Source organism: Quercus suber, unplaced genomic scaffold, assembly GCF_002906115.3.
Source record: "Quercus suber isolate HL8 unplaced genomic scaffold, Cork oak 2.0 scaffold_6, whole genome shotgun sequence".
Taxonomy (NCBI): domain Eukaryota; kingdom Viridiplantae; phylum Streptophyta; class Magnoliopsida; order Fagales; family Fagaceae; genus Quercus; species Quercus suber.
In genome coordinates this window covers 334,060-406,148 of record NW_027069472.1, presented here as the reverse complement: position 1 = coordinate 406,148, position 72,089 = coordinate 334,060, and the positions used below count along the sequence as shown (strand labels likewise).

General features: G+C 34.0%; 4 protein-coding genes and 2 long non-coding RNA genes across 8 annotated transcripts; 3 read left to right on the top strand and 3 right to left on the bottom strand.

Annotated features, from left to right (window-relative positions):
• Positions 1 to 1,618: 1,618 nt before the first annotated feature.
• On the bottom strand, positions 1,619 to 2,056 carry LOC136067571 (basic endochitinase C-like). The gene has a single exon (XM_065773642.1). It carries the CDS (start codon positions 2,054 to 2,056, stop codon positions 1,619 to 1,621), a length of 438 nt encoding a protein of 145 aa, XP_065629714.1.
• An 11,127-nt stretch (positions 2,057 to 13,183) lies between these two features.
• Positions 13,184 to 14,296, top strand: LOC136067728 (uncharacterized). The gene is made up of 2 exons (XM_065773955.1): positions 13,184 to 13,716; positions 13,794 to 14,296. Exons 1-2 carry the CDS (start codon positions 13,588 to 13,590, stop codon positions 14,103 to 14,105), a joined length of 441 nt encoding a protein of 146 aa, XP_065630027.1. The 5' UTR covers positions 13,184 to 13,587; the 3' UTR covers positions 14,106 to 14,296.
• Positions 14,297 to 45,962: 31,666 nt separating this feature from the next.
• LOC112027165 (uncharacterized) lies at positions 45,963 to 48,807 on the top strand. 2 transcript variants are annotated; one of them, XR_010628776.1, is made up of 4 exons: positions 45,963 to 46,411; positions 46,497 to 47,362; positions 48,073 to 48,214; positions 48,304 to 48,807. It is a non-coding gene; the product is annotated as an uncharacterized LOC112027165 (long non-coding RNA). The 2 variants fall into 2 exon arrangements; XR_002884439.2 differs by lacking the exon at positions 45,963 to 46,411 and having other exon boundaries at positions 46,687 to 46,705; positions 47,259 to 47,362.
• A 9-nt stretch (positions 48,808 to 48,816) lies between these two features.
• LOC112032567 (uncharacterized) lies at positions 48,817 to 49,947 on the bottom strand. The gene is made up of 5 exons (XM_024065341.2): positions 49,543 to 49,947; positions 49,344 to 49,458; positions 49,180 to 49,261; positions 49,047 to 49,098; positions 48,817 to 48,879 (listed from the first exon to the last, which is right to left on the bottom strand). Exons 1-5 carry the CDS (start codon positions 49,945 to 49,947, stop codon positions 48,817 to 48,819), a joined length of 717 nt encoding a protein of 238 aa, XP_023921109.2.
• A 2,959-nt stretch (positions 49,948 to 52,906) lies between these two features.
• Positions 52,907 to 59,021, bottom strand: LOC112032565 (putative pentatricopeptide repeat-containing protein At3g25970). 2 transcript variants are annotated; one of them, XM_065772957.1, is made up of 4 exons: positions 55,983 to 59,021; positions 55,766 to 55,863; positions 54,194 to 54,292; positions 52,907 to 53,297 (listed from the first exon to the last, which is right to left on the bottom strand). In XM_065772957.1, exon 1 carries the CDS (start codon positions 58,910 to 58,912, stop codon positions 56,486 to 56,488), a length of 2,427 nt encoding a protein of 808 aa, XP_065629029.1. In that variant the 5' UTR covers positions 58,913 to 59,021; the 3' UTR covers positions 52,907 to 53,297; positions 54,194 to 54,292; positions 55,766 to 55,863; positions 55,983 to 56,485. The 2 variants fall into 2 exon arrangements, with proteins under 2 accessions (XP_065629029.1, XP_065629022.1); XM_065772950.1 differs by having other exon boundaries at positions 55,766 to 59,021.
• Positions 59,022 to 64,950: 5,929 nt separating this feature from the next.
• LOC136067309 (uncharacterized) lies at positions 64,951 to 69,205 on the top strand. Its single transcript, XR_010628769.1, has 3 exons — positions 64,951 to 66,346; positions 67,820 to 67,918; positions 68,815 to 69,205. It is a non-coding gene; the product is annotated as an uncharacterized LOC136067309 (long non-coding RNA).
• Positions 69,206 to 72,089: the final 2,884 nt, after the last annotated feature.

Here is a 72,089-nt window from a genome sequence, read left to right as displayed (position 1 = left end):
CGTGATGCTGTGGACCCAGATCTGAAAGAAGGCATGAGCACTGTTGTGGATCTGTGTTATGCACGTGAGAATCTTCTTTGCTTGCTAGAGATGTTTGTTTGATGCCAAGAACGAAATTTGGCTCTGATACCATGTTGAATATTAGCTCTGATACCATGTTAAATGGAGAATATTATCAAACGCAATGTGTTATACCATGTTGTGTATGTTAGAGTTGATGCGGAAGAGGAAGCATAGAATAGGAACATCAAGAACACGAGGGTTACGTGGTTCAGCCTTGACGGCCTACATCCACGGAGGAATCCCTTAAGGGCTACATCTTTATTGTATAGGAGTGTAGTACAATAACCTTGTTATAATGAACCCTAACATGAGTATATATAGGCGACTAAACCCTAGACTACTAGTACAAGTAGGACTGGGCTTGGGCCTATTACATTGGGCTAATATATGTCTAATATATATCTCTAACAGAGATAATGAATTGAGTGTTTGAAATTGAGGTTTCCATATTTGGTTTTGAGAATAGAGTGGTTGAAGAAGTGTTTGGGAGGTTTCTTAAATTTATGTAATTTTAAGATATAAAAGTATTTTATATTTATTTATTTCAAAATCATTTAATCAATTTAAAAATAAATTCTAATTTTAACAGTAAATATTATAATATGTTATAGTCTTATAGTGTTATACAATTTTTTTAATAAAATATGAATTAAAAAAATAAAGTTTCAAAGTATTCAACAATATTGTAGGCAAACATAAATGCTGTACAACAAAATAAATATTATATGTAAGTCTTAATATACATAAAAATTATTTAAAATGAAATTATAAAATATCTGCACATCGCATGGGATATCATTAAATTGGGAGTGATTTGGTCTAAAAATATTGTATCTGTATTTTAAGGGTGAAAAACTGCCCACTAGTAGAAATATATTAGAGTAATTTTTGAACTCAAAGTTTAAAATGTAAGTTCAAGTAAGATTGCTTCTTAAAGATCCGATTTCATATTGAGTTGTCACTTGGCAATTACACATGCATGACATGCAGTACTGTTTGTCCGTATTAAGTAGAGCATGCAAATTTTGAAGAGTTTGGCTAATATCATCCGTGGATAATTGAAGTATTTTGGATAGTTTAAAATAATCATAATTCAAAAGTGTTCAAAATTGTTTGAAAGGTGTTGCTGGAAAATAACCTTAATTTGATTAATTATTTGCTCATATCTTTTCAAGCATAACGATTTTTTGAGTGATACTTCGTTTCGCTTAGAAGTAGACATCTAGGGCAGCTATGCAGATTGGCAACCAATATGATTCAATCTCTTTTTAATTAAGAGAGCATCATACCCAATTGAGTTTGTGAGCATCTTACCCAAAGTAGCCAACAAAGCAATGAATAGTTTAGAATTTAGAAAGTAATATAAAATGGGACGTACAGTTTGGTAAAGCTAGCTACAATATTAATTACCAGTACTCAAATTTTATATAATTCTTCTTTATTTATTTTTAAGCTTAGAGATCTCTTATGGAACAACAAAATCACCAATTTATATGTTTATATTGTCTCCTTATTGTAGTTGGCTAAACATATTTTTGCCTTGGACCAAAGCTATTTACGCAAAAGGCTTTTGATTATAGCAATCTAAGTTGTTCCCATAGCTTACTCCCAATATGTCACAGTACCTCTTATAGAACCCAATCCTATCAGCCACCCTATTATCGGAGCCATGGCCACATTCAAGGCCACCATTGATAATGTTGGTGATTACACCATAGCCCGGAACTTGACCAGCTGATGTGTCGGCAGCAAAGGGTCTCCAATTTCCAATGATGACATCGTGGCTAGATGGCTTGTTTGCTTGAGGGGTCATCCAAAACCATATGGCTGTCTTGAACGATATGATGGGGTTTGTGGCTACAAGATCTGGATTGTTTATGAGATCAGCTCCAATGGCTTTACCAGCTTGCCCATAGTTGTAGTTGCTGATAAAAGTTGATGAACCATCAAAGTTACGGTCAACGTCTTTGATAGACAAAGTCACAAAAGTCATCTGACACAACATTTTTCACAACATTAACATGATTTGTTGTGATTAGATCATATCAATAACACTTAAGTCCATCACTTATATCACTTTATTTCTACCTCAAGGCGCACACATATGCTGGCTTGATTAAGGAGTTTGCATATGTAACTTTGGTCATGCGTTCCTAAAATCACCTAGAAGCCCTGGCTTTATAATGTTTTGGTTGATTTTTTGTATAATTAGTTTCCAGCTTTCAATAATATGCTGGTAACATGCTTATGGTATTTGAATTGTTTAGAAACATGGCTAGGATCGGTTGAATATTTCATAGAGACACGTTTAGGATTGGATAAGGATAATTATAGTATGAAGATGTTTGATTTCAATCCTTGTTTGATTTCAAGATGTTTTAGATTGCGAACGAATTAATTCAAAGAGACTATGACAGCTTTTTCTTTTTTATTCCCTATTTCTGGTTTGGCAATTATCGATCTCTTGTTCAAAAATGTCAAAGAAGCTCGACAAGGGTGGCTTTTTTATTTTTGAGAGAAGACAAGGGTGGCTTGAGTAAGTTCAAAGCCAAATACAAATGTTAGCTTACCAGTCTTACAAAGAATAGGAAAATCAAGGGTCGTTCGGTACACATGTTTAAGCACATGTTTTTAGTTTTTAAACAACATTACACGTATTTCTACACATTTTTTCACCCACACGTATTTCCAAAAAATATAAACATTATTAGAACAACATTACCAAATGGGCCAAATTGTCATCATCCTGAGCTGTGATCCATTAATGCCATTATATCTGCCGGTTGAATTGCTCTTTGGGTGCTATAGCAATAGGATTTGTGTCTGCATTTTAAAGTCTTCCTTCCTTATTCAATGAACCTCGTGGATGAGGGAATAGGGCATTTACCACCACCTTGTGAATGAATTGATTTACTAATGACTGGACATACAATTGCCTATGCAATAATAATCAAATATATACATATATATATTTAAAGCAAAGACCTCATGCAAGAGAGCATGAGTTTCTATCATGTGGCACACTCTAAAAAGAATTGAAATACTCTTAAACCATATAAGAGATAAGAACAACTTTAAAAATAGGGACTCTTTATTTATTTATTTTTGTTTAATATTTCAATACTACTTCTTGTTACATTTTATTCAATAATGTTTCAAAACTTTTCCTCTCTCTCACACAAAAAACTCTTTGCATTTCCATTCACCATTTTTACTTCTACTCATTTATATACACATGCCCACAACTCTCCATGTCATCTCATCTTAAATACACTCAAACCAAATACGATGTTATTTACCTTCAAGTCTTCAACCTTACAATGACACTTACATAACTCCAACATTGTTATACCATTTTATCCTAACCTGTATGAGTAGGCTATAAACAAGGAAAGGGGCTTGCTTTTTTTTATTCAGTGATAGTAGCTTGTGGTTTTGATGTTGAAGTTGGACGTTGTGGATTTTATGAAGGTTGTGATTTACTTTAAACCTTTGCGTGCTTGAGATTTTAGTTTGGGAATATCATAAATGTACTTTATTTTAGAACTAAAGAGAAAGAAAAAGAAACATTGCAATTGATTATTTATGAAATTAGCTTTTTTACTTAGAACTCATAATGTGTAGGTTTTTTTGTAGGTTTTTTACTGTTATTTTGTAAGATATGAGCCATAGTGATAAAATAAAAATCAGTGATGATTTCAAAGTGTTCTCCTTTTTTTTTTTTAAGGATTCAGAAGCCCAACTAAAAATAATTAAATTTTGATAAATGGATGTGCTTATAGCCGATTTCTCTTTGTTTAATCACGTTCTCTTTATGTTGATACTCATAATCACAAACGATTTCCTTAATTTCATTGAGATAATGAATTGAGTGTTTGAGATTGAGGTCTCCATATTTGGTTATGAGAATATTATGTTATGGGTTTATCTTGACTGCTATTCTAGTTTTAGGTTCTTTTACTATAGGAACTAGTTTAGGCTAGAATAGTTAGAATGTAGAATTTCTGCCTCAAGGCGCACACGTATGCCGGCTTGATTAAGGAGTTTGCATATGCAACTTTGGTCATGCGTTCCTAAAATCACCTAGAAGTCCTGGCTTTATAATGTTTTTGTTGATTTTTTGTTTAATTAGTTTCTAGCTTTCAATATATGCTAGTAACATGCTTATGGTATTTGAATTGTTTAGAAACATGGCTAGGATCGGTTGAATATTTCATAGAGACACGTTTAGGATTGGATAAGGATAATTATAGTATGAAGATGTTTGATTTCAATCCTTGTTTGATTTCAAGATGTTTTGGATTGCGAACGAATTAATTCAAAGAGAGTATGACAGCTTTTTCTTTCTTATTCCCCATTTTTGGTTTGGTAATTATCAATCTCTTGTTCAAAAATGTCAAAGAAGCTCGACAAGGGTGGCTTGTTTATTTTTGAGAGAAGATAAGGGTGGCTTGAGTAAGTTCAAAGCCAAATACAAATGTTGGCTTACCAGTCTTACCAAGAATAGGAAAATCAAGGGCCCGTTTGGTACACGTATTTAAACACATTGTTAGGTTCTAAAGATTTAAGATTTTATGTATTTAGAACTCTAATTTGTATTATTGGCAAACCATGATCAAAACAGGTTGTTTAGTCTTGTCTAGACTTGCTCAAAGTTGGGTCTTTCATGTAAAGTTGGAATCGAGAGGTTGAAGATGCATTTGTACATTTCGGCCTGGCTCGATCGATCAAAGGAAAGGCTCGATCGATCGAATCTCGGGCAGAATGCTTTTCTGCAGAATTTTCCAGCTCAGCCCTAACTCATTAAACGTTTTGGGTTTTCTGTTTTTACCCTAGGTATATAAAGAAAAACCCTAGCCACGTTTTTAGAGTTGCTCCAGTTGTATTGTTGCTCCAGTTGTATTATTGCTCATGCTTTTTTGTTTTGTGTAAATCTCTTGTGAGATCTAGAAGAGCTTTCCTTTACATAAAGTTTAGGGTTTTCAAGGTAGAGATTACTTCAACATCTTGATGATCAACTCGGTTGCTACCATTGAAGTTTAAAGAATATCAAGCGTGGGTGCTTGTAGCTGATTGGAGAATCCAAGAAAGAAGGAGTCCGTAGATTCGAAGCTTGCACGTGGTCATGTCAGTAAGTTCTACTGGTGGGTAGCATTAGGAAGCCAAGCGGGGAGCTTATAAGTCCTTTTGTATGAACTTCGATTCTTTCATAGTGGATTCAGGTTTACCTTGAGGATAACTAGGTCAAATCCTCCCCAGGTTTTTACCGTGTGGTTTCCTGGGTAATCATATCATTGTGTCTTTTATATTTTTGCTGCTTTATACTTTTGATATGATTGTATGTTTGTGATAACCTAGAATTGTTTAAATTGACTAAGTTAATCACTTGGCTAATTAACTAGGTTAATCTGATTGTTTTAAGGGGTCTAAAACCGTTCAAGGGGTCTAAAACCGTTCAAGTGAAATCCAAGCATCCATCTGTGACTAGCGTTAAAACTTCAAGACCTCTAGAGTTACTGCACATTGATCTCATGGGTCCTGCCAAAGTTCAGAGTTTGGGTGGAAAGAAGTATATTCTAGTTGTTGTGGATGACTTTACTAGATATATTTGGGTTGTGTTTTTGAAAGATAAAGCTGAGGCTCCTGAGAAGATGATACATCTGTGCAAGAAATTGCAGGTTGAGAAAGATACTGTAATAGCCAGAATAAGAAGTGATCATGGAAGAGAATTTAAGAATACCAAGCTGGCTACCTTCTGCAATGATCAAGGCACTCATCAAGAGTTCTCTTCGCCCAAGACACCTCAACAAAATGTGATTGTGGAAAGGAAAAACAGGGTTGTACAGGAGATGACACAAGTTATGTTACACAACAAAAAGTTGCCAAAATCCTTCTGGGGAGAAGTTGTCAACATTGCTTGTCATACCCTCAACCGTGTGTATTTCAGACCTGACTCCAAAAAAACTCCCTATGAACTCTGGAGAGGGAAGAAGCCTGTTGTCAAATATTTCAGGATATTTGGCAGTGACTGTTACATTCTACGTGATAGAAATTAAAGAATCTAGAAAAGTTTGATGCAAAAAGTGACAAAGGATATTTTCTAAGGTATTCTTCCACTAGTAGAGCATATAGAGTGTACAATCTGAGAACCAAAATAGTCATGGAATCTTCAAATGTTGTGATAAATGATGAAGTGAGTTCAGAAGCACCTTCAAAGAGCACAGCTCTTGCTCATGAGAAGTCTTTAGAAGTTGATGATTCTCTTCCTGCCAAGTATGTTGGGAAACATAGTGAGGAAGAGTTGTTGGTGTTAAATGATACAGTTTTAGTACCATCAAATTCAGAACCATCCACTCTGGTTCGTGAAACTCAACAGGTACAAAGTGAGCTCAGCCCTCCATCTGAACAGAAAAGTACCTCTACATCTTTAGTTAAAGGTCCATCCTCTAGAGTGAGACTGAATCATCCCTTCACAAATATATTGGGTAGTCTGAATGATAACATGAGATTGAGATCAAAAGCCTTGAATGTGATTACTCACTCATGCTATCTGTCCCAATTTAAACCGAAGAAGGTGGATGAAGCACTTCAAGATGCTGATTGGGTAAATTCCATGCATGAAGAATTTCATCAATTCATTCGGAATGATGTGTGGGAACTAGTTCCTAGACCGAAGAGTGTAAATTTAATTGGAATTAAGTAGATCTTTAAGAACAAATCAGATGAACATGGCACTGTGATCAGAAACAAATCAAGACTTGTTGCACAAGGGTACACACAAGTGGAAGGAATTGATTTTAATGAGACTTTTGCACCAGTAGCAAGGTTAGAATCCATCTGAATACTGTTGGCTACAGCAAGTCACCTAAACTTCAAGCTGTATCAAATGGATGTCAAGAGTACTTTCTTGAATGGGATGCTACAAGAAGAAGTATATGTTGAGCAACCTAAAGGCTTTGTTGATCCTCAAAGACCGGATGATGTCTACAAATTGAAGAGAGCCCTTTATGGGTTGAAACAAGCTCCTAGGGCTTGGTATGATAGATTGACTGCATATCTCACTGAGCATGAATTCAAAAGGGGATCTGCAGATACAACACTCTTCATAAGAAAGGATAAGACTGGTTTTGTTGTAGCTCAAATTTATGTTGATGACATTGTTTTTGGTGCTACTAATGATTCTCTTGCTCATTCTTTTGCAGATGAAATGAAGGCAATGTTTGAAATGAGCATGGTTGGTGAATTGACTTACTTTTTGGGATTGCAGGTAATGCAAGCGGAGTCAGGAATATACATCAATCAAGCTAAATATGCAAGAAATCTAGTTAAAAGATTTGGACTGGACAAAGCTGCTCATGCCAGAACACCAATGGCTGCTAATGCAAAATTAACAATTGATCCATCAGGTGAGTCTATTGATGTTACTTTGTATAGAAGCATGATTGGATGTCTTTTGTATTTAACTGCTAGTAGGCCTGATATATCTTATAGTGTTGGTGTTTGCTCTAGATTTCAGTCTGTTGGAAATTTAGACTCCTTAAACACACAGATTGCGTAGCCTAGATTAATTAGCCAAGTTGTTACTTAGTCAAATTATGCAATTCAAGGTTAAAGCAATCAAATAATCATATCAAGATATAAAGCAGCGAAATAATAAATAACACAAGATATGATCACCCAGGAAACCACTCGGTAAAAACCTGGGGAGGATTTGACCCACCGATCCTCAAGGCTAACCTGAATTCACTATGAAAGAATTGAAGTTCATACAAAAGGACTACAAGCTCCCCGCTCGACTTCCTAATGCTACCCACCAGTAGAACTTCCTGACACGACCACGCGCAGGCTCCGAATCCACGGACTACTTCTTTCTTGAATTCCTCAATCAGCTACAAGCTCCCCGCTTGCTTTTCTTTTTAAGTTCCAATGGTTGCAACTTAATGATCATCAAGATGTTGAAATAATCTCTACCTTAAAAACCCTAAGTTTATGTGAAGGAAAGCTCCTCAAGATCTCACAAGAGATTCACATAAACCGCAAATATGAGCAACAAAGACTTAGAGAGGTTTGGGTACAAACCTAAAAATAAAAGGAGGCACAAGAGGCACTCTAATCTCTCTCTCAGAAGTCCCAAAAACGTTCTAGGGTTTTCCTTATATATAGAAGTGTTTTACTTGAACCCCAAGACGTTTAAATAGAGTTTGGGCTGAACTGGAACTCTGCAGAAAAATAAATCTGTACGTGGTTCGATCGATCGAGTCTAATTTTCGATCGATCGAGCCTTACAGATTTAGTCCAATAAATCTGCACTCACTCGATTCCAGTTTTACAAATAAACATACTTTGAGCAAGCCTAAACAAGACTAAACAACCTGTTTTGATCATGGTTTGCCAACAATACAAATTAGAGTTCTAAATACATAAATTCCTAAATCTTTAGAACCTAACAATCTCCCCCTTTGGCAATCCGTGACAAAACACAAACTAAAAGCTCAAAGTTTACAAAGTAAAAGCCCATTACAAAAATAATGCTCATAACAACAAATCCAATCTTAACTACTATCCATCAGTTGCAAGTGTAGACAGCAGCTCAATTGAATCAACCTGTATATTTCCTGAAACACTCAACAAACGCATAAACGCATGTGTGGAAAAAATACAAGTAAACCAAAATTAAATTCTTGACTTCACAAACACAAAACAAAGACATATATCATGAAGAACTCATAAATATAAATCAATGAGCAGTGAACAAGAAACAGAAATAAAAACATAAGTAAACTAACTCTCTCCCTAAGTTAGATACAACAAAAAGTTTTTATTTATTCTTCCTTTCAAAAATAGTTTCAACTCCCCCTAAACAAGACAAACATGATTCCCATAAATCAATAATTTCTCCCCCTTTTTGTCACGTATTGACAAAGACAACTCATACAAAGAGTAAACAGTCAACATACGCAATAAAGGATAAGAGAAATAGAGAATCAAGGAGGAACACAAAACAATCCAACTCTATAGAGAATAGAGATAGCTCCCCCTATGAACAACACAGGTAAAAAAACTTTTCTCCCTATAAAAATAGGAAAAACAAAACAAGTTGTGGGAAAACAGTTTTGGGGAAAAATAAAGGAGGGGGGGGGGAAATCAGCAGCAGCAGCAGCATCACCAACAGGATCAGGAACATCCTCACCAGCAGGACCAAAGTGAAAAACTCACAAACCAATAGTTAAAACTAAGGTGAGGATACACATGAAGAAAAATATTCTCTCTTTCAATAGAATGCAAACATGGCACTATGTGACCCATAAATAGTTGCATGAGTAGAGAAAATATTTGCACATTGATTATCTATCATATCTCTTAAGAAAAATATTTTCTACAATTCATACATAAAAATAGCATATACTAGAAAGTACGTAAGTCAAAAATTAATCAATCAATTTTTAGATCAAGTTGAGTACCCAATTTAGCAAAGTGTATGCATGCTATGTATGAAAACAATGAGAGATATGACTGCAAAACTGCAAAATGGATACAGAAATCAATGCAATGCATGTGAATCCTAAACACAAACCAAAGGGAGACTGCAAGTTAGCACAAAAATCAATAGAATAAAATCTATATGATGCATGAAACAATTACAATGCATGATGCATGTACTATGCAGTGAGCGATTAAGTTCAATTGAGATTAATTGACAAAATTGGTTTGAGCATAGAGTTTTCTAAACAAAAACCCAAAAATTTGAAATCACTTGTTGAATTTTTAAACAAATTGATGAATTGAGCTCACATAACACAACTCACAGAGTATATGCTTAATTTCATCAATAAACAAGCCAATTTCATCAAATTCAACTCAATTTCACAAAAGCCCCAATTCGGATCAAGAACAAACCCTTTTTTAAAAAACTGATTCGCGACTTTCGATTGATTGAAAAATACATTCGATCGATCGAATGAAACAATCATTTTTAAACAAATTAAAGCACTTTTCGATTGATCGAAAAACACACTGGATCGATCGAATTGGGCAGAGACTCACTAAATTTTGAGAAAAAATCACAGTTTTGAAAGACACAAACCTAATTTTGAAAAACAACTCCTCAAAGCATTAACCAAAGAAAGCAAAATGCATGAGTATGAGATGGAATGCTTTTTCAAAAACCCAAAATTTTGAACCCAATTTTCTCAAAACAAATTTCAATCATTCTCCCATTGAAATTTTATTAAGCAACCAATATGTTCTGCACAAATCTTAAGATATTTTTTCAAAATTTTCAAACTTGAAAACATTTTGCATTAAGATCAAGGAACTTTTAATCTTTGATGGCCACAACAAATCACACCACAATATAATGTACCAAGTTTAACAAGAGTAACTTGTGTAGTGTGTGCGAACTAGCAAAAGCTTGAGATACATGTAAGGTGATATGTGAATNTATACATGTTATTGTGTGTGTTTTTGGTCTAACCAACCGAGTTTGAAAATATCTTGAGAATTATGCAAAACATTGATTTTTGCCTGGGAAATTAAAGGAAGAACTGGCTGAAACTTTCTTTAGAGAAATTGGGATTACAAATTTGGGTTTTTTGAAAAAGCATTCCATTTCATCTCATACTCATGCATTGTGTTTCATTGATTTTAATGCTTTGAGGAGCTATTTTTTTCAAAAATTGGTTTGTTTTTTTTAAAACTGGAATTTTTCTCAAATACTGTGATCCGCTGCCTGTTTCTATCGATCCATTCTGTTTTTCGATCGATCGAAAATTTTAAAATTCCTTTTAAAAATTTCGGAGTGATTCGATCGATCGAAAGTAATTTTCGATCAATCGAAAGTCGTGAATTAGCTTTTTAACACAGTGTTCTTTGACTGATTCACTTACCTTTTCAAAAGTTTTTTTAAAACTTTCTTTTCTCTCTCCGACTTGGCAAGGATCTACAGCGAATTTTTGTCGTTTTCCTCCAAAATTTTTGCAAGATTTCTCTTTCCTCAAGCCGGTAAGTCTCTTTTGCCCCTCATTTTTGAGTTTATTTGCATATTTCATGCATTTTTCATGCATTCTCTCTCTAATTTTGGGATTTTTGATGTTTCAAGCCCAATTTTGTGTAATTGATCACTGGGTTTTTATGGGGACATGTTATAAACATGATTTTGATAGTTTAATTTGATCAATTTTGGGTTTTGTGAGAAATTGAAAATTCTAGGGTTTATGTTAGTTCCGAATTGGGGATTTTGTTCAATTAGGTTGAAATTGATGAAATTGGCTTGTTGATTGGATGTAATTAGGCATTATAATCTCTGTGTTGTGTTTTGTAATGCTTAATTCATCAATGTGCTTCAAAATTTTTCAAGTGGTTTTCAAATTTTTGGGGTTTTTGTTAGAAACTCTATGCTCAAGCCAATTTTGTGCAATTGAACTTAAAATTGAACTTTGTTTACTGCATTAGTACATGCATCATGACATTTTTAAATGTTCATGCATCATATAGTTTTTTTTTTGTGCTAACTTGCAGTCTGCCCTTGGTTTTTATTGTTTCTCTTTTTGGTTTTCTCTTGTGTCTCTGTCCTTTCCTTAGTATCATGCCTAGGAAAACTAGGGCTCGTAGGTCTGTCCCTGCACCTACTCCTTCCTTTCCATCTTTTGACCGAGAGAAATTTCCTAGTGAGAAAAACCAAGAAATATTTGAGAAGCTGAACCTTAGGCGTAAGATTTGGTCTGAGTGATCTATCATTCTAGATGAGTTAGATCCTACCATTAGGGCAAACATAGAGCGTAGGGGCTGGTTACCCTTGGTGGATATTTCTGATCCTCCTCCACCTGCTACCTTGATTCGAGAGTTCTACTCGAACATCTCGATCCGTGTCTATGATTCCAACACTTTGGTAAATAGTTGGATACGAGGCGTAGAGTATACCATTACTCCTAAAGTAGTGGCTGATGCTCTAGGGGTACCCTTGGTCCAGCACCCTGTCTACCCTTATGATGAGTCTCCAGTTTTAAGTGATGTCATGTCTTACATCACTGGGTCATCTATCCAGTAGGGTTCTGATCCTAGGATCACCACTGCTGAGCTTTCTGAGCTACACTATCTTTCATTTCTCATTTGCACACCATTCATCTCGAGAGGTGTGTATTTTTGTATGCTCTAGTTACTGATGCTCCTATCAGTTTTCCCCACTTGTTCCTTCGTTCTTTGAACAAAGTGTATAGGAGTTCATCTTCTACTCATGCCCTTGTTCATCCTATTTTTATTCATAGGATTCTTCTTTATCTTGATCTTAGTAATTTCCCTTCCTTGGAGCCTGTGCATGTCATTGGTCCTATATGTGCGTCTTTTCTTAGACAAAAGGCTGCTCACCTTCGAGCTGGCTCTAAACACCCTAAGTCTACACCTTCTGGGTCCACACCTCCTCCCTCTTCTTCTACAGGTCCTACTGGTGAGGATGTTCCTGATCCTGATGCTGCTGCTGTTCCTCCACCTCCATCGGATGACTTTGATATCCGTCATACGTTAGAGACTGTCATGACCGTTCAGGCGGCTCATGGTCAGCTTTTGGTGGACCTTTTTAACGAGATTCGTGCGTTGCGAGCTGATCTGGCGCATCTTTGTTCACCCTCACCACCTCCTTTTGATGATGGATTGTGATTGTCCTTTGGCATTCCGTCACAAAAAGGGGGAGTAGAGTTTGTAGAGGAGTTTTGTAGGTAAGGAGATTTTTTTTATTTTGTGGAGTTGTTAGATTGTATTTAGGCGTTTCACCTTGTATATCATTTTTTTGGGGATATTCATGTTAGGGGGAGTAACATTGATTAATATACATGATTTCTTACTGTTTATTAATTTATATTCTATGAGTTATTCATTTGATATATGTCTTTATTATGTGTTGTGTGAATCATACAAGAATGTTATACCTGTTTATATACTATTTTCTGTCACACATGCGTTTATGCGTTTGTTGAGTATTTCAGGAATATATAGGTTGATTCAATTGAGCTGCTGTCTACACTTGCAATTGATGGGTAGTAGTTAGGATTGAATTTTGGTTTTATGGGCATTATTTTTGTAAAGGGCTTTTTAATTGTAAAGGGATAATTACAGTAAACCCACCTGAGGTTTGGCCCGTTTTCACTTTGCCTACCCGTGGTTCAAAACTTATCACTTTGCTCACCTGAACTTCAATCCGTTACTCCCCTGTTGCCCACCTCACCCCCAGACGTTAGACAAACACGTTTTAATTCCAAATTAGAACATATCACAGATCAAACAACACAAACTCACTCTCTTCTCACTCTCTTTCCCTCGCGAGCCCTAGGAACGCGAAAATCCCTGTAACTGAGCTGGGGTTTTGATTTTCCTGATCGTGGTTTCGTGGGTGAGGTTCTGACTTTGGGTTGTCTTGAGGCATTGAATATTCGAAGATAGATCATCACCAGATATGACATTTCTGCTTTATGGTTCTGAGCTGGGGTTTCAAGTTGTTGATGGTAGCTTTGATTCATAGGAAGTTGGTAATAGATGTCTTCTTCGAGTGGAAATTACTCAGGTTCAAGTGGGCATATGTGTACATATGAGACTTGTGTGTTGAGAACAAGTCTGACAGTGGATAATTTTGGGAGAAGGTTTCTGGGTTGTAGCCGATATAAGGTAAGTATACTTTTTACTTAATCTAGTTTATTCACGTGAGATTAGAATGTCATGTGTTCAACTCAATTTATGAACAGGTTGGTCCCAAGTGCCCTTTCTTTAGATGGATTGATAATCCCACTTGTATGCGTGGAAATGAAGCTGCCCATTTGGTGCAACAAAAGCTGCAACTTGCACATGAAAGGGAAAGAAAAGCTACCCAGGCTGCAGCAGAAGCTATCCAGGCAGCAGCAGAAGCTACCCAAATGGCAGAAATTGCTCAAGACAGGGCAGCAAAAGCCACTGAGAGGGAGAGAAAGTTTCGAGCTTCCTCTGTTCAAGCCAAGGAGATAGCAGTGAGAGCTTTAGAGCAAGAGAGAAAGTGCAGAATTGCACTAATTCTGTCATGATGTTTTTTTATTTTGGTTATGTTGTTTTCATGTTTTGGCTCAAGTGAGAATGTTGGAATGATGAGATTGAGTCTGCCTGATGGTTTGTAATATAAGCTAGTCCTCAATGGCTTTTGTAATAGAACTATGAAAGAATTTTTTGAGAATGAGAACTATGTAAGGTGGTAGATGCTGTTGGCTTGAAGCCACTTAATAATATACGCCTTTTTAAGAGAAAGTGTTATTTCTGTTAGATGTTGTTGGTATTTTTGTTTAAAGTGAATTGGCTACTTGTGAGCTGTGAGCTGTGAGCTGTTGGTGTTGGTGTTTTGTTGTATGTTGTGAGCTGTGTTGGTTTGTGCAGAAAGTGCATTGTGTGAAGACAATTGTGTTGAAAGTGAATTTAAAGTGCATGACAACTTGTCAACTTGCAAGAAAAGACAACAAATGCACACATACACCTGCTATTCAACAAACTGCAATAATCAGAATAATAATTCAGATGACCTGTCATTAAGTTGGAAGATGATGATGATGGGGATGCTAGCTCTGCCGATGAGATGTCTACATGACACTCTACCCTTTGTCACTCGTGACAAAAAGGAGGAGTAGTTTTGGGATATGAGAGTAGTCATCTTAGGGGGAGAGTTAGTATAGGACATTTTTGATAGGAGGAATATTGACTTTTCTGAGGGATGTAGTGAGGCTTTATATGTATCTTTTCTTTTCTTACATTTTAGATACATTGATCTTGTATATGAGGTCCTTTGACCATTTTACATACATTGTACTTGTTTTCTATATATGTAGATGTATGTTTCTTTCACCTCTCTCTTCATGTGTTGTTTCTTTTCTATCTTTATACACATGTTCTTTATACTTGTATGCAATCTATTTATTTCTATTTCACACAAGATGCCTTGATGAGCTTTGTTTAAAGTGTTTCAGAAATACAGGTTGTCAAAGTCTACTTGCCATAAACTCTCTTTTTGCAAAGTTTTTCAAGAGTTTGTATTAGGATAGATTTTATTGTATTCAAACAAGTGAATATGAGTTGAGTGATTTATGACTTCTCTCATATGCTCATTTGTTTGTTGTAGTTTTGTCATGGATTGCCAAAGGGGGAGATTGTTAGGATATATATGTTTTCACTTGTTAAGAACATATGTCACTTATTCATGTAAATTGGCTAATCCTTTGACAAAACGCACTCTACTTGTAATTGGGTAGTTCTAGATGTTTTTAATACTTCAAGAAACAAGGTTTCAAGGTCAAGTGTTGAAGTCATCAAGTCTGTCCAAGAAAAAGCAAGCTGAAGTGCAATTTCATTAAAGCTCGACACCTTCTCAACAGCTACCTCGACACCAGCTATCTGTCGAGATTTAAAAACTCAGATTTCCAATATGATTTTCTTGGGATCTGTGAATATGTTTTTGGGCCTTCTTTTCTTCTAACCCTAAACATATAAAAGGATTATTTTAAGAGTCATCAAGTGTGACACAAGTTGCAAAATCATTGAGCAATCTCTGTTCAAGCAAATTGTGATCAAAAGACGAAATTCTTGACCTAGTTCATCTTCCTTCAAGAAGGTGCTGTGTATTTACACCGTAGGGTTTTGTAACCAAGCATCTTCTTGCTATTCATCATAAAGGATGAACTGAAGAACTTTGCAGCCAATCTTTCTTCTTAAGTTGGTGTTCTGAAGTCGTGTACTGAGATCCGCGCATTGGTTAGTCACGTACTTGGGAGCCGTGCATCAAAGGTGAGAACTGTTGTTACAGATCAAGTCCAATTGGGTATTGGGGTAAGGGTTAAACTGTAGATTGGTAAGGTACTTAGGATTCCTTTACTTGTAACCGCTTGATTTGATAATAGTGGAGTTTCGGGAGTGGTGACCTGAAAATCACCCGGTGGGGTTTTTGCCGCGAGGTTTTTCCCCATTCGTAAACAAATCACCGTGTCATTTAATTTCCGCTACATTTTTAGTTTTTGGTGATTTGTTTGTGCTTCCACGCAATTGCATGATAAATTGATTAATTAAAAACTTGGCTAATTAATTAATTGGTTTTATCACAAGGGGTCATTCAGTTTGTGGCCTATCACATGACAATCTGTTAACTTGCAAGAAAAGACAACAAATGTACACATACGCTTGCTATTCAACACATACACCCTGCACACATAAACAAACTCATATAATAATAACTCGTATAATAAAGTGCAATAATCAGAATAATAATTTTGAACACCTGTCATTAAGTTGGAAATTGTATACATATTTTAAGGTGGTATTGACTTAGTCTTTCATCAACTACCAGTAATATAAGGCATTTGGTACAACAACCAAAACAGTTGCAGCTGCCCAATGTTTACAAAACTTACAAAAAGTGTTTGAACAGCTATATAAAAAAGTGTCTTGCCATTGTCTGCCCTGCTGTTGACTACAAACTACATAAAACCCTAACACTACATAACCCTAATACATTATACATAACAAAAAAAAAGTGGCTTGACTTAGTCTTCATTTACTGCCCCTGCCTCTCCCACCATAGCTGGCCTTTCCACCTCTTGTTCTACATTTTTGAGCCCTAGCTGCATCACCCCTTCCTCTCAAAGCAGCTCCTCCTCTGGTAGCAGGTGATCTTGTAAGCTACAAAGTACAAGAATTCACATATTAGCTACCAGTATCACAGTTTCATGAATAAAACATCAAACCTAACAGTATAGTACCTGTGATGATGGTGCTCTACTGTCCCATGTTTCTGCAGGGGTGTGTGGTGTTGGCTGACTTGAAGAGAACCAAGGAGCTCCTCTAATTGTGTACCTGAAGTCTGAAGAGTACCACTGACCTGGGTTTTGTAACCATGGAGCTTGTGGCTGTAGAGCTGGAGCAGGAGCTTGTGGCTGTGACCCTGCTACCTGGTTGGATGAGGATGAGGCCATAGTGTAAGGCTGATGTGTTGGTGGGGGCTGAGCTGAGGATTGGGTTTGTGATGAAGATGGGGCCTGGGATCCTTGTTTGTGTGTAGAAGGCCTTCCACTTCCCTGCAACCAAATATGAGCATGTTTTTACACTATCAGTTATTGGCATTTTGCATTTGAATAAAAAAAATTTGTAAAAACTCACAGATTTCCCTTTCTGCAATCTCTGCCTCCTTTCCCATGGTGTCTCACCAGTGACATTGGCCTTGCATCCCTTTGCATTGTGCCCTTCCTGATGACACCTTCTACACCTCAGTGGCCTGTTTGCTCTAGACACCTTATAAGGGTTCAGCTCATCAGCATCTCTCTTCCTCTTCATGGGTGGCCTTCCTTGTGGCTTATAGACAATAGGTGCAACAGGCTTGGGTTGGCCATTTGACATCCACTCAGACTGGCCAGGCATGGGAGGTATAGGTGTCTTGTTTGTCTCCATATAAGCATTCTTGTAGTAGCATGGATGGGTGTAGTTTTCTAGTTTCTCACGATTCACAAAAATGGTTGCAACTCCATGCTTGCAGGAGATTCCTATCAAGTCCCATACTCTACAACTGCATGTCCTATTTACCAAGTCCACCATATGTCTTTCCATCTCATTGCCAACCTCATACACAAACCTCCCAGAAGGCATTGCATAGAAACCCTTAGACTCTAATTTTAACTGCTCAAACTTTTTTTGTATGCTTAGACACAACTTGCCACCGTACTTTTCTATGTCAGTCTTCTTTATATACAGCCTGCTCATAAGCCTAACTCTGATTCACTCTATTATTGATGAGATGGGCTTGTCTCTAGCCTTCACAATCATAGAGTTAAAACTCTCACTCAGATTGTTTACCATACAATCTATCAAAGCTCTTAAAAAAAAGTGGGATTTGGTCCACTGTGCAGGCTCTATATCAGCTAGGTACTTTCAAGTTTCTTTATCCAAACTCTGATGTTGTGCCAGCACACCTCCACAGTACACTTTTCAACTCCATGCCCTTGTGGTTAACCTTGAAGTTGTTGTATATGTACTTCACACAATACCTGTGCTCCACAGTTGGGAATAGAGTCTCCATTACAGGTAAAATGCCCTGCAATCAAGTAAGCAAGTAAGCATGTAAAAAGCTAAGCATGTAATGAAGTCATGAACATGAGCTAGATGATAATACATTCTGCCTGTCACTGATGAATACCAGATTGAGCTCCTCTGGCCTGCCAATGTCATCTGCAAACTGCTCCAAAAACCAGATCCAACTATCCTTTGTCTCTTGCTCAACCACAGCCATTGCCATTGGGAATATATTGTCATTTGCATCCTTGGCAGTGGCAGACAATAATTGCCCACCAAACCTACCCTTCAAGTGGCATCCATCTAGCCCAACAAAGGGTCTACAACCACTTAGAAAGCCAACCTCCTGAGCATTGTACCTAATGTACATCCTTTTAAAATTGGGCTCTGCATTCTCATTTTGCATCTCTGTTTGCAGAATCACCCTACTTCCTACATCTGTCCTTAGTATCATTTCTGCATAATCTCTAAGTAGGCCATATTGAGCCTCTTCATTCCCAGTAATCAGCCCCCTAGCTGCCGTCCTTACTCTATACACCTGACTAAGACTTGAATCAACTAAAATCTTCTGCATCACATGGTGCTTAACACCTGAGACCTCCCAATTAGGATTCTTACCAAAATCCGCCAAATACCTTTTTGCCACATAGGTCGATGTAACTTGCCTATTTTTAAATGTTAGGGGGCAGGTACACTCAGGATAAAATGTCTTGATCTCAAATGTGCATTCTCCAGTCACCATTGAGGTATAACACCTCCATCCACAACTGTTCTTACAATGTACAAAAATCTTCTTCTTCTCATTCAACTTCCATTTGACATCAATGTGATGCTGAATCACATACTCCCTCAAAGCCTTCCTAAACACCTAGGAGTTTGGGAACCTTATCCCTTTTGCCAACATAACATTTCCTATATTAGTCCTCTTATTGAACTCCAAATTGCCACCCTGCTCATCATCAGAACTATCCACACTTGCAATATCATCCTCTAAAGCTAGTTCAGCCCACTCTTCATCTAAATCTATGTTTAGAGGAGGAATATTGCTTGGGCTAGGTGCATCTGTGTTTGGCTGAGGTGTATCAATATTTGGATGATAAGGTGTATCAGTGTTTGGATGAGGTGGAGAAGACTCACCAAAAATATCATTAGCAAAGTCTTCTCCTTCCAGACCTTCATTCAACCAATCAAACTCCTCCTCCAGACCATCACTCCCTGTAGCAGCCCCTGCACCCCCTACACCAACCCCTGCACCAGCTCCTACACTAACCCCTGCACTATCAGGAACTTCAACTGCAAGTGGAGCATTACCACTCTTCACATACAGTATGATAGTGTCTCTTGGCCCTCTCTCATTAGGCTTACGCAGGGGTACCGCATCTTGATCATCTTGTATGAGCCTCAAGTCTTGCTCCAAGTTGCCCCCAAGACCTAAATAATGAACCTTACATGGTTTATCAATCCCCAATTCCTCACATATACCTTTTAGTTCAAAATAACTAAGCAAATCAGGATCCCTATACACTATTTCAACTTTCCCACCAAAGTATTCTAAACTAGGGTTCCACAGAAAAGCACCCCTATAATGTACCTCCAACTTCACTTTCTCATCCATCTGCAATAACAAATTACCATTTGACAGGCATATAATTAACAATTAAAGAATTGTAAACAATAAAAGAGTAAAATGCTTAGAGGGACCACATTTAACAATTAACAAGCATGTTTCTGTTTTGCTTTTGGGATGCAACATACACAAAAGGACCACATTTTCTGCTTTGTTTTTGATTTTGTTCTACTTTATATACATGCAAACACTAAAATTTAAAGCTAATAGAAACTTGGGTCCACTGTGAGACACAATGACCACGACAGACAAAATGCTCACAAACAAACACAAATCCAAAGAACAGGTGGTCACATTTTTCATAAGCATTAACAAACACAACCAATATTCTCATTCCATTACATGTAACATTGACCATTGATTGATTACTAAAAACACAATAAACAACGACGAGCCCAAAGTAAAAACCCAAACAGTGACTGATTTCTTACCAAGATTTTAGTCCCTCAAACAACCCGTTGCTCATCTGGGCTTACACTTGCAACACAATGTCAATATCAGATGCAGAAATGAATTTTCGCATTCCTAGGGCTTGCAAGGGAAAGAGAGTGAGTTCGTGCTGTTTGATCCGTGTTATGTTCTAATTTGGAATAAAAACGTGTTTGTCTAACGTCTGAGGGTGAGGTGGGCAACAGGGGAGTAACGAATTGAAGTTCAGGTGGGCAAAGTGATAAGTTTTGAACCACGTGTAGGCAAAGTGAAAACAGGCCAAATCTCAGATGGATTTACTGTAATTATCCCTTATATATTATATTAATTATTTAATGAAGCTCTCAGGTTTTTTTCTTCCCAACAAATCACGCTAAGAATTTGTGCTCATCTTATTTTTAGGGTTTTATATATGATGATATTGGACCAACATGGCGTTGTATAGCATTTTCCATATACTATTTCTATATATATGTGATAAAATAGAATAGAAGAGTGGGTGTTTGTAGTGTAGGTGATGATTTAATTTCAAATCTCCTCCGTATAGAATATACGTCTCTATTATATGCGTAATACCTTCCGTCATGGCTCATGGGGAGAAAAATTGTGGTTATAGCAATTGTATCGAGCATCAGATTCAGATCTCACTAGTGAGTAGTGAGTGCAGCGAGTAGTGACTGATTATAAAGCTCATCACTAGTCACTAGTGACGTTTTAGTTCAACAATATATTTAATTTTTTCTATATTATTTTTTCTTCGGCTTGATGTATAGGTGTTGCTTTGCAATTTATTTTAAGACTAACTAACTAACATAGAGTAGTAGGTGTCGATATTCCACAGCAATTTAAGACTAGCTTCGTGAAGCTCATGCCACCCTTTTGGCTCTCAAGATCATTGTTATTGATACTGTTTCGGAGTCCGTTTCGATTTGTCCAATGGAATAGAATATTTCGATACCGGCTGATTTTGGCGTACCGTTTCAGGGTGTTTCAGATAGATATATATATATATATATATATATCTTTCAATAAATTTTTCAAAAGATAATAATAAGTTAAACACTTGCAACAGAATGTCAATATCAGATGCAGAAATGGATTTTCGCGTTCCTAGGGCTCGCGAGGGAAAGAGAGTGAGAAGAGAGTGAGTTTGTGTTGTTTGATCCGTGATATGTTCTAATTTGGAATTAAAACGTGTTTGTCTAACGTCTGGGGGTGAGGTGGGCAACGGGGGAGTAACGGATTGAAGTTCAGGTGAGCAAAGTGATAAGTTTTGAACCACGGGTAGGCAAAGTGAAAACGGGCCAAACCTCAGGTGGGTTTACTGTAATTATCCCATGAATGAAATATATATATAGATTCAAACTTGACTTCTTTGGTAAGATATGTCAACCACTAGGCTGCAAGCCCGCAAGCCTTGTGTTTGTAAGAAATGAAAAATTATTATATATAAACACAATTTATGAATTATATTTAACAAAAATTAAATGACACATCATGATTTGATTTTAGTTGAACTTCGGTCTGACATCAAAAATTTTGAATCTCTTTTTTTTTTTCAATTCTTTGATCTGTATTTCAAAACTATGAGTCTAACCTTTGCCACCATCCACAAACCCAACACCCTCCATATCCAATGACACACAACAAACCACACAAGGCTAAATTGAAGGCCACTATAATCACCCATGACTAGATTGGTAGTCACTGTTGCGACCCAACTCGACGATCCACAAACACAATCTGATGAGAGTGCAAGAGAAGGGGAGCAAATTTTGATTTTATGTATAGAAGATAGAGAAAGAGTGAATAGAAATGGAGGAAATGTTTTACATAAACTACTATGCTTGTGTGTGTGTGCGCGCGTGCGCGTGCTGTTATATGGTATAGGAATGCAAAAATTATTTATTTGTAATTTTTTAATTCGTGTAAATATGATATTATAAGTAAGATATTTCAAAAAAAAAAAAAAACATATGTATGATTGTATTCCAATTTTACAACCAAACATATAAATAAGAATAGTTATTACATTACAACATCTTATATTCCCAATAATATGTCATTCCTATTGTAATTACCATTCATTATATCAAGCAAGCCTTAAAATAAAAATCTCACTCCAATATACATGTGGTACACACACACACAAATCACAATACTTTTAACAATTTTTGAAATGACATATTGTGATTAGTTTAAAATAAAAGTGTTACTTTTAGTAGTAGTTCACATGAAAGTAATGTTATACTAATTACAACTTACCACTTTAGCCAAATAAATAAACATATATATATATATATATATAACTAGAAAATCCTCAAACTTATATTATTGCAACAATTTAAACTCTCCAACTATCTCCTTTTTATTTAACAATAAGAGTAGAATATTCTAGCATCTTTGCTCACCCCGGTCTAAAACATCTCTTTATCATTTAATTACCTCCATAGGAGGTAAGGACATAATCGGGAAGGTAACTCAAGAAACTTTAGAGAAAGTCTACTGGCCAAATAGATGGTAACGTGTTCCACACTCTATCTATTTTAGACACTTTTTTTTTTTTACCAGAATATTGTAACTTTATTAAAAGGAAGATAAAACCAACCCATCATGAGCTAAATCAGACACTTTTTATTATAATTATCCTTGCACATCACTCATTTCATATTTTAAATATAAACATCAATAATATAAAAAAAAAAAAAAAAAAAAGTGAACATCACATGTAGAATTATAATCAAAGTTAAAATTATCCTTGCACATCACTCATTTCATATTTTAAATATAAACATCAATAATATAAAAAAAAAAAAAAAAAAAAGTGAACATCACATGTAGAATTATAATCAAAGTTAAAATAATTCGTTTTTATTATGTAAAAATTAATTTTGCTGCATTTTTTTATAGGATTTAGATGGTCACATAATAAACGTTTAGAATTTAAATGGACACATTTCAAAATATAATTATTGGTTTTTTTTTTTTAAATGTAGCCTTACTCATAGAGTAAGTCTAGTGTTACAAAATTTTCAGCAACTTTATTATGTGTCGACTCGTGAATGATGAAATTATAGACCTATTATTTTATTTTCATTACTCACGAATCGTTATGTAGTAAAGTTATAGTGAAGTTGTAGAAAATTTGGTTTTACTGGACTTACTCTTAAGATCCGTTTGAAATCAACTTATTTTGTTGAAATTAAAATTTTATTTTTAAAAGTACTATTAATAAAAGTAAAAATTAATTGAAATAGTACAATAAAAACCTATAAATAATATAAAAAAATATAGTAAAACACATAAATAATAGTAATAATAAACACAATAGTAAAATAAATTAAGAAAAATATTCTTAGTCAAGAAACCGACGTTTACTGATATATCATTGATTCAATGCTTTGTCCTTTTTTATAATTTTTAATGAGAGAGGTTGTGTCCTAATTGAGAGTGCAGGGATGAGAGCTAAAAGCTGAGGCAGTACGTTCGCCCCACATAACAGAACAGAGAGATTTTCCTTTTAGTGTCGGCGGCAAAGGCAGCGGCAGCGGCAGAGTGGGCACAGAGAGAGAGAGAGAGAGAGAGGCAGCGGCTTTAAATCAAATCCAAGCTAAGCAATATAATAAGCTATTAATAGCTGCGAGCCTACCTATGAAACAAGACAACCGAACACGTGGCAAAAAGAATCGAGACAATGAGAATGTCCCCACGAGAAATCAGCCCATTAGATAGCGAAACGTGTCGTAACCTCACACATCCCATCCCATCAATCATATCCCCCGCGTGTGTGTGCCTTGTGCAGTGTCCCTCAGAGACCACCGAATCATCATCATCATCATCTTTCTTTCATCCACCGCCGATCATTTCTGTTTTACTCCTGCACGTCACGCTATCTTCGTCTCCGACACATCGAATGCCTCTTCGAATTGAGTTGTTGGGTTTTTTCAATTCAACTCAACGTTGTTGCTATATAAGCTGATCGTTTGTAAAAATGAAGGGTAGTTGTACTTTACCATCTTAGACTGTACTCTATATTGCCTATTGTTACACTTTGTAATCCGATGTTAATCTTGTTGTTAACTTGAATAGAAAATTATGACATTATATAAAAAGACCCAATTGTCACTCTTCTTAATTCCTTTAAAATAAAACGAAAATTACACTTTGCATTCTAAATTTTATATTTTCATCTAAGTTAATGATAAACTTAACGTCAGAATGCAAAGTGTAGTAAGGATCATAGTTTAAAGTACAAAATAGGTATTTGAAAAGGTTATGGTGTAATTTAAGGTATAGTTTAGGGTGATAAATTGTAATTTCTCTATAAATTAATCAAACTCAATCTATATAGGTTGGATTGGGTGGAGTATGTCAATTGTGTATATATGAATATATTTTATGCTTTGTAAAAACTAAAAAAATGTGTTTTCATTAATTATTTAAACTTTTTTAATAAATTATTACAATTTATATAACATGTTTAAATTATATTTTAAATTTTCAAATTCATTAAAATATCAAAATTAATCAAACTAAAATATGAAAATAAGGACAATAAAATACATTTATATACATAACTGGTCAAGTTAGATCTGATGGGTTAAACAAATTATCAACCAACACCCAACCCAACCCATATCCCTAACCGCAGTGATATTAATAGTGAGTCTCTTGATTTTGATTCATAATGAGATTTGCATATTTATAAATAAGAGAGAATTTTATAGTCTTTAACATTTGGTTTCAAACTTTTAATAATTCCATATCCACAATTAACTCAAAGACATGATATATATAAAATTCAAATGATTATAACAATAAGAGGGGAATTTAGATTATAAACATTTTTATTGAAAACATTAAAAAATATGTCAGTTGAATTATTAATAATGAAATGATGAAATTGAAGTTTATGAGAAAAAACATTGCTACATCCTATGTGCAACTCCATAACTTAAATTCTCTTCTCAAAACTTGTCAATAAATTAAATATAAAATTATAAATCTTAAATAAAATTTTACCATATTTTAGCTATAAAAAAAAATAGTAAGAATTGGGTTTAAAAAAAAGGATGAGACAGTTTTTGTAAATAATTGAATGTAACATCAATAACTTAAGACAAAAGTTTATAGTTTTCGTGCAATAACATTGTCCATAACAGGAACTGTGAGTTCCGGCAACGGTTGAACTGTAGCTAGCATCATCTTTATAAACTTTTACTTTGGCATCAATCAGAGATGTGATTTCATGGCGAATAGTGCAGCTTAAATACCATATGGCCCTATCAAAAGAAAATTACCATATGACTAAGGTGATTTGATGGGGGGTAGAGTAGTGGGTTCACATCATAGGACCCACATGTCTGTCTGTGGACTTATAGTTTACTATCATACTTTGAAAAAGAAAGAGGAAAATATATATAAAAAAATCTACTAACACAAAGATTCTATTTTTGCCACAATTTTCAGCATGGTTGATTGTGAATAAGGAGAAAATAGGTGAGTTTATTTGTGGTACTAATAGAACTCGGGAAATATTTCTCTTATTTTCTCATACCCTTGCACAAAGCAAAATTTATATGTGCCTTATGTGAAATTGACATGTATAGTATATGTCTTGTGATAGTGGCACGCTAAAGACTAGCACAAAAAAAAAAAAGTTTATGGACGGACTCATGAACATTAGAGGTTGATATAAAACAAATTGAGCCTAGACTCATTTATAAGCATGGTAATAAGCCTTATATGAGTTCAACAAATAAACCCATATTTTGTTAAGACTATATGCATATGGAAGTTGAGATGACTCCTCTAAACCAAATAGGCTTGATAATAAGTTTAATATGAGTTTGATAATGTACTTGTATTAGATCTCAAGTTTAAAAACTTGATATTGAGCTCATGCTCAGCTTGACTAATTAATCAAGCTGAGCCAAGCCGAGCTCAAGTGTTTAAACTTTTTGACAAGTTCAAGTTCAAGCCAAACTTGAAAAGTTTACTTTAATTGTTGAGCCAAATTGGAACACTCACTTCTTTACAAAATATGGCTAGTTAACAACTCTTGACTTTCTATATAGAATGGGCAATGTTAAAGTAATAAAAGAGGATCTTAGGTAGCATGAGATAAAATCTTTTTACTTTATACTCACTACTTTACAAATCACGGCTCGTTTACCACCCTTGGGCCTTGACTGTCTATATAGAAGGTGCAATGTTCAAATAAAGAAGGATCTTAAAGTAGCATGAGATAAAATCTTTTTGCTTTAATCTCACTACTTTACAAAACACGGCTCGTTTACAACCCTTGACTTTCTACCTAGAATGGCAATATTCAAGTAAAGGAGGACATTAGGTAGCATGAGATGTAAAATATTTTTGCTTTAAAAAAGGTGACTTGGGGTTGAAAAATTGCACTGACTAGGGCTGCTGTGTTAAAACATGTATAGAATCTCTTCAGTAAATTAAAGGCTTTGGACTGCTTGGGTGCATGCATGAGTGCCTTCTAAAAGGCAAATGTCTCTGGAATGTTCTCAAGATAATGCATGGAGTAGAGTGAGCTATTCTGAAACTAAGGTATGGTTCTAGGAAATTTATGAAGTTAATTTGATGTGGGAGATGGTAGCAGGATCTTTCTTTGGTGTAATAATTGGCACCCAGTTGGTGTTATTTTCCAAAAGTATGGCTATAGAGTCAATTAATTTATGATGTAACAAGCAATTCTAAGGCTAGAGTAAATACTGTGTTTATGGATAAACCTTGGGCTTGGAAACTTTCAAGGTCTGGAGAGTTGGTGGCTATCCAAAGTCAGTTGTAACAAGCAATTTTTCATGTGCAGTTAGGGGAATTTGGACATGTTAGGAGGATCCACTCGTTCATTGAGATCAAAAAAATCACTTCAATCATTTTTCTTTTCTCTTTTATGGAGATTTATCACAAGTTTACTAAATGTTGGAAATACATCTAAAGTCGTAATTTTTTATTTTTTTTACAAAAATTTTCAGAAATGATAGATTATAATGTAATGTTCATAATAGATTCAGATAAGAATCAATAACTTGACAACTCAACACTTATAATAGCATTCGAGAAAGTAGTCAAACTCCGTGACTAGTGCTCTTTAATAGCACACTTAACACTTATCTTTATAATTTTTTTGGATGTTTATTCCATAAACCTTTTCATTTTTATTAGTTTGCTCTAATGTGCTTCTGTTTTTGGTGGTATAGTGTGTTGTTTTTATTTGAAGAATTATGAATATCTCATTGGTATTGATAGTTGTTCCTACCACGTTCTCACTTACAACCACTGTTTCTTCTATTACTATTAAAATGAGGTTCCATTTACTTCATGGAATAAAGTAGAACTTGACAAAAAATGGTTGAGATTGTGTCTAGTGCGTCAGTTGCATTGAACACGTTAGAGTGCGGACATATGTTCGTGTCTAATATGTCCAGTGTACTAATGCACTGAACACAAGCTATGTCAGACAAAAAAAATCTAATGGTTTTTCATTAAAAGCTCAATATTGATTCTGCCACTAGAAGGTAAAATATTAGTTTAGAATGTTTTGTGAACTTACGCTCTCATATTGCTGCTGCAGGAGCAGCTCGAAGCATAAATTGTGATATATATCATAAATGTTTTTTCTAACATGTCTAATATCTTCTTCACTATCTTTTTCATCCCACAATTTTTATTGTGAGTTTATTTTAAAGAGTGCATAGTTGTAGTTAATGGATTTATATAAGATTATAAATGACTTTCTATGATAAAACAAAGTTGTTGTTAATGGTTTCACAGAAGATTCTAAATGACTTTCTATAAATAAATAATAAAAAATGATGTTCCTATGAACATAAATTAATAAATAAAATGAATTTTATAATTTTAAAAATAATGATATTTTACTACCCAAAAAAAAAAATGTGAGATGTATAGCCATCAGGATGCAATGGCTCGTGAAGTGCCCCTTTCTACCTCCCCCAAATAAAGCATCATTTCTTATATGGTAATTAGTATTATGTTTGTGATGTATAAATTAATTTAAAAAAAATCATATATAAATTTAAGAAATTAATTCAATGTTTTAAATTAAATTGAACATTAAAATATAAAGTAAAGATAAACGAAATTTTTTTACTTCAAGGTTACATGGTGAAACTACATAGGCATAATACCAAGTTTTTATCAAAACCATATATATTTCAAGAGAATACAATTTAAAGTAAAGAATGAAAAATAATTTAAAATTGAAAAATATACCTCTTATAAATTTCAAGAGACTAAAATTTTAAGCTTTGATAAAATGAGTCTCATTTTAAAAAAAAAAATTATAATAATAATTTTGATATATTTATTGTGCATCACATGATGAAAGCACATCATAAAACTAGTAATGTTTGCATTATCTCACTTGATACAAACTACAACATATTATACGACTTTTATTATATAGATATGACATGATATGATTCTATCACTTCTAGAAGAAGAAGAAGAAAAAGTATCAAAGCTTCAAAAGGTTAGGTATAGTTCAAGCCAACAAATGTTCAATGATTGTATCGTATCATATTTCAAACATTAGTCACAGTTTTAGTTTTAGGGGTTTACAAGAAAAATCGACCATATGTATTTAAACTTGAGAGTTGAGACCCATAAAGGAATTCCTTTGTCAAAAAGAGACTTTTTTTTCCCCTTTATATTTGAAAATTGAAGGATTTGTTTTTATTGCACTATGTCACATTCAGTAAAAATTTATGATACATGTATTAGATATAGTCAATGTGACAGAGCTTGTCTTGTAGATGTATCAGAAATGATACCTTGGGATGGATGGAAAGCTAAAGGAAGAAATAAGTGGATATTCTTATGGTCTAGAAGGGTAAGCTCTTATAGAATTGATGAAAAATGGAATATTGATTAATAATTAATTAATTTCTTTTGACAATAATTTTAAAATTTCAACTAATCTATAGTTGACAATCAAGGTTATGTAATTAATATTTGGGTTAACCTTGGTATGTTATATAACCCAAAATTGGTTCATAGTCAATGTCACCGCCCCTAAAATTTCTCTAAAAAAAAGTGAAAATTTCATATAAAGTTTTGTAAAATGACAGTAAGGAAGACTTTTTTGCAAACTTTTCAAATAGGTCTTCTTTTAGCAAAAAAAGAACGAACGTTAATTTTATCTTCTCGCTATTGGTGTTTTTTCCGATCTTTACGCATTTCACCGCCCCAACAAAAATTCCCATCACCCCTCCAATACATTCCTCAAGCTCAAACAAGAGGGCAACCCTCTTTAGGGTCTTATTACAATCTTTACAAGAAAGAGACTTAGTGAGTTGGTCCAACTTAGGTGGACCCACCACTAAGCAAAAATTAAGTGTGGGACCCAAAGGACATTCAAAATCAATAAAGGCCTATCCATCAAGCAAGCATGTGTGTGGACTGTGAAGGCACCTATCAGCCAAAGTAAACAAGTATCATGCTTGTAAGGTTTTCATATCTTCCTCTGTATCCTGCTTGCCTAACAACTAATATTTGATTCATTAATTTATAATATAATTTTGGACCAATCACATCAAAGCTTAGTGCATTGATGACCCAACTCAAAAAGTAACGGTGTTTAATTTTGTAAAGAACACATTAATCAAATCAACAGAGCAAACCAAACAGGTCAGTATAATTCCAAAAACTTGTAAATTTTGCATGTTTTAGTAACCCATCGTTTTGGGGTCAAATTAAATGTCCTTTTGGATTGGTTTTTTGCTGGAGAAGTCATTTGTTTAATTGTCAAAAGTTTACAAAAATACAATTATAGGCTTTAAAAAAAAGTGAAACTTAAAAAAAAAATTATAAAAACAAAAAAAAAAAATTAGAAAAAACACAGCTAATCTGTATTAGTTATTATCATGGAACATTCCCTTTATAAAATGCGAAAGGAATTTCCAGCGAAGCGGTGAAATAGTTATTATTATGGAATCAATAATGACTTTTGTCGTCGAACATTAACTATGCTACTTTGCGCCAAAGTGAGAGGCTTAGTTGTATTAGTTTGTCATGTCACACAAGTAGGATTGCGTGTTGATAAAATGCCTTTTCTATCAATAAAAGTTTTGTAGTTCATGCATAACAAGTATGAGTTGGCGTAGTGACTTTTAAGATCTCATGAGATCCTTGAGGTTTTGAATTCAAAACCTAATTCAAAACCTCGAGCTAGCATTTTAGGGCCATTTCCTAGGATTCCTCCTTATAATTACTTGGTGTGTGTGAAATGGAACTACACACACTCACGGGAATAGTCAGATGCTCGAAAAGTTCTTAACACCATTTTTAGCCCCCCAAAAAAGAAGGTATGATTCATTGGAAGAACATCGAGTTGGTGACAATAAAAATAACCAGGAATCAAAAATGAATTGGAACAATATTATAGATAAAAAGGCATGCCCATGCTACAACACCTTTAAGTTTATTCAATTTGGCCGACAGCTTTTCCCCCAAAGAATTAAGGTTCCAGCCAGTTCTATACACAACAACACTGAAACAAAGTAGAGGGGGGGGGGGGGGGGGGGGGGGGAGCCTCTCTCTCTCTCTCTCTCTCTCTCTCTCTCTATATATATATATATATATTTTTTTTTTCCTTCAATATTTGGTATTTTTTTTAAAAAAATTTTAGTATAACAGGTTGACCATCAAAATATACTGATGTAGTATTGAAAGCACCACCAAATTCATTGCAGAAATCAATTTTAGACTACTAGAAGTCAGTTAGTTTGCTAAAATTGGAATTGACAGGTAATCCAGCTTGATATGATTTAGTTTTATATTTTATGTTGTTATCTTTTTTATTCTCCTTGGTTGTTAAATGTTATATTATTGCATTATAAATATAGTATATAAAAATATAATATTATTTTATTACATAGCATAACTAGAATAATATGGTGTTTATTGCTATACATTTCATTTTTATTATTTTATTCTCATCTTATCTTATTCAACATTTAAATTTAGCAACATCCTCCATATCATAATTATTTATATTTTGTCTCATTTTAAAAAAAATTAAATGTATAATATTTTATTCAATAAATAAAAATTGTTCTTATAAAGTCTTCCCATGAAATGTTACAATGCATCAATGGAAAAATGAAATACAAAATGATGATGTATGGAATCAGTTAGTTGAACACTTCGGCTTCGGTGGACTACAGCGTTAGCGGAGGCCTACAAAAAGAGAAAGCAGTCAAAGGGTGACCGGGGCGAGCCGGTCAAACACCCTCCGATGATGAAATTAGTTTTCTCTTCTAATGGAGTTCCAACTTTATTCAATGTAAAATCTCAGGAAGTTCATACCTTTGCATGGTGAAGACCGGGCCTTATATAGGGTATTTTAGGGCGGTTACTAGTTCAATAACTTCCCCCAGAATCTTGGAATTCGGACATAACCTCCTCAACGGCTACAAAAAATCATAACCGCCGTTGGAAGTTACATACATTGGAGGGATTGGCGGCGATGAACACGGGTTGATGAACCGCTACGAAGTTCGCTAAGTGTTTGCGTAGTCGTCCATGTGCTCTGCGCATGGACGACTCTTTGTTGTGCTGTTGTGTGGTCGGTGCATGGACGATTCTCTCGACTTGATTTCCTGGAGTGATCAATTGCCCAACATCCCAAGGACGAGATATCTGGACGAATCGGAGATGGCCTGATGTTTGGCTAACCGCAACTCTCTGGACAACCCTTCTGGATGAACCATTGATGTGATTTTTTTTATACATCACAAAACAAATATCAATTTAGAAACACTCAATTTAAAAAAGAAATAAAAAAATAAACAATTTTCTTATAAAGTATTCCCATAAAATGTTACAATGCATTAATAGAAAAAGAGAATACAAAACACATGCTATTTTAGAAACACTAAATTTATAATAGTAATAATAATATCAAACCAAACATATCATAAAATAATAAACTAATAGTTATGGATGTACTAACTTCATGGTAGCAAAATAGAATAAAATAAAAATAAAAATAAACGTTACAATATGCATATTTAGTATATTAGAATTATCATCAAATTTGGGAAAACAATAGGATGTTAACAAAGAGGGAGAGAAAGAGATTAGTAAAAGAAATCAAACGTCAATTAAACAAATTAATTAGTAACCATTAATTGGAAAACAAAGAGACCAACGGCTAAAGGAGTAAAAAATTAATTAGAGATGACCTTACGAATGTTATTATAAACTTTACAATGCAAATAAATAAATCGTTAAATTCACTTAATTAAATCATATAATCAACAATTAAATAAAATCATACAAAATTTAAACTTGAAACTAATCAAGCTCTAATCTAGAAAATCATATTTATTATCAAAACTAAAAGGAAAACGTTCTTCAGTAATAATAGAAATATATAAGAAATAAAGATGAAAATTTTTCAAAATCTTTTTTTTTTTTTTTTTGACATTTCATTTAACATTATTTATAAATAATAAAATATAATAAAAAAAAAGTCTTTAAATGCTTATATTCTTCCCACACCATGACTTTTAAAATCTAATGAAAGGTTCTAAGAATTTAACTCTCATTTAATGCCTCTATTATGAAAATCAATAGCCAATAAAATATGATAATAGTAAGAAACGTTATAAATGAGAACATGAAAAAACTAATTAGCCATTATTATTATGGAATAGATGTCTTTTTTTATATATCTAAGAAAATGAAATGTATAGAGTTTACTTATTAAGGTATATGTAAAGATTCACGTTAAAAAAATATGTAAACATTTTTTGAAAAAAAAAAAAAAAGTATATGTAAGGTTTTTATTAACTTAAAAGACAATGAAAAACCAATTTTTAATTACTACAACCGTCGCTACTCTATAAATCACACACAACACTATATTCAATATCCTAAACAACATATTTAGGCCATTTTAGATATACACCACCATATTCAACTTATAAATTACAACCCAAATCAATCATACAATTACACAATTAAAGCATGAACATGTAACATGTATTACCTTTTGAATTATTGCTTGTAATTTTTACAATTATTGAAAGAGAATCTGCAAATTTAATTTTTAGAAAACATCAAGACAAAGTGAATTTTATTCTTTTTAACTTCCATAGAAAAAAAGTATTACGCACATAATTTCAACCCTTATGGAAAAGAAGGTTTACATGTAGCATGCAAAACGTGTTTAATTGACTTAGAGATGTAAAAATTAGTCAACCAACTATGGTAGAATTAAGGTTTCAAATTTTAAATAAAACAATTCTACAATAATAAAAAAATATTTTGTGATAAATATGATTATGAAATGCATTACTTTTCATTAAATTAGTTCAAATTACAAAATAATAATAATAATAATAATAATAATGAGATCACCATAAAAAATAATCAGGCGCAACGCGCGGGTCTATGACTAGTATATATATAAAAAAAAGAGTCTAATAATTTGATTTTGAATTTGAAATGGAATTATAATTTTTTTTTCTTTTTAATTTTTTTTACCTTTTGGTTAATCAATCATATTCAACATTTCAAATTGTAACTAATCCTTCTGATGAAGAAGAATCATCTACAATTTTTTTTAATCACTGTTTTAATTTAACTTTATAACCATTGGGGAAGGAAATTTTGAACTTGGATTCACCTTATAAAAGAGACCAAACATTATCACAAAGTTAAAAAACTCTTTTATAGACCACTAAATTTATAATTTATACTGTAAAAGGTAAATTTACTCACCTTTCAATAGATTTGATCAATTTAACTCTAGTGAAATGGTTTCTTTTTTAGCATGTTCACCACACATTCTCCTACCTAAGAAGAGGGGCTTTGGAAATCGTGGCCATTGTTTCTGGGATTGGGTTCTTATGACTGGGCTTTGGTTTAATGGTAGTCCGATTACTGGTCCAAGCTTGGGTGTATAATTGTATATGTGTTAGCCCAGCCCATTATCCGGTCTACAGTTGAATCTTTTTTTTTTTTTTTGGTTGAAATAATTAGAAATACTTACATACTTACCTAAATAGTAAATATACTTGACCAAGAACTCGAACTTCCAAACTCGCCCATATGGTGCAATGGTATTTGAATCATAATCTCAACAGAGATAGGCTTTTGCTCTTATTTTCCAAAAATATCAGTAATATATCCCTGGTTTAAAACTATTTAGGTCCATATCCCTATTTTAGTACTCAATTTTGTATAAATCGGCTTCTTCACGATACTCGACTATACTAAAATCGGGTTCTATGTAACTTGATTTTACTATAATTGAGTTCATTTTGGGATTTTTCCACACTGGATTGCTAGCATGGCTTTTTCCCAAAATTTTAATTTAGCCAGAACTCGATGTTATTAAAATTGAGTTCTTGAGGGAAATTTTCACCACCAAGTTGCATGTGAATTTTTTTTGTAGTGTATGTAACTCAATTAAATGAATATCAAGTACACTGAAATTTTTAAAAAGCAAACTCAACCTCAAGATAATCAAGTTAGGGTGCTATACACCCATGCATTCACAGATTCACAAATTCACAGACTCACAAATCCACAGCTATACATCCCTAGACTCGGTGTTTTCTCTCTATCAAAACCCATATCAGAATTTGATGCACATAGAGAATTCTATGGCGTAGGTGAGGAGTAGTTTTAGATATTGCAAAGGTTTATCATCCATAATGTATTTTCATATTAGAAAAGAATTTTCATTTCATAGGCTATATTGCTTGTGCTTTGGTATTTTGTTGAATGAGTGTTATATGAGTATATTGGGGTTATATTTGTTCTTTGGTGTTGTAAATTTTAATTACAAAAAATAAAAATCTTTAGATTTGCTAGAAGTAATGTACAATAAATCTTATTTGGGTGATGAGTGTTATGTGAGTACATTGGGGTTATATTGGTTCTTTGGTGTTGTAAATTTTAATTACAAAAAATGAAAATCTTTAATCCATTTCATACTTCATGTTGGAAAATGAAAATTTTAAAAAATAGAAATTTGCATTACGCAACCGAAGGTGTATGTGGGTAGTAAATAGAAGTTCTTATTTTTCAAAAGTTGAACGTGTATAATCATCATTGTCAGACATTAACAACAACACTCTGTATTACACACAACGTGTAGACATTAACAACAACGTCTAATCTTTGTAGGTAGAAATTTTTGGAAATCATCATTACTTGAATCTGAGAAGTTTGAAATATCTTTTTCATTATCTAACGAAATAATTTCATTAATAGACTTGATGGCTCACTCTTACACCTTCCCCTGTAAATGTTTTCTACCTTTTTGGATTGCATGAAAACGGTCTAGTCGCCTTTGCATTTGATTGTTCTCCTGTTCAAGACGACTAAGTATGTTGGGAGGTTTGTCTCTAGGTAACTTGGCTGAACATGTCTTAGGAACTCGTAACCCATGCCATCAACAATACACCTCTAACTCACCTTTTCTTGTATAGGGTTAACCATGGTGGTTTTGCTATGATGAACTCTATTGCGGTGGTTCTGCTACTGTGGTGACCATTCACTATTGTGGTGTATTTATAACCTCATTTCATGGTCTAAGCATTATAATATATATATATATATATATATGAGTTATTAGGGCCTCTCATATTAATACAAGCTAGAAAAACAATATATGAACAGGATTACCCATGTTCCTAATGTTATAGTGATATTTCAACATGTGTACAGCAATTGCAGTGTACTTGAACGAAGCATCATCTTTAATTGACACAGTGCTATGCATTATGCACCAGGGTACGATTATTCATTTAGCATGTAATACTACATAAATTTTTGAATGTCTTTACCATGTACCATCTTATGCAGTTTTACATTATTTACCAACAGTTGATACACACTGTTAACTCGATCATTTAATGTTATTATATTCAGCATCAATGTCTAGTTTTTGCAACCCTTAAATTTACAGGCCTCGCAATGTGTTCACCATAATGAGTCATTTCTGGGTATTGGAAGATAAGTTCAACTATCCAATCGATCCCAATCTACAAAATAATGCATGGGTTCACAATACCATGAGGCAGGAGTGGGCTTGGTTATTCCGTGAACAAGAAATGTTTTATGATGAGTTAGTCGGTTATAAGTTGCTAGTGCCTCGAGGACTCGCATTACAGATGCTAAGAGACATGATGGGTGAACTTTATAGAGCATTGAATCGCATAAGAGAAGAAAATAATCAAATGAAGATACGTCTTAATTAATATCGGACCTAAGTTGAGATTCGAGAATTAGTGGAGTGTAAGTTGTACGGGCAAGCACAATACATGCAATCACTTCTTGCAGTAGATATTTATCAGTTAGATGTGAAGATGTCAGATAAAGAGTAATTGTGTAGTGGTCTAATTGGACTTTGTTGTATAACAATTTTCTTTCACTATATTTTAGATGTATGTATGTCACTGTTGTTGTGTTCATACTATGTAGGGAACAATGTTTACTTTCAGAGGACAATGTAAACCTTATTATTGTCGGTACAAGTATACGCGTTATTTGTGATCTTGAATGACTACTTAGGGTGAAGAGGTAGACAATTTATTATATGTATAACACAGAAAACTTAAATATTCTCACACAAGATGCCATCAATATGCATGTACTGCATATCGAACCAATTGATTATATGCATAATACATAAAACTTAAATATTCTTACACATGATGACATTAATATGCATGCACTACATATCGAACACTAACAGTACTAACATTATTAACTTAATCTTAGAGATAATACACACACCACATAAAACTTAACTAGGCGATGCCTTATATAGGTATTTCTCATAGTTGAGTACTGATGATGCCGTAAACTTCACCAGTGAGTTGCACGACGCTTGCACGCTCAAAACAACACCTGCACAACAAAAAGGAAAGGGCCTCACAGAGAGCACCGGTGTGGTGCCGGCCAAATACCCTCCGAAGGTCAAGTTAGAACTTCTTTTCAACTCTAGAGTGCTAGAGAGGGGTTAATTATGCGTACCTCGGCTCATGAGGGTATTGGGGTTTTTATAGTAGTAGTGGGTGGACCTTTTTTCCTTGGAGTAGAAGTCTTTTCCTTGTAGGAATCCTTATGCGCGTAGATTGCGGAATCACGGCCAAATACCCTCCGAAGGTCAAGTTAGAACTTCTTTTCAACTCTAGAGTGCTAGAGAGGGGTTAATTATGCGTACCTCGGCTCATGAGGGTATTGGGGTTTTTATAGTAGTAGTGGGTGGACCTTTTTTCCTTGGAGTAGAAGTCTTTTCCTTGTAGGAATCCTTATGCGCGTAGATTACGGAATCCTTTCCTTATAGGACTCATACTGGGCGTGGAATACAAGCAATTTCTAAAATCCATGCGTGATGACCAAGTTATGGTCTTCACAGAACCGTCAGCCTGTCCTTCCCTAAGCTAGTGTCAGCCTTCATGCTTCGTTCAGTAACCGAGGGGCTTCAAATTGCCGTCAGTTGGACTGGGGGCTTCAGCCCGTCAGTTTCGTCTTGCTCTAGTCAGTGCATCTTATTACTTTTATCTTTCGTCACAACTTGACCCGTCAGCTAGAACAGAAGCTGACGGGTTAAGTTCATGTACCTGTAATAATTCTTCTATATCAAGTACATTATTACGTTTTGCTGGTGTGAGTTGCCTGTTGGTTGCGGTGGCCAGCTCTTCTGCTACATCTACACTAAGCTGTAGCAATTGATTACTACTACATTGTTGGTGATTGAGAGTATATGCAATTGATTACTGTAGCTACTGCTAAAGCTACACTTTTAAGGCCTATAAAATAGAAAGGAGCAACTTTATGTCAAAGTTAAAGTTAGCTTCCCATACAATTCAAATGTTTTGGCATGAGCCTGGAGAAATAAATATTGGTATTGCATACAATCGTTTTGGTGTGACAAGTACTCAAAATCCCTACTTTGCTTTATTGCCTTTTCCTTTTCTTGGTTTCTCAACCGTATAGAAGTGTTTAGGTGGAACGAGTCGGTCACACTTGTGAGAGCAGTTACATGAGTTATATATATATATATATATATTGAAATCGAGAACAGTTTAATGAGTTAAATGACGTCTTGGTAGTCATGCTCAAATTGTTGTACTCTAATTTCAGACCCAACTTTTTTTCTTCTTTTGTTTGTTTTCTTTTTTTTTGTTTTTTGTTTTTGTTTTAGGAACTTCTTCTTTTCTTTCTTGTTGAATACTTCAATAAATTCTATTGGCCCTATTGTGATTTAATTTCATAAAAAAAATAATCTAGAATATCACCATTCATACATGATGAGTCAAAAAATAACCTAGGATCATCATTCCCACTAATGATAATTAAAACAAGTGTTACATATTTTTTGCACGCATTAATGATGAAAAATAATAGACAGAGCACACACCACATAGAACTTAGCTAAGTGATGCATTACGTAGGTATTCATTCTGACAGGTTGTCCTCATAGTTGAGGACATTATTTTGTTTTACTGGTGTGAGTTGTCTGTTGGTTATGGCGGTCAGCTCTTCTACAAGCTGTAGTATGTGACATCTGCACCTACAAAATAACATCAGATTGTTCTTTCGGATTTCAACTACAATTATACTACAATTGAAGTCATAGTAATTGATTAGTGCTACGCTGCTAGTGGTTGAGAATCTCTGCAATTGATTACTGCAGCTACCACTAGAGCTACACTTTTAAGGCCTATAAAATAGAAATGAGCAGCTTTATGTCAAAGTCAAAGTTAGTTTCCTATGCAATTCAAATGTTTTGGCTTGTGCCTGGAGTTGTCTACAATCCTAATAAATATTGGCACTAAATACAATCTTTTTGGTGTGACAAGTACTCAGAATCTCTATTTCGCTTTATTGCCTTTTCCTTTTTTTGGTTTCTCAACCACGCAGAAATGTTTAGGCGGGGGGAGTCGGTCACACTCGTGAAAATAGTTACATGAGTTATTAATATATATATATATATATATATATTGAAATTGAGAATAGTTTAATGAGTTAAATGACATCTTGGTAGTCATGCTCAAATTGTCACACTCTAATTTCAGACCCAACTCTTTTTCTTCTTTTGTTTTTATTAATTTATTTTAGGAACTTCTTCTTTTCTTTCTTGGTGAATACTTCAATAAATTCTATTGGCCCTATTGTGATTCAAGTTCATAACAAAATAATCTAGAATATCAGCATTCATACATGATGAATCAAGAAATAACCTGGGATCATCATTCCCATTAATGATGATTAAAGCAAGCGTTACATATTTATTGCACGCATTGATGATGAAACCTAACGGATGGAACAACGGTTACAAGTGAGCTGTGCACTTCAGAGCTCCCATTGATAACATACTAGTCGTTGCTCATAAATGTTGGAATTCATTGTCTATTAAGGCAATGATCAACTATAAAAGAAAGGAACAACAGAATTCAAAGATACACACAAATACTCATCCAAAAATCACTCCAAGTTATTTTCTCTCTAAACAAACTTTCACCCTTTCTGTCATCCTAGAATAACTAAGATTTTATTTAAGTTGCGTTGTGTGATTATTGTTCTTTATTTAATTAAGCGTGCTATTAGTGGGTAGAGCAGTTAGGTGTTGCCCTTGTAGTAGCAAAATAGGCATGTGCTAGAATTCCATTTGTGTAATATAGTTCAAACCAAAACTCTGTGGGGACACCTATTATACATGCAGATTACAGATCTAATGTCTTCAATTTTTTATTATGTGCTCAAATGTGGTGTCAATTGGATAACTTTTACATAAGGCAATCATATGGGTAAACTACTTACTGCACAATTTAAGTGGGGTCATCTTGTTGTTTTTGTTTTATTTATTTATTTATTTATTCGTTATCCTTTCACAGAAAGTAAAGTTATTTTTTGCTCATGTAAAATACTTTCGTGTTTGCTAGCTAAGAAAGGGATGATTACACTAAACACAACTAATGGTTAATCAGGGTAAAACTTATGTATTATTCTTACATGCTGCAATTCAGGTTTTCTATTAAATTTAACCATGTGATTGCATTTACCAATGAATCACTTTATTCATTATCGAATTTAATTTTCTTTGAAAAAGATAACATCAGTTTTGTTGTGTTAATGACTAACAATGTGGTTCTTTTCAATTTGGAAGCATTTGAAACCTAAGTTTTACCCTAATTTTAGTATATTAACCTCCATTTTGTATAAATTGAATGAGAAGAAGTGGTTTGATAGCACATAGAATTATTGCAATTTACTAATCAGCCCAATACTTATGCCACTAATTTATTCACTTTCATCATTGTGCAAAGAAGCTATTAAATTTCATGTGGCATAGAGCCTCAAACCAAATTGATAGATAATGAAAATAAGGTGAACATGACCAACATTATCATTCTATTCCTGCACTGTTGATTTTTACCAGTTTTCATGTTTTAAATTTGCAGTGTTCTTTCTAAATCCTAAATTTGATGGAGATGATTAATTTCATAGATCAGATTTAATAGTTTTCTTTTTCAACGACAAGCATCTATGAGGAAACCAATTAATGGGTGTACTAGTTATTAGTTAAGCCATAGATTTTGTTAGTTATAAGCTTATTACTTCTTTCCCATACACCAAGGGCCAATAAATTGGAGACACTTAAGTGAATATACAAGTCACTTTTTAGGGAATTTTTGTTTTGCGATAAGTGAAAATTTTTATGGTGAAGCTATTATTCATGTGACCTTAATATCTAAAATCATAAGAAACTAGGAGCATTGCCAAGTGATGCAACATTCGTACAATGAAGAACTAAGTTGTACAATGGAGAATGCAAGACTAACAAACTAAGTTGTAATACATATTTTTAACAACTTGGAAACATTACAATATGCATATTCACTAACAGATGCTTAAAATAAAATAAAATAAAATAAGATAAAAAGAAGAAGAAGAACGTACCTATTGGCAAGGGGACTTGCCTGCATTGGCTGTTGTGGCGGCCTCATAATAGGGCATATCAGTGGGAACCTCGAATACGCCCATAGCTGCACCAACATCACTACTCCTCCAATTTGCATTAACTTCTTGTCCGATGCCTTACATAGGTGCCTGTACAATCAAGCTAATGCTGCACTACCCCAAGTGTACTTCTTCGCATCATTGATTGAGTTCAAGAACTGTAGAGGCATCATCGAGACCTGCTCTGCCGATTTGTCCATAAACAATATGGACCTCAACCAAACTAGTATGTGATAGCGGGCATGTTGCTGCACTTCAGCGTCATTAGCATCCACAGCTAAGGGACCTCTAAACTGTGCCTCAAGCCAGCTAACTCTTATCTTTGCCCCAGCAAGGATAGACTTGTTTTCATTGGGATGCGGTATCGGGTCTAGAGGTTGATGACCCAGTAACTTAGTGCACAACTCCTTCCATTTCAATTCTGTCTTCCCAACCACGAGCAACCTATGCACGGGAAGCTCCAGCATCACCTCAATATCTTATAAGGTGATACCCATTTCTCCATGAGGTAAGTCAAACGTGTGCGTCTTTGGACACCAACGCTCGACCAATGTTGTGATCAACACATGATCAACTTCCAATTATGGAACCTTAAATAATCTTTCCAAACCTGCCTCATTTATGTAATGGGTGATCCATGGGTCTAGCCCACCCTGGGTGTTAAGATCGGCGTCATCACTTTAGCACTCTTGGAACTACCTACACATGGAAGAGTGTTGTGTTAGGGTAGTGCACACGAAATAAATATAAAACTACTATATAATAATAATATGCAAGAAAAAATTACTACTCTGTTTACATAAAGAATGTTTCACAGCATAAGTTTTCGACCATATTTTCTCTCTGCTTATTCATGCTAAATTAAACCTATGCAATATTTTAATTTGAATTAAATAAAATTTTGCTCAAATCAAAAGAGAAAATAAAAGACATGAACATACAATGACCAAACATAATCAACATCTATTTACAAATAATATGAATAAAGAACCCCACAGATAGAAAAAGATACCATTTCCAAATGTCCGAAGTTTAGTACAACTACGTACCTGACCGGTGGTGGGCCTCCCCCACAGTGGTGTGGATCAATGATCCAGCTACCACCTCAACTGTGTAGCATCCTTAGGTCCAGGATCCACGTTTGACAATGGTTGCATATCTAACACACATGCAATCATGTTAATAAACCATTGATCTCAGGCAAATGTTAACAAAATGACACTTAACTATCACAAAATGACATGCATGCAATCATGTTAATAAACCTTAAGCTTAAAGTTTAAATTTTTGGAACAAATGGTAGTTTATCTCACATCAGAAAAACTAAAACCACAATCAAAGCCCACCAATGGTGTCAGATTACATTGACATTTGCTCATGATTAGTTACAAGTGAGTTCAAGAGAGTGATTGCATTTAAATTGAAGCACACATGCATCTTTTGTAGCCTCCGGTATCATAATCAAGAAAAGAATGAGTGTAACTAAAGTATTAAGGCTTTTTTTCCTACCCTGAGGTAGAAATTAGAATAGCACTTTCTATAACATAGTTTGGTTATAATCTTAAAAGAGAAAAAAATGCAAAGGAAAAAGACCTAACGTTACTTGATGTTGGAGAACCAATTGGCACAAAAACTTAAGCTAGTAGGACATGAGCCAACTATGTATATGAGGCTTCACACACATTAACACCTATATCATTATGTCGTATAAAATAATTTGATTCCACATACTCAAATATGCAAAGATTTTCTTGCATTTTTTTTTTCTCTTAACTACCAACTATGATCACAAGCTGTGTTTGGCCTACACAAAATAGAAATATCTTAAGAGATTGCGGCCCTTTGAGACTAATTGCAACCCAAGTTTCTTCAAAATAATAGGTTTCTAAATTCCTAGGTGAATTCAAAGGAGACAAGGATAGAAATAAATATCAAATGTCTTCCTATAAACTTTTAAAATAAAAAATAACTATGAACTTATAATTATAAACAAATTTCCAAAAAATTTCTGAATTCTAATATCTTAAAGAGCAAATCACCACCACATGGACTATAATCATTCAAATAGAAAGAATATGCCACCAGGCCTACTTAGCCCTTTCTTGTTGACATGCTCTGCATAAGAGAAAGAGACATAGAGATGCTTAGAGTAAGCACACATGAATTCTGTGGAAGGGAAGTTACCTTGGACTTTGATGGTTTTTATGCATCTCTCCTAATAGTTTTTAGTTGTTTTGCAGTTGCCAAATTTAGCTAAATTTCACAAAATTGTTATCTCACTAGTCACAACTATAGTCAAATTACCAAAGCTAAACCAATAGGCCCAACAAGAGCAGCAATCCTACAATCAAAGGCTATCAAACTATGAGAATGGTCTCACTAAACATTCTAGGACCTTTTGTCTTCCAAATATGAGATTGCTCCAATCACTGCCTTTTTCATAAATAGTCTTATTGACTAAGAGTCACTTTTTAAAATTAGATTATTAGAGTTGTACATACAAAGCAAATGCAAATACATTTTTAGACATGATCCTTATCCTTATAATCATTATGATAAGCTAACATAAGGAAAAATATGACACTGGAGTATGAAAAAGATACATATTGAACCAGTGAAGTTGAGAACTAAACAGATAAAAGCTAAAACGAAGTTCTTTCTTGGTGTCAAATTACACTGAGATTTGCTTATGATTAGTTACAAGTGAGTTTAGGAGAGTGATTGCATTTAATTTGGCTCCTAATCACAATCAAATCTCACAAATGTAGGATTCCAATGAATTGCTCCATTTATCAACTCAGTGTAATTTGACACCATAGCCTCTTTATTAATAGCTACACCAAAGCCCACAAATCTATAGAAACAATCCTGCTCGAATTGTGGCATTTATCAAATGTTCCATTTTTATTCATAGGTAAATCTTCCTTTAAGTCAGATTAAACAACAACTACGATTAGACACAACAATAATCTTATCTGAAACCTACATCAACAACTATAATTAAACACAAAATAAATTACGATTAACAACAACAATAACAACTCACACCTAGATTGAAAACCTTAAAAAAATTGAACTCAGATTTTAGAAATTACCTTAATGAGTTCTAGTCCTTTAACTTTGGTTTCTAAACTTCATGGTGAGAGTTGCAGGTGAGGGTTGTGGTGAGACTTGCAAGTGAGGGTTAGGTTAGGGTTTGGGTTGCGTTTCGATCTACTGGTAGAAAGAAGAGAACTTGGAGAGGAAGCATCCTTAGAGAGGAAGTGTGTAGGAGAGGTTTCAGTATACTAAACGGATTGAGGGAGACAGAGGTATTAGGCTACTAATCGGATTGAGGGAGATGAATTTTTTTGGAGACGTTACATTCAAAATTTGCTTTTATTCATTCATATTGCTGAGTTTTAAACTATCCAACTGGAATATTTTATTGCGGAAAAGTCACGGTGGCAATCTAGCATGGCAAAAATGTGAAACAAACTCAATCATAATGAAATCAAGTTACATAGAACCCAATTTTAGTATGATCGAGTTTCGTGTAGAAGCTAACTTTTATATAATCGAGTACTAAAACAGAGACATGAACCTAAATATAGTTTCAAAACAAGGACATATTGCTAGATTTTTTGCAAAATAAGTGCAAAATTCCAATATCCCCAATCTCAATATACTCATATTCATACTCATCTCAAAAGAGAGATGGAGATCAAAGATATGCATATTAGATTGAATTTGAGATAATTTTCAATCCATCCTAACTTATTTAGACTGAGAAATTCCCAACTCAATCCATGATAGTTTTAAAATTTAGTCTAACCTAACCCAATCCAATCCCTAACAATCATATTAGATTGGATTTGATTGAATGATAGGATTGAGACCATTTTATCAATAATAATAATAATAGGGTTTTTTTTAATGCTAAATAAAAAAGGGGGACTTCGGTGTGGGCTCATCGACCACGCCATGTGACAGTAATGGGTAATAATACGTATACCACGGGGATTTTATAGGGCTATTGCTCGAACCGCTCCTCTCTAAATGCTAGAACAAAGACTCCAACATCAAGACACACCCCGTGTGGTAATATTAGGGTTTTATTCATCTAGTGTATTATTCAACAAATGATTACCGAACAATTGAGCTTATATTTCAATTCAATTATATAAAAAATAAGCTTCAAAGTACCAAAAGAAATCAAAATGGCATAGGCGGAAATACTATTTTCGTCTCTACATTTTCATCTGATTTCCACTTTGGTCTATACTTTTTATTTTTACTGCTTTTAGTCCCTATTTTGAAAAACATGTTTTGTTTTAGTTCTTACCGTCATCCCTCTAACGAAAATATCATACTTGACTAACAGAATGCACTGTTGACACTCAAACGCCTACGTGACCATTAAAATAATAATAATAATAATAAATTTTAATTTGGCATTTAAGTAATGCCACATCAACATTTTAATATTAAAAAAACCATGTTATTGTTTTTTATTTTCTTTAATTATTTTAAAATAAAATAAAATTTTGGTTATTATTTAATTATTTAAATAATAATTAAAATAAAATTTTCTTTTCTTTTTCTTTTCATTATTTTTTTGGAAGAGACATCAATTTATGTTCTTTTGTTCTTACTGTTCATGTTCTTCATGATTTTAGTAAATTAATTCTTTTTTTTCTTTTCTTTGCCTTTCCAGTAATTTCCTTATAACCAAATAAATCAAAATTCAAAACTTTAGATCAAACAATAATCAACATCCACCAACCAAAATCCAGAAATCAACATACAACCACCAAAATTCAAAACCCAAAAATCAACATACACCAACAATCAAACCCACAAACAAGTATGCATATCCAGAAATTGGAACCTAGCATACACCCACTAAAATCAAAAGATCGGCATCCTCTTTGTTCACAAAATCAACACCAATCACCAAGTTGTAAACCCACCAATCCATTAAAACACAAAATCAGATCCAAGTTGGAAACCCACTGATCTCCACCATCCCCAAATCCCACCATTCTCTCGAACCCACCCTTTGGAATCAAAACCCACAAACCCACAAATCTGCTACAGATCAATGCACCGATCCACCACAAACCCAAATCAACAAAACTCACAAACCAATAACCCACAAACCCATATCTACACCACTGAGATGAGAGATAGAGAGATGAAAGAGAGACTTACCAATCTGTGAATATCAATGACATGATAATTATTTATTTTAATGTAAATTTGCATCTACTGGATATGTCTATAATTGCAATTTTTTCTTCAGATGAAATAAAGAAAAAGGTGGAAGCTGAGATTGAAGCCGAAGAAGCTTATGAGTTGTTTAAGAAATTTGAGGATGAGATGGTAATTGAAAGTCAGAAGTTAATGGAAGTTGAGGGGCCTCCCTAGTTTGATGAGACTGCTGTGCCAGACAAGAAAAATAACTTAAGACGACCCACTTGGTAAGGGACCAATCCTTAGGTGGCAAACACGGTAAGTCTTTGCTCCTAGTGGTAATGCATGGCACCCCAAAAACAGAAAAGAGAAAATGTTTGTTACTGTGAAAATTTTGGGTTCGGTTGCGAAGAAAATATAAGAAAATAAAAGAAAGACAAAGAAAAGGCAAGATAAAAAAAGGATTAATTTGCTAAGAATATGAAAAGAATATAAAAAATAATTTAATTATTTTTTTTAATTAAAAATTGAGAATTTTGTTATTAATTTTTTTTTTGTTGTGTTTATTTATTTATTTAAATGCTGGCATAGATTTTTTTAATGTTAACTAAATTTTTTTTATTATTAATAGTTATGTAGGCATTTTGAGTGTTAACAGTATACTTTGTTAGCCAAGTAGAATATTTTTGTTAGTGAAATAACGGTAAAGATTAAAATGAAATGTATTTTTTAAAATAAGGACTAAAAATAATAAAAATAAAAAGTAAAAATCAAAGTAAAAATTGAATGAAAATAAATGTAAGCACAAAAATGGTATTACCAATGTCTTATTTAAACAAAGGTCATTCTAAAAAAAAGTTAAAAATACAAGGAACTTGAAAAGTCCGGAATCTTCTTGGCTTTCCAAATATCAGAGGGAACCTGCCAACGTTGTCTGTCTCTTTCGCTAGTTGCAGAGGAAGCGAACCATTACAGGTACTGTTACACTCGCTCTGTTCTCATTCAATTTCCTCTCTACTCGTAATTCTTTCTCGGACTTTTTACTCTCTCATGTTCTTCTTTAATCTGGTTTCGCGTTTCAAGTATACATGTTCTCTGCTTGTAATTCTATGTCTGTGAATGCAACGTTTTGGATTGAACTTGAAGCTTATGTAAGCTCTTAGCAATTCCTCAATTTGAAGTGGGTTTATTAACAAGAAAGTCGCATTCATTTTGGGCAATTTACTTTTAAAAAAGATTGTCTTCAAAGGTTACATGTCCATGACTTTTCCTTTTCTAGTTCTTTTGAAGTTAACATCTTGAACTCTGCAGTGTAAGCATGTTGTTGATGTTTGTTATGTTGAATATTTTTGTTTTATTGTTCATTCTTTCATTTGAAGTTGCTTAGAATTACATTTGGAATCCAATTTACAGTCCTAGATTAATAATTAAAAGGTTTGAAGGTTAGGGGTTCAACCCATTAATGTAGATTGCCTAGTTATTTGTTGTATGTATTGGAAACTTTATTTGCACCTAGTGATATTGCTATGTTAGCATTGAAACCATGATTATATTTCACCTCATTTGATTTTGATTTTGATTAAATCATATGCTTCCAAGATGTGGCTATGTGTCCATACTCTACCATTAATATGCCTTGCCCAAATTATGATCTTGATGTATCTTTGCACGTTTCCACTTTGCAGGGGTTAGTTTCTTAGTACCCAAGTATTTTTTGCCAAAGACTCAAAGAGGAACCCAATACTAGAGCCTACATGCGTGGAACAGCTGTGTTATCGCCTGCAAAATACAAATTTAAACAAATCTACCCTTTGAGAAGATCATGGGGTAGTTACCCAACAATCTTTTTATACACTTTAAGTTGTAATTGTATATTAACATTTTTTTATCTTACAATGATGTTTTATTAATATCAGGTACCGTGGCCACTTCAACTCCAAAGAAACGAGGGAATAATAATTCTGGGGAAGAAGGACCAGTTACAAAGGAAAAGAATGATCCTATTGTTGCCTTCAGCAGGCCTCCACCTCTCCCACCTGTTCTTGGACCATTGGTCGCTCTGTCATTGTTAGAAACATGGTCGAGTCGTGATAGCAATGATGACTGACAGGTTATGTGAAGCCATTCCTCTACTGCTAGAGTTGATATATAACTAGAACTTTAATGTACAGTGCCCTTTATTTAAATATGTTGTGCAAAATCTTAAATGCAAAGAGGAAAATTTTAGCTGGGAGACTCCATAGCTTTATGTAGCTGTTCAGTAGTGGATTGATATAAGTGTCCACAAGCTTGTCGTAAATCTTTATTATCCAATGTAGGATGACATGGGAACTACTTAGGAACCCTGCAGCAGACATATACCAGTACTATTTCATAATGAAGATATGATGCTTATGATAAACTGAAGTTTTGAAATTTCAGATGAAGTTTCACATACATTCAGTAGCCTTTGGGAACTCATCAAATAGAGATGTCACTGTCTTCAACAAGGTCTGAATTTAATGATCGAAACACATATGATAACAAAATCCAAGGTCAGAAAATAGAAATAGTCATGAATGTCCATAAGGTGCATTCTATTGATAGAAAAGCATTGTATTGTCAAGTTCAAATAATTGGGATTTTTTCCCCTGAGAGGAAACATGGTTTGCAGAATTACCAGAACTAAGCTTCCTGGTTTGATTGGTGATTCAATCACAACTTGTGCTTTCCTGCAAAGAAACACCAATTAGTGACAAAATGTTTGATTCCGTGCAAATAAAAGGCTTAATGGATTAATTGTTTTGCTATACTTGATAATTATTCCGTCTCCTCCTTTTGAGCACTCAAAGAAGCTTGAGCCTCTGGTGAAGGGTATCTGTGATTTTTTCCATTCTACGATATCATAAAAGATCTTTATCAGTCATCAGTTATCTTAAAGGCACACAACTGAACAAAATAAGATAAATAGGAATACCCAAGTGCCATTTTACTCCAGCGGTATACTCATCTCCTTCACAAATATGTCCAAAGCTGAACTTCACATTCTCACCCATGGATTCTGTAAGTTCTTCCAAAAATTGCATAACTTCCTGCAATAGTTCATTTTAAGCCCTGTTAGGGAAACAAAAGTAATTGTCCAATGCTGGTTAAGAAGAATGATAAGAAGACGAGACCTTTTTTCCCTCGAATGGACGGAGAAAGGAGCACTCCTCAAAATAACAATCTTCTGATATGATTTCACGTAGGTCATCCAAGTCCTTGCTATTGATGCTTGTGTAAAATTTATTGATTGTCTCTGATGGAGAACTTGATCCGGAATGGGAGTTGCTATTTGATAACCAATAATTTGAATTGCTATTTGATGACATTACTATAACGGGTACATGGTCACGGAACAATGTACTTTCAGCCTTCCTTTTAACAGAAAGGCCATGCTTCTGTATTCTCCTACTATTGTTCTTAAAATAACAAGTTTCTTTGTACGGCAAGGTGCCATGGGCAAGCCTTGTTACAGCTTTGGAGCATGTACGCGGCCATGGTGCCTGGCCTGAGAAATTGATAGCAGCAGCCATGGCCATTATAAGACTGGCCAAGCTATTTTTGGTATTGAAAGTATAATTTAAGAATGGAGGATTAATTCATAGTCATATTGAAAGATAAAATTAGGAAGGGGAGGTTAAATATTGATACATGGTGCCAATGTGACAGAAAGGGGCAAAGAATAAAGAGACATGTCTTCTGCCTCAGTTTAACCAAGGAATCTCAATTTGGAAAAATTTTATTTGTTGTGCTCTGCCATGATTTGTTTCCTTGCTATGAAATCTAAGAATTTGCTCTTGGTGATTCCCTTTGTAGGAGGACATCTCACGTAAGAATTGCAAATATGGGAAGATAGAAATGGCTACACTAACATAAAACTTGTGCCTTAGTAGTAGCACCCATCCGCATGTTAAATCTTTTAGCACGGTAAATGTGAATGCTCCAAGAAAATTAAAAACTTAGTCGAAAGTTCACCAAATGACCCATACGAATTAATCAAAAACTAGACGAAAGTTTTACCAGACGACCCATATGAATTAATCAAGAGCTGATATTTTTTTATTGTTTATTTTAATTTCAAAGGAGAAATAATGCTCACCCAATAAGGATCACCTCCAAAGTTTGTAGGTTTCCCACAATATGATAGAAAGAGAGAAGGCATATATTTAACACATGAAATTCTTACTCCTGAAAAAAGAATTGTTGTGTCAAATTCGAACCCACCGAACTGGGGGCAGCCTGAGACCCATTAATGATTAAACAAAGTAGCCTTTGTCTAACTAGAGTTGATCTAGGTCTTGCTTTCGGGGGCAATGGCCATTTTCTATTTGACATAAGGTGCTCTTTAGATTCACAGAATCAAAAACCATTGCTGCGGCCATGCTCACTTTAATCTGAATGGTATTCCTTTTTATTGAAGCTAAATCCATTGATCAATAGGAGCATCATTGCATTAGCAGCTGCATTAACTCTTGTTCATGACTCTATCAGCACTTATTCTTAAAATCATATCCTAACTTTACCTTTTTAAAATGTCAAAATTATTACCAATTTAATGATAAAAATTTACAAACTCATATAATAATGAATGTGATTATTGTCATTTCAATAAATTTTTTTTTTAATGAATGTGATTAATGTCATTTCAATTAGTAAAAGTTCTTAATTTACTCCAAAACTTCTAAGGTAGTCTAAGCAATTATTATTAAAAACCATATCATGATTTTATCTTTTAATATGTTAAATGAGAAATGCTAACGAGTGCCCTTAGGACACTGGTTAATAATCCATTTAAAGAAAGTTTTTATGGGGAATGAAAAAAAAAAAAGAAGTAATTAATATTTTGATAGTTTTTTTTCATTTCTCATAAAAGTAGTATTAAAACTTTCTTAAAATAGATTATTAATGAGTGTCCTAAAGGCACTTGTTAGCATAACCCATGTTAAATTTATTACCAATTTTATTATGAAAAACTTACAAATTAACATAAAAACGAATGTGATTGATGTCATTTCAATAACATAACAAATAAATATTTGAATATATGTGTGTGTGTGTATTGTGAAGGTAAATGAGCCGAGCAGGAGTGTTAGGCCGTGGGCTGTAGCCTGTACCCGAGGACAATAGGAGCCTGAGGATGGTCGAACGACTTGATAGATATTGGGATCAGTGAGCCGAGGACAAGGAAAGATAATAACAAACTGGTGGTATCTCCCGAGGATCCGAGCTTCCCCGGGAAAGCGTTTGGGGGGGGGGGGGGTTGGAGCCCGACCACCTTGAGAATGCAGTGCCAGAAGTAACCATTCTTTTGAGGATAAGCTTTAGGAGAAGGAGCCAACAATAAAGGAAGAAATATCTGATAAAAAGGATGCTACCACCACATTAAATGTTCTGCACCTAACTAACTGGTCACATTTATGTGAAAATGACACTTGAACAGTGGTATCTCAGTTTACAGCTATTCATAAGGCTTCTAGGAGGTTTTGGATGGGACAAGCATCCAATAGATTACCTACAAGATCAACAAGTGGAAGGCTAAGATGATGAATGGAAGGACTATATAAAGAAAGGGTCTCCGTAAAAAATGGGGCATGTAATCTAGGAAGGGAAAAGAAAGAGATAACATTTTATACTTAGATAAATTTGAGTGAATATAAGAACACATCATCCTTGGATCTGACCGAGGAGTGTTATTTCTATTAAAGCGCGTTTTCTTATCTTCTTGGCATGAAAAATAAATTTGAGTCAATATGAGAACACATCATCCTCGGATCTGACCAAGGAGTGTTATTTCTATTAAAGAATGTTTTCTTATCTTCTTGGCATGAATTCAATCCATTAAGGCCCATACTTGATTTGCAAAGTCCTTTTCTTGTAAAATCCACTCTCTAGCAAATACATTGTTTTGAGCTTGTTGAGTCATCATCCATTATTGAGGGGCTGAAAGTCTAATTCTAGTCCTTACATATATATATATATATATATATATATATATTGTAATTAGTGACATGTCAATTTTTAATAAGATAGAATGATTATTATTTATGAACTTACAGAAATGAAATTCAGCAACCTTGTATCGATGAAAAAATATATATAATTTTACTTTGTCAGCACCAATTTGATGGAGAGTATAAAATTTGGAATGGGATCACTAGCTAGCCCAGTGTGCGGGTGTTAGGAGGCACGCCTGACAGAGTGGCTAAATTATTTATATAAAAGCTTCAATTCAATAGGCTAGAAGAGCTTTAGGTCTTGGGATCATATGGTAATTATAATGTTTGTTTATATGTACGGCACAAAAGTTTAGGCGCAGCTTGTTTTTGACTCTTGACCTAAACACAGAAAGTTTTTAAGGCAAAGGCAGAAACAAAACCACTAGGTTGGGCATTGATCAATTTTAAATTATATGTCACAAAACAGGGGGGCAGTTTTCCTTTCCATGACTGAAGTTCTTCAGAAATTTTCAAGAATACATAGATCGTAATGTGGACAATATACAGCAAAAATCATATTAAGTTGTTAAATGTGTTATGCTATACCATTTTCATTTCATGTTCAAATTACAATTAATGGAAATACAAAAAAATATATACAAGATTAAAGGGAAGAAACACTTAACGGTCATTGCAATGGTCAGCATTATCAAAGGGGGGCAGTTTTCCTTTCCATGACTGAAGTTCTTCAGAAATTTTCAAGAATACATAGATCATCATGTGGACAATATACAGCAAAAATCATATTAAGTTGTTAAATGTGGTATGCTATACCATTTTCATTTCATGTTCAAATTACAATTAATGGAAATACAAAAAAATATATACAAGATTAAAGGGAAGAAACACTTAACGGTCATTGCAATGGTCAGCATTATCATCATCGTCATGGCCTGTATATCATCAACAAATAATAAGTCTAAAAGCACAAAAAAATTCATAATATTCTTTCACGATTCCTGAAGCGGTGTGATTAGTATAAAAGTGAAGTCAATAGTAGCCCATGTAAAAATAATGTTATTCTTATCACGTAGTTGTGAAAAAAAAAATTAAAAAATTGACCCAAACATTATTGGAAAACAAACTAAATGACCATGTGATTCAGCATGAAATATACGTATAATTAAGCATGATGGCTAGACCTGTAGGTAGTAATACTAAGGGTCTGTTTGAGATCTACTTATTTTGCTAAAATTGAAAACTTTTTGTTAAAAGTACTGTAGATAAAGGTAAAACTTAATTGAAATAGTATAAGAAATTCATGAATAGTACCAAAAAGTGTAATGCGACCTATGAATAGTAGCAAAAATAAGCTGAATAATAAAATAAGCTAACTTTTTAATTTGGAGCTAAATGCTAAGGGTGTGTTTGGATATCGCTTATTGTTGAAAACTGAAAACACTGTAGCAAAATAATTTTCAAATGTATGAATAGTGCCATGAGACCTATTTTTAATGAAAGTTTTGCTAAAAAAAAGATTTGTGGGTCCCGTAAACAGTGCACAGGATAAAATTTGCTGAAATGAGCTTCTCAAATAAAAAAATAAAAAAGAAAAAAGAAAAAACCACAGACGCTGTACTTTTCAGCACTATCCAAATAGATACTAATAATTCAGACATTTGACATTACCAACAAGATCTCCCTGAAAATCAGGACAGTCATTTAAAAACACATATATATAACTATGAGATAACAAAGAGCTTTGCTCCCTAGAACCCACCCAAGTTGCATTAAAAAAACAAATTCTATCTGTCAAAATGACCAAAGAAGCAAATCACTAAATCCTTACCATATGGAATTCTTATCCTCCCGTACTCTTCACCTACTATAGAAATCCAGAAACCAGCACCAAGGTTTACAACTTTACAAGAGAGCTGCTGTGTATGTCCTGAACCCACACGTGTACATGATCAGACAGGCTCAAATCAAAACCATCATGCACAATAAACTATGGATCATATTTTAAGTCAATCAGTCATCAATTCATCCTATGAATTCAATTTGTCTCGAGCTGAGCTGAAAGGAATCTTGTACAGTCAGACAATCTCGCTGGCATGCCCCCCAACCCCCACTAGTCTGAAAGGTTGTTTCTAGCTTACACTCACCAGGGGTCAATCACCCTCAGACATTATGCTCTATATAAACTCACAACAATTGCCATTTGGTCATATAGCCACATTTATCAAACAAGAACAGCTTGAAGGAAGAGGGTGAAATTGCCTTGCATTACAATATGAGTAACAAAATCAGTGATGTTCCTGCTACTAAAATCATCAAAAGTCTGAGGGACAGAAGGCCTCTACCAAAAAGGGGGCAGATAAAGTCAAGAATAGCAGCAAATGCTTTCCACTCAATAGTCTCTGTGTTCTCTAGAGCCCTTTCAGATCACCAACACTCCAGCAGGAAAATTTATATGAGGAAAAATTAAAAATATTGATCCATGTTAGACACTGTATGATCAATGATTATTATCTCATTAATGTAGTTACTTAATTTTCTTCTACTACTTCCTTTTCCCCTTTTTCTTTTGCAGATGGAGTGTTTCCATTCTGATAGATTTTACTTTCACCAAAAAGTAGAAGGTTACAATATTCATGGTAATATTAGCATTGAAATATATATGCATAATTTCATGACTGGCAAAGATTATGTAAGTAACTAAGTATTTATCAGTCAAAAAGGGGACAATAAAAAGCACAACAATATTATTAAAGCCAAGCAAAAACCAAAATGCATAGGCCTGAAACAACATGAAATCAAATTTATACGAAACTCTGTGTAGAAACACCGTTTGACATGTAGTGTCCCCAAGATATTAGGTGTCAGTTCCCTTGATATCACCTCAAGCTTACTCAAGTCAAGATATTACATCCTACTTCTTGCAAATTTGAACTGATTTTAAACAGATGAATGCCACCTATCACTAAAATAACAACCAATTCCAATGCATATAAACATTCATTACTAAGTCATTTGAAAATGTATAAGTTACATTTTGTAGAAAGATGTCACGAGCCAAGCTTGTTCTCACTGGGACAAGAGGCCACTATGTGTAAAGCAGCCTCCATGATCTATCTTTTACATCATAAAATATGAGACTGTAAACATGAAACAAAACTAATATCCTAAGCATACGCAGTCCTAAATCTAATTATTATATATCTTCTGCCATATCCTCATCCATCATGGATTCCTCATTCACCCACTGGTCACTTTCTACCACAAGAACCATAAACAATTTCAAAAGATGATGAATCTAATAAAGTTATATGGTAAACTACTAGTTATCCCAAAAGCTTAATCTGATAGGAGATTCTTGAATTTTAATCAATCATTATTCTAACACTATATACTGGCTTACCTTCACTTGGACTCCCAACTCATCAGTCAAGCATTTTTCCTTTTTTGATCAAAGTTTCATCTATCCTTGGCAAAAATATCAGGAGCAAAATGCCACAGCTGAAAATAAGATCAGATGAAGTCAAGGACAGAAGCAGACACTCTCCATGGGGGACAGTACAGTGTAGCAGCAAACTTCTACAACTTTGTTATGACCACATTCTGATGTAAAATTTCACCTTGAGCAGCCAAAAAAGCACCAGTGATGCTGATTTACATGTAAAATCTCACTTTTTTTCCTTCTAATGTTGTAGATTTCAGTCAAAATAAAGCCACACTTGTTAACAGTATCCATGATGGAAAGTAGAATCCAATCATTGCTTTCAGTTGTGACTAGAAATACTGCCACTGTAGGTTAACAACAGAGTTTTTATCAAGCAATGAACACCTGTGCAGTCATAATTTTGGCTAATGGCAATTTATGGGGAATTCTCTCTCAGAGTCATGTTAGTTAACTTGGAACAAACAGCTGCAAAAGCCATAGTTTACGGCCTTCTCAGACTTGCACCTCTGACCACTAGTAAAACAAATTTTCTGAAGTCATCTGTAATGCATATGTTGAATGGAATTCATATGCCAAACTGATTTTAGACGACATGTAATGACACTTGATGAGTTCTGGAAACACAAACACCCTGCAGAGTTCATTGCCGCAAAAAATTAGAAAAAATTTCTCTGCTTCTTAGTTCATATTTTTCATCAGGAAAGCATCGTTTTGATCCAATTTTGGTGACTCTAGCATCTGATCATACAACTTTATTAGCTCCATATATATTTCTTTACTCTCAGGATGTGACATGTCACCAGCAAAAAAGTAATGTATGGATCCTCCAACTTGAATCCAACTAGAACCAGGTTCTTTGTGAACTACTTTTTCCTTCATTTGCTTCCTCAGTTTGCCAACATCACTCCACATACCAGCAGAAGCATAGAGATTTGATAGAAGAAGATAAGCAGATTCATTTTCAGGTTGCAGCTCAAGAAGTTTTCTGGCAGCAACATTCCCTAGAATGACATTTCCATGGATGTTGCAGGCTGATAGAAGAATCTGCCATATATGAGCATCAGGGTGAATAGGCATTTGATCAATTGTCCTCTTTGCATCTTCTAGGAGCCCAACTCGACCAAGCAGGTCAACCATACAGGCATAGTGTTCTAAATGTGGGATAACTCCATGAAGTTCAAACATAGAGTTTAAGTAATCATTTGCTTCTCTCACCAGCCCTGCATGACAGCATGAAGTAAGAACTCCAAGAAAAGTTATCTCATCTGGTTCTATTCCAGATTTACACATTTTCTCAAAAACCTCAGAAACTTCGTGAAAACAACCATGTTGAGCATATCCCATTATCATGGCATTCCAAGCAGCCAAATTGTCTTTAGATGTATTCCTAAAAGCCTTCTGTGCATCACCAATGCTTCCACACTTACAGTACATGTCAATAACAGTGCTTTCCACAAATATATCCTGATCAAATCCAAATTTAAGACACAGTGAGTGAACTACTCTTCCTTGTACCAAATCTGTCATTGCACCACAAGCTTTGAGGACAATACTACATATTGTACTGTCCACTTCAAGGTACGAGCTTCTTGAGGTGTAGAACAGATTTAAAGCATCAGCATGACAACCAGCATAAACAAAAGCGGTAGCCATTGCATTGCAATGTACCACATTGATCTTATCAATCTCAGAGAATATCTCTTTTGCTTCATCTATACCATGGCATTTCCCATATGTTTTTATCAAGCAAGACACCATAGAATCATTGAACATAAAGCCACATTTAATCATATGCAAATGAATTTGCATTGCCTGAATTACAGAATTCGAGTTAGAAACAACTTCAAGAACGCTAGCCAGAGTATATTCATTTGGCTGTAGTGAAAGATCACGCATTTGAGAAAACACTTCAAGAGCCTGACTACTAAATCTATTCTCAGAATACCCAGCAATCAGAGAATTCCAAGAAACAGAATCTCGATGAAGCATATCATCAAAAACACGTCTAGCATCATCCATTCGACCACACTTCCCGTACATGGATATCAATGCATTACTAACACAAATCACTTGCAAAAACCCCACCTTTTGACAAAGTGCTTGGACTTGCCTACTGGAAGTTAACAGCCTTGGGTCTGCAATGGCAGACAAAACATTGATCATTGTATACTCATTCATCTCCAAACTCCCAGAATGCAAAACTTTAAACAACTCCAAAGCTTCCAAACCATCACAAGCAGCTCCAATCCTTTCAGTCCAAGACACAACATCTGGTTCAGCAATTTCATCAAACATCTTAACTGCAGCCACCTTATTCCCACACTTACCGTACATGTTCATAATAGCATTATTCAAATGTATAGAACTGCCACACAACAAACCCATCTTAACACTAATCCCATGAACCTGTTCCCCCTCTTTCACATCAAACAGTGCACCAAGCACCCCAGTCAAGCTAAACTCATTCAGCTCCAAACTCAAACCTCTCATTTCCACAAAAACCACCTTACCCTTCTCAAACTCCCCATTCCACACATACCCACAAACCATAGCAGTCCAAACCACATTGTCCAATACCAAACATTCCCCAAAACACTTCTCAGCCTTTTCAACATCCCCAGCTTTCGCATAGTTCTCTATAAACCCACTCACCAAATAAGCTCCTGAGCCAAACCCCATTCTCAAACAAACTCCATGGGCAGCCTCGTTTTCCTGCAAACTTTCACACGCTTTAACCAAAGAGCTCAACGTAAACACATCAGGTTCCAGACCCAGATGTCTTAAATTGTTAAAGAGCTCGAAAACGGGTCTGGGTTGGCGAAACCTGGCGAACCCAGAAATGAGAGCGTTGAATGAGACTGTATCGGGGTTATGGGTTTCGAAGAGGTACTTGGAAGCGCGTGAGAAATGTCCGAGTTTAGAGAAGAGGGAAATGAGAGTGGTGGAGAGGTAAGGGTGTAAGGAGTGACCGGACTTGATGAAGAGAGCGTAGGTTTGGTCAGTGAGCTTGGGGTTTGGAAGAGAAGCTTTGAGGGCTTGTGGGTAGAGACCGTTGGTAAGTAGGGTTTTCAGGGATTGGCTTTGGCTTTGGCTAATCCTCTTCATGCATGTGATGTGAGGCTTCTATGAAATTGAGAGGTGTTATTCAGCGTGTGTGGTGTGGACTCCTGCAGTTGCGTAACAGTCTCACCGACTCGCACACTACATTAAAATTGTGAAATTAACGGTGCTTCACATAATCTTTATTAACAAACTAATGCCTTTAAAGTAAACTTTTTCTTTAAAATTTTCACTATTTTAATAAATGTGTTTTAAAAACATGATTTCAAAAAGAATTGGATTCGAAGTTTGCAATAGTAAATTTCTAATAAGATTTTTCGTGTATATAGATTTAGATCCTACAGAATTGTTGAACAAATTTTACTCTAGTGATACTTCAACTCTTAAAATACATTATAAAAAATACTTCCATTGTTGTTTAGAAAAATCCAACTTTTTAAATGAGAATTATTTAATGATTGTCTTTTAATTAAAACTAGTAAGGGTTGTACGAGCTAGCACATGTTGCCCTTTAAGTGAGAAAATTTAAGATAGAATTGTTTTTTGAAGTAGTATCAAACCATATATTTAAATTTAGAATAGTTATTTAACATATGACTATCTATTTAGTATGATAATTTCTTAGCATAAAGTATTTGGTATCAAATGATACCATGTCAGCGGTATCAAAATCCAATAAGTGTAAGACATGTTAGCAAAAAATAACTAACCCACTAATAATTGAAAAACATGTGTTAATGAGTAGTTATTTTTGCACACATGTTTCTCGTTTATTGGATTTTGATACGGATGACATGGTATCATTTGATACAAAATATTTTTTCATTTCTTAGAACCTATTTACTAAAGACATATCCACTCACAAAAAAATTATACTAAGAATGATAACAAATGTCATCATCTTCCAACAATAAACAACTAAATTTTGATAAAACATTGTCATAATAGTTAACTTTTCGCAATAAATGATGACATACGCTACAATTGAAACTTTTCATCAAATTAAATACTTAAAATCATTTGCAATGAATATTTTGTTATTCATGCTTCATTCTTTATCATTTTATTTTATAAGCCTAACTACAATGCTTAGCTTACTTAATTTTTAATGAACACATTTTTAAGAAAGAAAAAAAATAATAAAAAAAACCAAAATAGCAAAAGACATATGTTATTGAAGTTTCTATTAGATAAAATTATAAATATAGAAGATTTATACTACTAATAAATTAGTATTCTCTAGGTAACAAATAGAGTACCATACATCACATTTTTACTTTCTAAGTACAACTAACACATAAAACTTAAAATACAAAAAGAAAATTTTTGGGACATTAAAATTTAGTGAGGCATTTTAAATATTGCACAATGAAATTTTCTGGGATCCATAAGATTTTGTTAGGGTTTAACTAAGAGAGTAACAATAAGGACTATATACTTGTCTACAAAATATAAAGATGGAAATTATTCAACTTTAAAGTTGGGGGATGAAACTACCCCAAACATAAAGGGGAAAATTACTTTTTTCCATAATTCTTTTTTGCTGGTAAAACTATGTGTTTTTTTACTTTAAATATTGTGTTTAAAAAAAAAAAAAGTCAACCCAAGAAAACTGTCCGTATGAACAAATATATAATTGAATCAATGAAATGATCAGCATATAAAAGAAATACGTAATGAAATAATAGTTTTCTACATTTCATAAACCTCAACTGGATGAGTCATAAGCTCATAACATCAAATATTGGTTACATACTTACACCACCAACAAACTCAAGGCCAGTTAAAATTATCCTTTTCTTCTTTTTCTCTAGTAATCAAATTAACGAAATCATCAATCACCTCACTTGAACCATTAGAAGAAGAAAATTTAAAAAACCAGTGTTACCTTTTGAACCACCAAATGTAATACAGCCACTGCTTTTTCAAATTTTCTTTTGCAAATCATTAAAGGAATGACATGATGTTATACTAGAGAACAAAATCACCTCACTTGATATGTACAATAATTTTAAGTCCCAAATTTAACGTTTGTTTCATTTTTAATTTCCATTAGCTTATATGAAACAATCAAGCTCACTTATTAATCATCTAACTACACTACATATACCACATTCACTATAGAAGAGCCCAGCCTGTTCTCCCACCAATTAGCTCACAACCATATGGTACCAGAGTCAATTCTCATCAACAGATTCATCATAATAATATACTCAAGTTATTAGAAATGCATCAAAATAAACTTGAACTATTATCAGGAAATTTCAAACCCATCTCCTACCAAACAACCAACCCCTCTAATGGCCGTATCCCTCACAGGCATTTCATCAAGCAGCTATGTAGCATTCTAAAAAAGCATTGCACTTTACAGACAGAGAGCAGTGAATTGGAAAAACAACTAACTATGGGCATTTTACCACAACCAAGCCTACCCAATCCACCACAACTAGCTATCAAACCAAGAAAGAAAAAAAAAAAAAAAAAACCATCGCACAAGGAGAATTGAAAAAATAGAAAGCAGCGAAAAAAAAAAAAAAAGGAAAGAGAAAAGTATACTAGCGGTGAACAGCCAGTGAGACGACGGCGGAACTCCGGCACCAGAGAGAGGATACCGATGTGGTTATAGACTTTTGGTTGGATCATCTCCACTCTCTCTCTAAACTGAGCCCAAACTTTCTCCCTCTCTCTCAACGGTTCAGGTTATTCAGCTTTGGTTTTTATTCCCATGTGTCTCTCACGTGAGTTTTACCGTTAGTTTATTAACAGAAGACTAACAGAGGTATTAATTTGGCAGGTGTCTAAAGTTTAAGGAGTAAATTGGTCAAAATTAAAGTTAAGGGAGTGTTATGACCACTACTTGAAAGTTTAGGGAATGTCTGAGCATTTTTTTTCATAAAAATGTAATTAAGGTATTTATTTATAATGTTATTGAAATTAAAGTGACACTAGTCACATTTATTAATATGAGTTTTTTTTTTTTTTTAGGAAGTTATTAATATGAGGTTAAAAACCTTTTGAAATATATATATATATATATATTTATTTGTTTGAGAAGAGTTTTGAAATAAAATTGGCACTATGTCTCAAATTGCTAGTCTTTTATTCTATTTTGGGATGTCTCAAACTATGGTCATTTTTGAAAACTCAATAAATAAATTTTTATTTTACCCTTTTAATTTATTTATAAAAAATTTATTTAAAATGTCAATACTATTCTTTCACTAATGTTTAAATTAATGTGGATAGTTTTGGAAACTTGTACCTATCTTTTATATATATAAAAAGTGCGAATGTGCTAATGCACAGTAGCTACAGTGTCATTTGGTTTTTTTTTTTTTTTTTTTTTTTAGTAATCGGTTTTTGCTTTTTTTTCTTTCTTTTAAATATTTATGTAAACTAGCATATATATTGTTATACTGACATAATAAACTTTACAATATTTTCACAATTATTGAGGTGTCAATTTCTTATAGGTTGAAATAAAATAATAAAATATGAAACTGTGACTAATCATAACTGAAAATAAATATTTTGTAAAATTGTTGTAACACTTGTTGTGTAAATGTTTAAAATCTACAGTACTTTTTGGTTTGTTCAATATATACTGCTCATCACTTCATTTTTTTTTTTAGTCATTGGTTTGTGTTTTTTTTTTTTTTTTAAATATATTTATATGAGCTGGCATATATATATATATATATATTGTTATACTTACACAATTTTTTTTTCAATCATCGGTTTGTGTTTTTTTTCTTTAAATATTTATATGAGCTGGCATATATATTATTATACTGACACAACAAATTTAACAATATTTTCACAATTATTGAGGTGTCAATTTCTTATAGGTTGAGATAAAATAATAAAATATGAAATTGTGACCAATCATAGCTGAAAATAAATGTTTTGTGAAAATGTTGTTGTAAGGACTAGATTTGGATTCTAAGCCCACTATGTGGATAGACTTAGGCCCAAGAAGCCCAAAACAATGAATTTGTAGAGAATGGTTGAATATTGAGTCTTAGTTAATCCAACGTACATACACTACAAGGGATCTAAGTATTAAGATATTGAACAGAAAAAAGGTTTGTAATGAAGACAACTTGTCCTCGACAAGATTCAAGGTGGTCTATTCTAAAATATTCTTCTCAAATTTGATTACAAGTTTTGTTTTAAGATGTTACAGTCTTTCTCTCGTGAATTTTCTTCCCCTCCCCTTGTTTGGGCACCATCTTCCCCTTATATACACTCCTTCCTCCCCATGTCCATTTGCCACGTGCATCCCAAATGGTCGGTCTTGATACTTGTCCCATCAACACCTTCCATCCATCTCCAGCTAGTAGCTGTAATGCTGAAATATACTGTTTAAGTATCACCTCCACATTAATACGGCCAGGGAGTTGATACAGTGCATTTAATGTGGAGGTAGCAACTTTTGTAGATATTTGTTGCCTTTCTCTACTCTTTTCTGTCTAGCGTCGGACTTCTATTTGTGATGCGACCTTGTAGGATGTTTAGGACGGTAGGGCATTCCTATTGATCTCGGATCCCTATTTCCGATATGAATTCTCTTCTCGGACATCTCTTGGACTATTATGTACAATCCTTGGCTCTTCCTCTTCTACCCTTCCAATAATATAATTGCTTGGCCGTCCTCGGACATGTTAATATGCTCGGATTGGGCCATAGGCCCAGAATACACGGTTTCACTAGTATCTTCTGACTATTTGGTCCGCACAGTTGTAATACTTGTTGTATGAATGTATAAAACTACGTACTTTTTGGTTTCTTCAATATGTACCTTCATCACTTCATTGTTGTTTTTTTTGTTTTTTTTTTTTTTTTTTTTCCAGTCATCTGTTTGTGCTCTTTTTTTTTTTTTTTATATTTATTATTATTTATATGAGTTGACAATATATTGTTATACTACACAATAAATTTCACAATTATGAAGTTCAATTGCTTATAGGTCAAAATAAAATAATAAAATATGAGACTGTACGACCATAATTGAAAATAAATGTTTTGTGAAAATGTTGTAACACTTGTTGTTATCAATATTTTCACAATTTTGAGATCTCAGTTTCTTATAAATCAAATAAAAAAATGTAAGTCCAAACATTTTAACTAATTTCACACAAATCATAGTAAGCTACTATTAATGGAAATAAAAATGATATCAGTTGTGGGTCATTTAAAATCAGTAACAACTTGCCATCTGAATTTGTTATGAAAGTATTATGAGATGCATTTCTATAAAATAATGATAATATATCAACCAAACTTACCACAGCTAAAAATAAAAGTATTGTAAAAATATTGTGACATTTTGTTGTGTTCCTAGACTTCTTTTTTGGTTTAGTCAAATTTGGTGCACAAAAATTCATGTTTCACACAATTTTCTTCTTTGGTTTTTTTTTGTTTATTTTTTTTAATGCATAGTTTAAAGTGGTTGTCCCAATTAAACTCAATAACAATTTACCACAAAGGATTTTTGTAAAATGTTGGATATAGTATTACTCTAAAATAAAATTAGAAAATATCATACTAGGGCCCACCATAGCTAAAATAAAGGTATTGAGAAAATATCATGACATCTATTGTGTCCTACTTTTTTTTTTTAGGCAATTTGTTGAGCCAAAATTCATAATTTTACGGACAATTTTCTTAGAGTGACTTTTATTTATTTATTTTTAACAATTGGTTAAAGTAAAAAACACATAGTTTTGCTAACAGAAAAGAATTATGGAAGAAAGTACTTTCCTCCTTCATGTTTGAGGTAGTTTCATCCTCCCAACTAAAAAGTTAAATAATTTTCTCTTTTATATTTTGTAGACAAGTATATAGTCCCTACTATTACTCTTTTGGTTAAATCTTAACAAAATCTTATGATTCCTAGAATATTTCATTGTGCAAAATTTTAATGTCCCAAAAATTTTCTTCGTGTATTTTGAGTTTTATGTATTAGTCATACTTAGAAAGTAAAAATGGTGATGTATGGTCGAGCCCTGACTTGTTATGTGGTGTTGTTAGTCCATATGATTGTGAGTACATTTAAAAAAAAAAAAAAAAANTGCTTGGAATGCCATGATAATGGGATATGCTCAACATGGTTGTTTTCACGAAGTTTCTGAGGTTTTTGAGAAAATGTGTAAATCTGGAATAGAACCAGATGAGATAACTTTTCTTGGAGTTCTTACTTCATGCTGTCATGCAGGGCTGGTGAGAGAAGCAAATGATTACTTAAACTCTATGTTTGAACTTCATGGAGTTATCCCACATTTAGAACACTATGCCTGTATGGTTGACCTGCTTGGTCGAGTTGGGCTCCTAGAAGATGCAAAGAGGACAATTGATCAAATGCCTATTCACCCTGATGCTCATATATGGCAGATTCTTCTATCAGCCTGCAACATCCATGGAAATGTCATTCTAGGGAATGTTGCTGCCAGAAAACTTCTTGAGCTGCAACCTGAAAATGAATCTGCTTATCTTCTTCTATCAAATCTCTATGCTTCTGCTGGTATGTGGAGTGATGTTGGCAAACTGAGGAAGCAAATGAAGGAAAAAGTAGTTCACAAAGAACCTGGTTCTAGTTGGATTCAAGTTGGAGGATCCATACATTACTTTTTTGCTGGTGACATGTCACATCCTGAGAGTAAAGAAATATATATGGAGCTAATAAAGTTGTATGATCAGATGCTAGAGTCACCAAAATTGGATCAAAACGATGCTTTCCTGATGAAAAATATGAACTAAGAAGCAGAGAAATTTTTTCTAATTTTTTGCGGCAATGAACTCTGCAGGGTGTTTGTGTTTCCAGAACTCATCAAGTGTCATTACATGTCGTCTAAAATCAGTTTGGCATATGAATTCCATTCAACATATGCATTACAGATGACTTCAGAAAATTTGTTTTACTAGTGGTCAGAGGTGCAAGTCTGAGAAGGCCGTAAACTATGGCTTTTGCAGCTGTTTGTTCCAAGTTAACTAACATGACTCTGAGAGAGAATTCCCCATAAATTGCCATTAGCCAAAATTATGACTGCACAGGTGTTCATTGCTTGATAAAAACTCTGTTGTTAACCTACAGTGGCAGTATTTCTAGTCACAACTGAAAGCAATGATTGGATTCTACTTTCCATCATGGATACTGTTAACAAGTGTGGCTTTATTTTGACTGAAATCTACAACATTAGAAGGAAAAAAAGTGAGATTTTACATGTAAATCAGCATCACTGGTGCTTTTTTGGCTGCTCAAGGTGAAATTTTACATCAGAATGTGGTCATAACAAAGTTGTAGAAGTTTGCTGCTACACTGTACTGTCCCCCATGGAGAGTGTCTGCTTCTGTCCTTGACTTCATCTGATCTTATTTTCAGCTGTGGCATTTTGCTCCTGATATTTTTGCCAAGGATAGATGAAACTTTGATCAAAAAAGGAAAAATGCTTGACTGATGAGTTGGGAGTCCAAGTGAAGGTAAGCCAGTATATAGTGTTAGAATAATGATTGATTAAAATTCAAGAATCTCCTATCAGATTAAGCTTTTGGGATAACTAGTAGTTTACCATATAACTTTATTAGATTCATCATCTTTTGAAATTGTTTATGGTTCTTGTGGTAGAAAGTGACCAGTGGGTGAATGAGGAATCCATGATGGATGAGGATATGGCAGAAGATATATAATAATTAGATTTAGGACTGCGTATGCTTAGGATATTAGTTTTGTTTCATGTTTACAGTCTCATATTTTATGATGTAAAAGATAGATCATGGAGGCTGCTTTACACATAGTGGCCTCTTGTCCCAGTGAGAACAAGCTTGGCTCGTGACATCTTTCTACAAAATGTAACTTATACATTTTCAAATGACTTAGTAATGAATGTTTATATGCATTGGAATTGGTTGTTATTTTAGTGATAGGTGGCATTCATCTGTTTAAAATCAGTTCAAATTTGCAAGAAGTAGGATGTAATATCTTGACTTGAGTAAGCTTGAGGTGATATCAAGGGAACTGACACCTAATATCTTGGGGACACTACATGTCAAACGGTGTTTCTACACAGAGTTTCGTATAAATTTGATTTCATGTTGTTTCAGGCCTATGCATTTTGGTTTTTGCTTGGCTTTAATAATATTGTTGTGCTTTTTATTGTCCCCTTTTTGACTGATAAATACTTAGTTACTTACATAATCTTTGCCAGTCATGAAATTATGCATATATATTTCAATGCTAATATTACCATGAATATTGTAACCTTCTACTTTTTGGTGAAAGTAAAATCTATCAGAATGGAAACACTCCATCTGCAAAAGAAAAAGGGGAAAAGGAAGTAGTAGAAGAAAATTAAGTAACTACATTAATGAGATAATAATCATTGATCATACAGTGTCTAACATGGATCAATATTTTTAATTTTTCCTCATATAAATTTTCCTGCTGGAGTGTTGGTGATCTGAAAGGGCTCTAGAGAACACAGAGACTATTGAGTGGAAAGCATTTGCTGCTATTCTTGACTTTATCTGCCCCCTTTTTGGTAGAGGCCTTCTGTCCCTCAGACTTTTGATGATTTTAGTAGCAGGAACATCACTGATTTTGTTACTCATATTGTAATGCAAGGCAATTTCACCCTCTTCCTTCAAGCTGTTCTTGTTTGATAAATGTGGCTATATGACCAAATGGCAATTGTTGTGAGTTTATATAGAGCATAATGTCTGAGGGTGATTGACCCCTGGTGAGTGTAAGCTAGAAACAACCTTTCAGACTAGTGGGGGTTGGGGGGCATGCCAGCGAGATTGTCTGACTGTACAAGATTCCTTTCAGCTCAGCTCGAGACAAATTGAATTCATAGGATGAATTGATGACTGATTGACTTAAAATATGATCCATAGTTTATTGTGCATGATGGTTTTGATTTGAGCCTGTCTGATCATGTACACGTGTGGGTTCAGGACATACACAGCAGCTCTCTTGTAAAGTTGTAAACCTTGGTGCTGGTTTCTGGATTTCTATAGTAGGTGAAGAGTACGGGAGGATAAGAATTCCATATGGTAAGGATTTAGTGATTTGCTTCTTTGGTCATTTTGACAGATAGAATTTGTTTTTTTAATGCAACTTGGGTGGGTTCTAGGGAGCAAAGCTCTTTGTTATCTCATAGTTATATATATGTGTTTTTAAATGACTGTCCTGATTTTCAGGGAGATCTTGTTGGTAATGTCAAATGTCTGAATTATTAGTATCTATTTGGATAGTGCTGAAAAGTACAGCGTCTGTGGTTTTTTCTTTTTTCTTTTTTATTTTTTTATTTGAGAAGCTCATTTCAGCAAATTTTATCCTGTGCACTGTTTACGGGACCCACAAATCTTTTTTTTAGCAAAACTTTCATTAAAAATAGGTCTCATGGCACTATTCATACATTTGAAAATTATTTTGCTACAGTGTTTTCAGTTTTCAACAATAAGCGATATCCAAACACACCCTTAGCATTTAGCTCCAAATTAAAAAGTTAGCTTATTTTATTATTCAGCTTATTTTTGCTACTATTCATAGGTCGCATTACACTTTTTGGTACTATTCATGAATTTCTTATACTATTTCAATTAAGTTTTACCTTTATCTACAGTACTTTTAACAAAAAGTTTTCAATTTTAGCAAAATAAGTAGATCTCAAACAGACCCTTAGTATTACTACCTACAGGTCTAGCCATCATGCTTAATTATACGTATATTTCATGCTGAATCACATGGTCATTTAGTTTGTTTTCCAATAATGTTTGGGTCAATTTTTTAATTTTTTTTTTCACAACTACGTGATAAGAATAACATTATTTTTACATGGGCTACTATTGACTTCACTTTTATACTAATCACACCGCTTCAGGAATCGTGAAAGAATATTATGAATTTTTTTGTGCTTTTAGACTTATTATTTGTTGATGATATACAGGCCATGACGATGATGATAATGCTGACCATTGCAATGACCGTTAAGTGTTTCTTCCCTTTAATCTTGTATATATTTTTTTGTATTTCCATTAATTGTAATTTGAACATGAAATGAAAATGGTATAGCATACCACATTTAACAACTTAATATGATTTTTGCTGTATATTGTCCACATGATGATCTATGTATTCTTGAAAATTTCTGAAGAACTTCAGTCATGGAAAGGAAAACTGCCCCCCTTTGATAATGCTGACCATTGCAATGACCGTTAAGTGTTTCTTCCCTTTAATCTTGTATATATTTTTTTGTATTTCCATTAATTGTAATTTGAACATGAAATGAAAATGGTATAGCATAACACATTTAACAACTTAATATGATTTTTGCTGTATATTGTCCACATTACGATCTATGTATTCTTGAAAATTTCTGAAGAACTTCAGTCATGGAAAGGAAAACTGCCCCCCTGTTTTGTGACATATAATTTAAAATTGATCAATGCCCAACCTAGTGGTTTTGTTTCTGCCTTTGCCTTAAAAACTTTCTGTGTTTAGGTCAAGAGTCAAAAACAAGCTGCGCCTAAACTTTTGTGCCGTACATATAAACAAACATTATAATTACCATATGATCCCAAGACCTAAAGCTCTTCTAGCCTATTGAATTGAAGCTTTTATATAAATAATTTAGCCACTCTGTCAGGCGTGCCTCCTAACACCCGCACACTGGGCTAGCTAGTGATCCCATTCCAAATTTTATACTCTCCATCAAATTGGTGCTGACAAAGTAAAATTATATATATTTTTTCATCGATACAAGGTTGCTGAATTTCATTTCTGTAAGTTCATAAATAATAATCATTCTATCTTATTAAAAATTGACATGTCACTAATTACAATATATATATATATATATATATATATATATGTAAGGACTAGAATTAGACTTTCAGCCCCTCAATAATGGATGATGACTCAACAAGCTCAAAACAATGTATTTGCTAGAGAGTGGATTTTACAAGAAAAGGACTTTGCAAATCAAGTATGGGCCTTAATGGATTGAATTCATGCCAAGAAGATAAGAAAACATTCTTTAATAGAAATAACACTCCTTGGTCAGATCCGAGGATGATGTGTTCTCATATTGACTCAAATTTATTTTTCATGCCAAGAAGATAAGAAAACGCGCTTTAATAGAAATAACACTCCTCGGTCAGATCCAAGGATGATGTGTTCTTATATTCACTCAAATTTATCTAAGTATAAAATGTTATCTCTTTCTTTTCCCTTCCTAGATTACATGCCCCATTTTTTACGGAGACCCTTTCTTTATATAGTCCTTCCATTCATCATCTTAGCCTTCCACTTGTTGATCTTGTAGGTAATCTATTGGATGCTTGTCCCATCCAAAACCTCCTAGAAGCCTTATGAATAGCTGTAAACTGAGATACCACTGTTCAAGTGTCATTTTCACATAAATGTGACCAGTTAGTTAGGTGCAGAACATTTAATGTGGTGGTAGCATCCTTTTTATCAGATATTTCTTCCTTTATTGTTGGCTCCTTCTCCTAAAGCTTATCCTCAAAAGAATGGTTACTTCTGGCACTGCATTCTCAAGGTGGTCGGGCTCCAACCCCCCCCCCCCCCAAACGCTTTCCCGGGGAAGCTCGGATCCTCGGGAGATACCACCAGTTTGTTATTATCTTTCCTTGTCCTCGGCTCACTGATCCCAATATCTATCAAGTCGTTCGACCATCCTCAGGCTCCTATTGTCCTCGGGTACAGGCTACAGCCCACGGCCTAACACTCCTGCTCGGCTCATTTACCTTCACAATACACACACACACATATATTCAAATATTTATTTGTTATGTTATTGAAATGACATCAATCACATTCGTTTTTATGTTAATTTGTAAGTTTTTCATAATAAAATTGGTAATAAATTTAACATGGGTTATGCTAACAAGTGCCTTTAGGACACTCATTAATAATCTATTTTAAGAAAGTTTTAATACTACTTTTATGAGAAATGAAAAAAAACTATCAAAATATTAATTACTTCTTTTTTTTTTTTCATTCCCCATAAAAACTTTCTTTAAATGGATTATTAACCAGTGTCCTAAGGGCACTCGTTAGCATTTCTCATTTAACATATTAAAAGATAAAATCATGATATGGTTTTTAATAATAATTGCTTAGACTACCTTAGAAGTTTTGGAGTAAATTAAGAACTTTTACTAATTGAAATGACATTAATCACATTCATTAAAAAAAAAATTTATTGAAATGACAATAATCACATTCATTATTATATGAGTTTGTAAATTTTTATCATTAAATTGGTAATAATTTTGACATTTTAAAAAGGTAAAGTTAGGATATGATTTTAAGAATAAGTGCTGATAGAGTCATGAACAAGAGTTAATGCAGCTGCTAATGCAATGATGCTCCTATTGATCAATGGATTTAGCTTCAATAAAAAGGAATACCATTCAGATTAAAGTGAGCATGGCCGCAGCAATGGTTTTTGATTCTGTGAATCTAAAGAGCACCTTATGTCAAATAGAAAATGGCCATTGCCCCCGAAAGCAAGACCTAGATCAACTCTAGTTAGACAAAGGCTACTTTGTTTAATCATTAATGGGTCTCAGGCTGCCCCCAGTTCGGTGGGTTCGAATTTGACACAACAATTCTTTTTTCAGGAGTAAGAATTTCATGTGTTAAATATATGCCTTCTCTCTTTCTATCATATTGTGGGAAACCTACAAACTTTGGAGGTGATCCTTATTGGGTGAGCATTATTTCTCCTTTGAAATTAAAATAAACAATAAAAAAATATCAGCTCTTGATTAATTCATATGGGTCGTCTGGTAAAACTTTCGTCTAGTTTTTGATTAATTCGTATGGGTCATTTGGTGAACTTTCGACTAAGTTTTTAATTTTCTTGGAGCATTCACATTTACCGTGCTAAAAGATTTAACATGCGGATGGGTGCTACTACTAAGGCACAAGTTTTATGTTAGTGTAGCCATTTCTATCTTCCCATATTTGCAATTCTTACGTGAGATGTCCTCCTACAAAGGGAATCACCAAGAGCAAATTCTTAGATTTCATAGCAAGGAAACAAATCATGGCAGAGCACAACAAATAAAATTTTTCCAAATTGAGATTCCTTGGTTAAACTGAGGCAGAAGACATGTCTCTTTATTCTTTGCCCCTTTCTGTCACATTGGCACCATGTATCAATATTTAACCTCCCCTTCCTAATTTTATCTT

Coding starts and splice junctions, on each gene's coding strand:
- LOC136067571 (XM_065773642.1), bottom strand. CDS start 2,056: ATGACTTTTGTGACTTTGTCTATCAAAGACGTTGACCGTAACTTTGAT.
- LOC136067728 (XM_065773955.1), top strand. CDS start 13,588: ATGTCTTCTTCGAGTGGAAATTACTCAGGTTCAAGTGGGCATATGTGT. Junction 13,717..13,793: donor TGGGTTGTAGCCGATATAAG/GTAAGTATACTT, acceptor ATTTATGAACAG/GTTGGTCCCAAGTGCCCTTT.
- LOC112032567 (XM_024065341.2), bottom strand. CDS start 49,947: ATGGCCATGGCTGCTGCTATCAATTTCTCAGGCCAGGCACCATGGCCG. Junction 49,099..49,179: donor GGAGACGGAATAATTATCAA/GTATAGCAAAAC, acceptor GTTTCTTTGCAG/GAAAGCACAAGTTGTGATTG. Junction 48,880..49,046: donor AACCAGGAAGCTTAGTTCTG/GTAATTCTGCAA, acceptor CATTAAATTCAG/ACCTTGTTGAAGACAGTGAC.
- LOC112032565 (XM_065772950.1), bottom strand. CDS start 58,912: ATGAAGAGGATTAGCCAAAGCCAAAGCCAATCCCTGAAAACCCTACTT.